This window comes from Clupea harengus, chromosome 5 (genome assembly GCF_900700415.2).
Source record: "Clupea harengus chromosome 5, Ch_v2.0.2, whole genome shotgun sequence".
Lineage (NCBI taxonomy): Eukaryota > Metazoa > Chordata > Actinopteri > Clupeiformes > Clupeidae > Clupea > Clupea harengus.
Genome location: NC_045156.1, coordinates 4,206,984 through 4,276,882, shown reverse-complemented (window position 1 = coordinate 4,276,882; position 69,899 = coordinate 4,206,984). Strand labels below are relative to the sequence as shown.

The window sequence follows — 69,899 nt, the reverse complement described above, 5'->3', positions numbered from 1 at the left end:
TGACGACGGATGACCGTGAACCGAGCTTCCAACAAGGGCCTCTACGGCATCTTCTGGCGTCAACCCCAAAGTGTGCGGCTCCAGATGAGAGGGATAAGCGCCACTTGTCATGGTCCAGTAAAACTCTTCTTGGTTGTTCCTTTGCCCAGTTGGAGTGAAGCCAGGCGACGAGGGCTCGGAGTTGCAAGGAGTGCTCATTGGTGTTGTGGATAATGAGCCTGGAGTTTGGACCTGGCTGCACTGCTGAATGAAGGAGCGGTCAAGTCCCAGTGTATGTTCCTTTTTAACGTCAAATTTGATGAAGTCAAAATCGTTGGCGAAGTCCAGTCCCGTTTGATTCTTTGAAACACTCAAGTGGTGCAGTTCAGCTGCCATGCTTTTGTTTTTTTTCAGAAGACGTGGTCAAGAGCTCTTGCCAACACTTGCCTTTTACGCATGCGAATGTCCGCTGAGAATTCGGCTGTAGGATCTTGTGAAGTCCAATAAAAATCCTTAAATGTCGCTGTAGGAGTCAGGCACGCAATCCCGGCTCTCGATATTTTGTCGTAAGAAGCAATCGCAAAATAAAACAATGAACTATCCTGTAAAACCCAGAGACTGCACGTCAGCAGTAACAACCGTTGGAGCGCACTGCCACGACGGACACACAAACTCCAGCATGTTAAAGCTGTCAAAGAAACACGCCTTCTTATTGAAGCACCGTTTCGTGATGTCATTCCTATAGGCGGACTACCTCCTCTCTTTCCTCCAATCAAAGCGCGATAAGATTTGTGGATGAGTAACAAACCGAATTATAATTATAGAGGTCGGCCTATTAGATCGAGGATAGAGATAAAGCCATACGTTGCATTTTAGGTGAAAATAATGGTTGTATTTAGAATATGAAGATTGTAAAAAAAAATTAAAGCTGCAAAACAAGTAAATAAATAGATCTAAATTTCAAATAAAAAAAATAATCAGGACAGCGAATATTTGTAAAGCAATTATAAAGACTTGAGTCCCGTTTTCGAACAGAACGGATACAAATACATATAGCTTACTTAATCAGTCCGTTTCTTCAACTGAGCAGTTTATAACATGAAGCACTTCCGACTATGCAGGCGAGATACAGAGTTTGCAAGGAGGCGACCTGCTGACACCTCGTGGTTAACATTTCGAACTGCTTGCGAAACTCTTGGCTAAGCTCCAGCGACATCCCAGTCAAAGACAGGAAAATCTTTCAGGGACACTTGGAGTGAAGTCAAGTTTTTGTATTTCAAAATTGAATTCCATTGAAAAATAATTGTCTATTTTTACTGTGTTTATCTTTACCAATAAGGCATACCTGAATTAGAGAGCAAGAAAGAGAGAGAGTGAGTGTGAGTAAGAGAGACCATTGTGTTTGTGTACATAATATCATCCAACATTGTGAGTGGGTACTTCTAGGCCTTTCTTTGCTATTTGGTAAACAAAGAATACACCAATGATCAGATGGCACTTTGAGTGAAGAAGAGTGAGAAGGGAGAGCCGAAAAATTAAGACCAGAGAAAATGGAAAGAATTGGAAGCGTTAACAAAAAAGTAATGGCCAGACAACACAAGGCTGAAGTTATGATTGCTGGTGAACAACTCAGGTGAGAGAATGGTAGAGAGAGCAAGAGAGAGAGAGAGAGAGAGAGAGAGAAAGAGAGCGAGAGAGAGAGAGAGAGAGAGAGAAAGAGAGAGCGAGAGAGAGAGAGAGAGAGAGAGAGAGAGATATGCAAAACAATGCTAAAGAGGATAAAACATGTACAAACATTTGCTTACTAGATTTGGCTCAACTGGATTAGACTACTTCTAAGGTATATCTATGAAATGGCTGAAGATATATGTAATATAATAAGTTGCCTACAGAGCAGATGAAGTACCTTAAGCCTTTCAACAAGAGTGCCATAATTTACTGTTGATTAAGAAGTCTTTCATCAGCATCTAACAGGAGATTAGACTGCATTAATGAAAGTTTAAACTCCGATTTCTACCCAGGTTACGACTGCATGATGGCAAATTGATAAAGGATCGCAGGTACCACCTGCGTACCTACCCAAACTGCTTTGTAGCAGAAGAGCTCATTGACTGGCTGGTAAGCCACAAAGAGGCACCAAATCGTCAAGTGGCTCTCGAGCTAATGCAGCATTTAATAGACCATGACATCGTGCACCACGGTACACATCTGATCTTTTATGGAATGATGATGATGGAAAAATGATAGATGATGGAAAAATGTATAACTTGCTTACAAAGATACAAATGTATCTGTTTGATAAATAAAACGCTATAGAAAGAAAATGTAAGCCAACCAACTGAAAAAAGAGCTTACATGAGAGAAAGCGAGGAAGAGTGCATTTTTTAAAACAAGTTAATCAGTTATAAGTTTCATTTGAGTTGAGTTTTGTTATTGTTTGTTTCTACAGTGTGTGACAAGAGCCCCATGTTCAAGGATGCCAAACTGTTGTACCGCTTTAGGAAGGATGATGGCACTTTTCCCTTTAACATTGAAGTGAAGGTCTTCATGCGTGGGCAGGGTCTTTATGAGCAGTAAGAGCTCACTTGAATTCATTTAGTAAAATCTGCTTTGATATTTAATGTTTCCGTTATATAGTTATATGACCAGCAACAAATCCATCCGAATGGGTTTAACACACATCTGATAAAGTTGAAAGGTTTTATGTGGATTACCTACTTATGAGATGTCACACAGAAGTTAAGAACCTCTTATTTCCCAAACACAAAGGATTAAAAGAGGGGAGTCAGAAAGATGTGACAAATGTCAGACAAAGGGAAAAAAGAAAGAAACAAGGAGCAAATGAATGGGTGAACAAAGGAATATGACAAAGAATAAAAGATAATAAAACTAAATGTTAAAACACTTGCCCACCACACACCTGTGTGTCTCTGTTCAGTCTCATCAGCAGCAAGGACTCCATTCTCCAACTGCGGGAGGAGAGAGGGGTGGCGTACCAGCGCTCTTTCCCCGGCTGCCAGCTCATTGACTGGCTGCTGCAGAACGGAGAGGTGCCAAGCCGGAGACAGGGGCTGGAGCTGTGCAGAGCCCTGCTAGAGCATGGCATCCTTCAGCATGGTCAGTGGGACGTGCCGCTTCCTCCTGGCATATCAATACGTCTGTGAGCAGAATAAGGCAGTGAAAGGTTGTTTTTAAGGGTTGTTTTTAGAACCACTCAGCAAACACAGAGAGGTTCCAACTGTCTTTTTTTCAAGTTGAAAAGTACTGACTGGCATCCTATGTTTAAAGTTTCACGTATTCAGAAGGCATCAGGAAGTTTTTTTTTAAATCTAATCTCTATCTGAGGTATACTAGCCACCATCACAAACTGACACAACAGTCGCCTCTCTTGAAAGCTATTGCCTAGACAGACTCATATCTATTACTGTCTCATCCTCTCTCTTCCATATTTTTGTCTCTGCATCTCTCTCCACATCCTCCTTTCATGTTAACCATGCTTTCCACATCCCCACCCATTTGATCTTCCTTCTCCTCTTTGTCCTTTCTCTTTCTTTCTGCCAATATCCATCTCTATTCCTCTCTCTCATTCGCTATCTCTGCTTGCCATCTTTCTTGTCCTTAGTCTCTCTGAAGCACCACTTCTTTGACAGTGGGCTCCTGTATCAGTTCTGTATTAACTTCCGCCGCCGGCGCCGGCTCGCTGAGCTGCTGAGCGAGAATGAGCGTGACGAGGAGGGTGTGGCTCCACAGACGCAGGAGGAACATCCTGAAAGCCCCTTCGTCCTGCGCAAGAACCCTCCTGCAGAGGGAAATACCACCTTCTTGTCAGGTGTGTGTATAGTGTAGCACCACCCATTACTAGAAGCTAGAGGAGATTACATTTATAATGTAGCATATAGGGCATTTTGCTTCTTGACATATTCTTATGACTGCCACTGCTCCGCAGGTGCAGTAGTTGTGGAGTAGCGCCACCTAGTGAATAATGTTTTGTGCGAAAATCTAGCGCTTCCATAGCTAATATCTTGATAGGTGATATAACGGTTCAAAGATCACAATGCATCACTACCACATTCTTTGGACACATGCAAAATTTCGTGAAATATCATTCATAGCGGGCGCGGCAAATGACACATGCCAATAACTGAAAATTGTTTATGTTGGTATTGTTATGGCAGGGTTGCCTCTAGGAAGAGCATTACCCTAGCTCATTACAATTCATTTGTGGAGTAGCACCACCTAGTGAATAATGTTCAATGCAAAAATCCAATATCTAGTGATATCAGGGTTCAAAGTTCACAAAATTTGACACGCAGCATCGCTACCAGCATCGCTACCCATTATTAGTCCACAGGGGGCAGTGCAACTGACAAATTTCAATATCTTTGTCTTGTGTTGCACTTGCTTGATGTTTGACTGTGTTAGGAAAGTTGTTGACTCACTAGTTTGTCATAAACAAAGTAAGCAAATTTCAACAGGTTTTGCTAATTTTAGCCGCTAGCAAGACATCTCGTTAGCGATGTTAGCAAGCTTGTTATAACACTGAGGCATACAAAATTGTATCATCGGCATAAAAAAGATTATATGATTTTAACATATGATGTGTCATGTTCTACAGGGTTAAATTATACTACACATTTATATAAATATATATTATTCTGTCTTTTTATATAGTTGACTAGTTGACATCAATGATAATAAAATGTGCTGTAAAACTGGCAGAGCTTGGCACAAATAATTTCAGGATTATGGGACTGATTCCCAACTAAGCTACTGGGAGAGACTAGGCCTACTATCCTAATTTTTTCTTAAAAAAACAAACGTTATGCCTACTGTATCTCAACAACGCCACATGTGTCACATATACCCATGGGTCTCAACAATGATTTTAGAGACATGGTTACCATAATTTCAACTGTACCACTACTTAACTAGAATCGATCTTAAAGTACATGGGATACTGAACAGGACAGTCTTGTGAATAGCTGGCTTGTTGGCACAATATACTGGAACCATGGCACAAATTGTGAAACATATGATCTAAATAGCAACATGGAACAGTGATACAGTGACAATAATCAGATAAGTTGTAACAAATGTAAATAGTAACATAATGCTACATGCAATCTGTCACCATTATAACTTTTACTCAAGTTACAATCATATTGGTATTAATTGAAAAGGCACTGAATATGACAACTGAAAAACTGCTGTTCTTATTGTGTTGTTGATATTCCTAGTTCAGCCCTCTGAACTGAAGGTTGCATCTGGAGCACGGTGGAGCAGTCTGCCAAATCAACAAGTAACCGGCAGTTACAGTAACTCCAACTCCCTCTCCTCAGGACCTGTGGTGATGTGCAACCCCAAATCAGGTGCTTTGTTGGTCTACAACTAAATTATCACAGTATTAACACAGACCACAACAGAGAGATACAGAACAAATTAAAGAGATACACAGTGCTTATAGCTTCAACATAGGTTTCTTTGTGACTGAAGAGTTCTCTCAGAAGGCCTGACCACTTGTATTATAACATAAGCTATATATGCTAATGTTGACAGTGCTGGGGAAAAACATCTGCTGTGAGGAACTGTTGTCCCCTGGTGCTCCTTTCACCAGGAGAGTTTTAACGGTAAGATTTAGTAAGATTGTGTCAGTGGCTCTTAAAGCTTTTTTTCCTGATCCTTCCAATGACGGGGACTTCGAATAACATACCAGTGTAATATATGAACTATTATCACATGTCCTTCATGTCCATCAAATCTAAAAAGCTGTGTGTGTGTGTGTTCACAGGTGTTGGGAGATGCTTTGGGCTGGGGTTTTGTGGTTAGGGGAAGATCACCGTGTTATGTGCAAGCTGTGGATCCCAGCAGCCCTGCAGCAGCAGCTGGGGTGAAGGTAGAATGTACCCACACACACACACTCACACCCTAAACATATACCAAAGTGTCTACGAGTTTACTGTATGTGCATGTTCTACCAGTTTACTGTGTGTGTGATTCTGTTGTGTCCGATGCAGGTGCGTCAGTTTGTCTGCCAGGTGAATGGGTGCAGTGTACTCCATCTGGATTACCGTACACTGAGAAAGCTTGTGATGACCGGGCCACGCACTGTTGTACTTGAAGTGATGGAGCCAATCGATTAATTTACAGCATCTTGTATTTTTAGGATTTTATTTTCATTTTACCATATATCATCAGGCTGTCTATGTCTATAGCCAATATTTGGTAATTGGCCTCAGAGTGGGCCTATAGCTGTCCAGTCATACATGTTTTGCTTTCAATCTGGCCTACCTGCAGATCATCTTAGTTTGGACTTAATGCAGACCTAATAAAGACATGTTTGTTTGTTTGTATGTTAAGATAATAAACTGCACTCTGAATGTCCATGGCACTTCACTGAGGCTATGGATTTCCGAAAAATAAATGAATGAAATGATGTTCGATGTCTGACACAGTAAATCATGCCCCCCTACTGGCGGTATTGGCAAGAAGCGAATGTTTGTTGGCCAGGCAGTGTTTTTCTTTTGCTTCTTCTCAGCCGCGGACACGCCAGCTCTGTATCAATGTATAACGAGATTGTTGTTTACTGCGGTGCCCATCTACCTCTCTGTGTTTACAAGAAGTTCGCGCTCGCTGCATCTGGGTATGAGATTTTTTTCTTTTAAGTTTTACACAAATATATGTCACTTCCGCTGTACTCGGTTCGCCATTTTGGACAGGCTTGGCCCGAGCCATGATGAGGAATGGTCTCGAGATAGGAAAACTTGCCGTTTATGATGCCTCTTCGTTGTGTATTTGATTTGAGGACAATCTGACCACTGTAAAACAACACACTGCAGCGCATTAACCAGAGTACACCACAGCAACGGGGCATATTTAATTTATTGAAACACATGGCACAGATCATCAGGATGAGTTGCACAGCCCCACCGGCAGCAGAGTTTAGACGAAGGACAACTGCAGCACCGGGTTGGACACAATAAACTGGAGTCGGTCTCCTCTGTCCTGCGGGTCTGGATGGAGTAACGTACAGTCTGTGAGGGGTGAAATATTTGCTGTCCCGAAAGAAAGAGGTATGTAATAGTAAGGCTATTTTCAGTACGGAACATTGAGCATTGTCTGACAGTTTTCGGTGTTGAATCGCTTGACTACTGTAAACACCATCTAAACTAAGATAGCCCGCGAGATACAATTGTTATGGCAATCAGGGGCACGAGGTGAAAGTTTAATGTGCGATTAGTTGACTGGCCAACAGACTGAAAGTGTTCTCGTCGTTTGGATGCTCTCGTTAGCTTCAAATGCCAGCTACGAGTTAGAACAATTAGATTGGATGTATAGATTGAGACCTAGCCAGGCAGCTAGCGTAAGGCTGGCCTGCTTTAGCTACAATAGCAAGTCTAACGTTATACGCAGTGAGATACCCATTGCTATCCAAGACGTATCGCTAGTCAGTTAGCTAGTGTTCGCTAGCAACTAGCCAGTGATGGCTGTTTTCCCCTTTTGTTGCAGAGAAATAACGTTAGCTCAAGTGTGTTGGTTAGCCATTTCCTTAGCCAACTGGCCTGTCGTTGATTGCATTCCCTATTTTTCGGATGTTTAATAATGTAGTGAGCTAGCTGAAGTTAGCCTTTGCTATCAGATAACTTAGTAACGTTAACGTTACCACATAAACGAAGTAACAGTGCGTGATTATTATTTGAAATGCACTGCTTTGTTGTTGTTTCGTGGAAACTAGTCAGTTAATTAGGCTAAATATGTGCCACCCGAGTTAATATTCTACGTTCAGAACTCTGAAGTTTTAAGTTCATGACTTTCTGGCGGGAGCATGCAAAACACTAGTTTACAAGAAAATCTGTTTCATAATGTCCCTCCTTGTTGCTTGTATGTCTCAGTGCTATTACCTTGAGGTTTATGCTCTTTATAGGCTGGGGAGGGGGAGGGGGGGGGGGAACAAGGCAAAATATGTCACCTGATTACCGTCTTGTATATGTCAGTGGTCAAATCACATTAAAAACTGAAACGGGACCTTGTGACAACTGTGTTGTTCCACTCCCCCGCCCCACACACCTTTTCTCCCTATCAGCAGCAAAGATGTTTCAGCTACCGGTGAACAACCTCACCAGGATACGAAAGGCCAGGAAGTCGGTAAAGAAAGTGCTTGTTGACATTGGCTTGGAGTACTGCAAGGACCATGTTGAGGTAAAATTATATATAAAAAAAAAATTATGCTCCCATAGAGTAAAAAAATACGTCCTTGTATTGAGAACATAACTTGTAGTGTAAGTGTAAAATGCAACCCTTTCTGATTATGTCCATGTGACAACAGTAAAATATGTATATGTATGTATATCTTAATGTGAGGATATCAAATTTCATGAAGCATGTTATAACATTGCCTTCTTGTTATTTTGCACAGGATTTCAAAGAGTTTGGTCCAGATGATCATTATGTGAAGAATCTTTGCTGGGAGGATGTCTGTCTGTGGTATCCACAAAAACCACAGGTATGACGGTCTTTGAATCAAAGTCATTTTCTGTGACCAAGTTGTATGTGGTATGTTGACAAAATTAATATAACCACTTAAAAACATACAACATTACTTAGTTGTGACTTCTTTTTTTTCTGTTTCTTCTTCTTTTTCCTACAGGACTACAGGTCAAAGCAGTTTTGCTGCTCAGAGTGTCCTTTCTCTTCCAAATACTTCTCTGGATACAAGAACCACTTCCGCAATGTGCACAGGCAGGACTATGAGAAGCACATCCTACTCAACTGCCCCTATTGCATGTACAGTGGGAACAAGAGGTCCCTGGAGACACATGTCCGGCTCTTCCACGCATCCAACAACGCGTACCGTCAGAACATGACGCCCAACCAGTCCAATATGATGGCGATGAAGGACGGCTCACTTCAGGCTGTGTACTTCTGCAAGACGTGCACCTATCAGGACCCTCTGTACAATGTAGTGCGTCGGCACATTTACCGCGAGCACTTCCAGCACGTGGCCAAGGCCTACGTCGACATTGACTCTGAGAACAAGCCAGTAAGTGATGGCGCTGTCTCTGGCATAAATGGCATCCAGTGCAAGATCTGCCAGTTTGCACCGCGCTCCTACGAGGCACTGGTGCAGCACGTTGTCGAGTTCCATGAGAAAATCGGATACCAGGTCACTGCATTGATAGGCCACACAAATATCCCAGTGTCCAGACCCTCATATCAACCAGGTTTGGCGAGGGGTGCTGTCTTGACCCCTGCAGGTTGGCGTCCCCAGACACCACAGCAGATGAACCGCATGGCCCCCCCCAAAATGCAGGGGATACCAGTCTTGGATCACTTGAAGCAAAATACTATAGGGTATAAGCTTCCCATGGGGCAACCTATACGTTTGGGCCCTGCTGACAGTGCAAAACTGTTGGGCGTGTGTGATTCCATCCCTGCCAAGAAGCCCCATAATGTGTCCACTGCTCAAACACAAAAGTGGAAGATCTGCACGGTGTGCAGTCAGCTCTTTCCAGAGAGTGCATACAGTGCCCACTTCGAGAAGGAACACCAGGCTGAGAAGGTGCGAGTGATGGCCAAGTACATCATGAAGATCCATAACTTCACTAGCAAGTGTCTATACTGCAACCGCTACTTGCCCACTGACACACTACTGAGCCATCTGCTGGTCCATGGACTTTCGTGCCCGCTGTGTTACACAACGTTCAACGAAGTCGAAAAAATAGTTGCACACAAACGCCAATGTTGCCCGGAGGACACAAAGAGTGTTCCCGGTGAGTCTCCGCTAACATTTGACCTCACAGTCGCGCTTGGCAAGCCCAAGAACGTCCAGCTGATCGTTACTACCTACAACATGAAGGACGCCTCTGAACCGTCCTCCACCAAGGCACAGACCTTTGTGTCTGATCAAACCAAGAAGGTGCATGTCAAGATCCCAGACAGTCACGATTCACTGTCCCCAAAGGTGCCGCCTGCGAGTCTGACGCATAAGACCGAGGTTGGGAAGACCCTGTGCCCTCTCTGCTTCTCCATCCTAAAGGGGCCCATATCTGAGGCCCTGTCTCTCCACCTGCGGGAGCGTCACCAGGTGATCCAGACAATGCACCCCGTGGAGAAGAAGATGACCTACAAGTGCATCCATTGCCTTGGCGTCTATACTAGCACCATGACTGCCTCCACCATCACGCTGCACCTGGTGCATTGCCGAGGCGTGGCCCAGTCTCAGGGAGGTACAGCCAGGCCCACCACTGCTAGGGCCGGTCAGGTCACCAAGCCTGTGGCCACCCTGCGTCCCCCAGGCATAGGGACTCTGAAACGCGAGCTGCCACCGCCAGATTGCCTGGATGCAAAAAAGAGGAAAATGGTGGACCACACCAGATGCTACCCCACTGTGTTTGTGGAGAAGCCAGAAGAACCGGTTGTGTTAGCTTTGGATCCCAAAGGCCACGCGGAGAAAACCTACGAGGCTCGTAAGGCTTTCCTCACTGCCTACTTCAACTGCCACCCCTACCCATCGCAACGCGAGGTGGAGAAGCTTGCTGCCAGCCTCTGGCTATGGAAGTCGGATGTCTCCAGCCACTTTGCCAACCGCCGCCGATCATGTGAGCGAGATTTCGTCACAAGGAAGGGAGTTGTGTTGCTCGGCTTCAACATGCGTGCTGTCAACCAGGTGAAGCATGACCTGGACTTTGACCCTCAGTGGTATTTTGAGGGCACAGATGACGACGATAGCAGGCTCTCAAAGATCACTAAATCCAGATTGAAGGATGCTGGAGGCTTTCATCACAGTGAGAATGCCAAAGCAGCCCAACAGTTTGCCATCAGGCAGCCTGTGATTGCAGGACAGGGTAGTCTAAACAAGCCGAGCAACAGTGCCTTCATGCCGAAACCCGGCTCATATCAAGAACCCATTTCCATTGACTCTGATAGTGACTCTGATGTAGAAGAGACCACCAGCTATGCTAAGCCCTATGAGCGACCTCATACTGTGTTAGCAAGGGGAACTGGTGCCCGCGCGGGTCAACAGCCAGTGTTTCTCTCTCAGGAGAGACGGCCCAGGCCGCAGGCGAACTCCTCACATAGTTCAGCTGGGCTCATAGGAGGGCCTTCCAGGGCCCACTCGGCCAGAGACACGGCCAAGGGCCTGGACGGCTCTCTGTCTGTGTCCTGCCCAGAGGAGGAGCCATGGGCACGTGAAAGCGTGACCCTCGATGACAGCAGTTACAGGCCAGCTGGTCTCTTTGAAGGACAGGGGAAGGAGGTGGGGTTGGTGGGCAGGTGAGCATCAGAACACTGACCATCTTCCAATTGCTGCCAACCTCTATGCCTCTCCGCAGGAGAAGACTTTACTCTGACTGAACGAGAACCTTGACCTCCCTACCATTTGTTTATGACTTTAATAGAAGAAATGGTTACATACAGAAGACATTGCTAATTCAAAGTAACAAAAAAAAAAAAAATGTAATTTGATTCACTCTGGTAAAACAGTTGCTGAAAAGTATACATTGTGGTGACTGAGAAAAAAAATATGCATTTTGATGGTAGATTCTATCACTTCAGTGATGTTGAAGTGTATCAACAGCAGTGATGAAAACATGCCTGCTGGAAGTAATATTTGGATCTGTCTGAGACAAACATGGACCTCTTTTTTTTCCCCCAAATTGTATAATTTAATTGTCTCCTGTGTATATTTTATATGCATTTCCCTCTATTTAATCACATTCTTAACAAGTAGTTGCTAAAATCAAGGAAAAAAAGATTGGTTGTCTTTTTTTTTTTATCGTTTTTGTCATGAAAAAAGGCAAGCATATCCTAAATTCAAAAAGTAACAAAAATTGAGGCATACGACAGTAACTTTTCAGCTTATAGAAGTTAATTTTCTGCATTTGATATCTTTCTGTTTATTTTCCTATTTATTTTTATTTCGGCATTCTACCTGGCTTCAGACCATTCCCTCACACAGAGAGCATCACCACATCCCTCAGATGTTGAAGCTCTGAATGTGAATGGCTCTTGTAGACTAAAAGACCTCAGCTAGTCATAAGGGTGCAGGTTGGGAGATCAGACAGCGTTGGCGTGAAAGTTGGTGTGTTTGTGAGTGTGCTCTTTGTCTCTCAGCTCCTGCTTTGTGTTTTCAAGTGCTTTGATCATTAAGATGCTTCGGATAATAATCAGAGGGGAAAAGATTTTTTTTCTTTTGAGCTAAATCTACCTGTACAAGCTTGAATACTTTGTTTTTTTAACAAGGGCACAAAAACCAGGTTTCATGTTGACTATTGTCCCTGGAGGATGACACTATTATGGTAGTGTTAAGGGTCTTAATAACTTGCATGATGTGGTCACTGTAGATTTAGCTGTTCTGAAAACATTTTTTTTCTCTTTCAGCCATGGCAGTACTGGTAAACACCCATTGCCAGTATTGGAAATGATTTTTTGAACCATTAAAAAGAGTTGTTAAGATGTAGTTTATCTAATCTAATCAGTTTTGTACCCCACAGGATCGGCTGAAAGCTTCAAAACTCGAGACTACATTTTCTTTCATAACTATTGGGATTTGCCTGAAATGAATTAAATTAATACAGTGTTTATTAATTACTTAATTACGTCTTATTATACTCTAAAACCCCACAAGTGTTTTTGTATTTTTCTATATGATGGGGGGGTTGGGGGGAGGGGATAAGATTATTCTGTTATCATTCAGAGACAGATGCCCAAATTCTTTCTTTTTCTTTTTTTTGTTGGAATGTGAGGGTTTGTGTAAGGATCTCAGAATTGTTTATGTTGGCAGTCATGATTATTATTCACTGTCTGAATGCTAGGTATTTGTCCTCTATGTGACTAATGTGTAGCATCTTTTTTGTTAAATTATGTAGTTATTTTGAACAAACTCCTTTTGAAAAAAAAAAAAATAAAAAGTGAACTTTTGTTGAGACACCCAATAGATAATCGTTCAGTGCAAACTTTATGAGCAGGGAGTCGTTCTTGACCTTTCTCTAATGTGATTCTCTGAACAGAGATTTAAACGCTTCAATTGTGTAAAAGCTGACAAACATCCTACGTGAAACTGAACACCTGTTTGATATATTCGAGGATATCCACTGGATAATTTGATTTGTAATTGGCTGCCTGAGAACCCATTGATTAACTTCTGCCCTCTTTGGTATGCAAATACTTATGAATTTGAAGCAGAAACAGGCGTGATTGGCAAACTACTGCATATAGTATAGAATGTGTACTAAACGTCTCAAGCTAAGCTATGTATAGTTATTGGAGTCACTAGCGGCAGGACTGGTATGTACTAGTAGTTTGGATATCTGAGAAGTCGATGGTCATGTATATTGGCCACTGGAAAATGCCCACAAGGATCTTGAAGTTCTATCATGTGTTTGTAAGCATTTCAGTTTGCTGCATGAGATAGTAAACCTTTATGTTAGCTCACATGACATAATGGTCCTATTCAGTAGTATTTAAAATTTGAATTGTGGGATGGTGTGCTTCGGCGTCATTTGCCGTACTGGACAGTAGTTTTGGTGTGATATTGCGTTTCACCAGGAGGGGGCGATAACTTCGTATGGTCCTTGCCATTACGCCTGCAAGATCAGCGTCTTGGAGGTAATAAAGAATGTGTTGTATGCACGTTTTGATGAGGCAGGAATAAATGGATAATCTAGAGATGATTTCTCTAGAGGAATGTGAAACATAAGACTACCATACACTTTTGTGGCAAGGATGTAATTGGTCTGACGGCTCCATCTCAGTCAATTGCCTACTATTAATCACAAAATGATTTGTAGCCCATGTATACCATGACGGTTTAGCTTATGACAAGTTGTTACGTAAAATGATGTGTCAAAAGATTGTGTAACTGCTGCTTCAAGAATGGGTTCCATTTTCTTTCAATTAATTATTTACATGCATGAGGAGTTTGAGATTGCTGAATATTTTGAGTTGAGATTTTGTGTTTAGAGTATATTGACTGAGATGGAGTCAGCAACGTATTGAGAACTCAATAATTGAGAGCCTATTGACATCTGATTTATCTTGCTTAGGCTATGATCTCCATGAAATATAACCGATGTTGTTATGTCATGTTGTTGCGGATCATTTTGCATCGTTTGATCGTGTACCATTCCGTCCCTCTGAACTAGTGATATTACGTTCACGAACGATCCGATTCTTTTCAACGACGAACGAAGAATCGGATTATTTTTGGGACGAACGAAGGGAACCGAGTAGGCCTACATGAGTGCCGTTCTTTTTATTGTTGTGCCCATATTTAACTGCCTGCATTGAACCCGCTCAACTCCCCTTTTACGTGAACAGTGAGAACCAACCAGTCACAAGTGGTAGGCGTTGTCGTGGTGAATCGGAGAAAATGTTTTCTGATTGTTTCACTGCAGTTACATTCTAAAGCACAAAGGAACACAGCCACACCCCTGCACTACCCTCCACCAGAGCGTTCACATAACACAGAGACCCATAATTGCTGACATCAATATGGAAAACACGAAGACATTTCAAATTGGAACATTTAAACAGAATGTACAGACGTAAGCACTCTGGGTATCATGACAGCTACATAATTACGGAAACATTCACATGGAACACATAGGCTACATCCCAGCTGCACATCACAATACTTAAAATGAACTATTTCTTTATTTGACATGACTTTCATGTCTGTGGATGTTAATGCATCAGGCCTTTGCTAACCCATAGGCTAACGCACATCTTGGCGCAGTCACCTTTCTCTCATTGTATTGCCATTGACCAGCAGGTGTCCCTAGAGTGCATTCGAGGCCTCAGGAAATGGACCATTTTGGTTGGAAAGCTTCAAGGCTTCATGAAGCTTCATCTCACCATCACAACTGATAACATGACACTGATGCACCATTAATAGTCATTATGATGATGACAAATGAGAGGGTATGGCATGTGCTAAAATATATTTATGAAATAGTCATGTCAGTCAAGCTTCCCATGTTTAAGAACTAGGTACTGATAATACCTCACCTTACCAGTTTGATTTACTGGAACATGAAACAGTTGAGTTACACTGTGCTGTCCCCACGTTGAGTTTGAGTTTGTCAGTCATTCACATTCCATGTTGGATCAGACACTGGGAGAGTATATGGCTTCTTGGCAAGAAACCAGGGGCGTAAAGTCAAACTTTCTTTCAAGAGTTGTGCAAAGACAAATTGGGTTCAGGGGCAGCAGAAAGGTGTGAAGACCATATGTATGTGATCAGAGAAACACACTTCCATTCAGGTTCATTCATTTTCACATTCATTCTTTAATACTGCCCTGACATGTTTTAATAGAAGTGATTTCTGAGAGTTGATTAAACTTGGCAGACAAAGGCTACGCTTAATTGACTTGCCTTCCGTGCTATTGTGCACTATAGGAACTGAATCCATGACCTTGTCAGTAGCATGTTAGACTGGCAACTGTGTTACAGTATATACTGTACATGTCTAATATTATGCTGAAGAGTTTCACCATTTTAAGACATACACTTCGACAGGCAGAGCCAGAGGGTGGAGAGAGAGACTGAGTCCCTTGGTTGCAACGGATACCCTTGATCCCAAGACAGATAGATCCTGTGGTTGCTAATCTCTCGCTGTCATTCGCAGCCATTTCCCCAGTTCTGCAGCCACACTAGGGCCGTATGGAGTCTGCGTCCTCAGAGCATCAGGCTCGCCCCAAACATAGTAAACCACCCCGACCAACAAACCTCACTGACCACCCTTCTACCCCCTTGGTCCTAGGAGAGAGAGAGAGAGAGAAAACTGTCCATCATCCATCAATCATCACTCAGTGAGACTGAGCGATCCTGTTATACACTGATCCCTTCCTCTCAGGATAGGAAATTCTCTTTAAGCATGAGAACCCCCTACCGGGAGCCCAAGAGAAGTGAGATTATGAGAAGAAGGCTGGTGCGATAATGGAGTGTGTCTGTGATTTGCCACGTCCTCTCTACTAGAGTGTGCAGCTAAGCAGAGAGCGCTGGTGTTCGGATGATTATTTAGGCCCTTCTGAGTCTGAAAACGTAGGTATTATCCTGAGCGGATGAACCTATCTGGCACAGTTTTCTTCATGTCAAAGCGATAGGGATAGGGATGCTAGTTCCTTTGTGCATTGACATGTATTATATAAAATGTACTCCTTTCGGCAACACTTTCATTCAAAGCAGTTGTGCTGTTGGAGAAGGAAGGTTGACATAGGCCCACACAGCCTGTAAACAGCTAATCACTTATGAATCATTTGTTAAGGAAAACTTGAGCACATCATTGGTGCAGTGTGGCAGCTCAGGTATAATATAACATTATTCCGTTCCGTCTAATTGAAGACAAAAATGGATGAAAGCACACCAGGACACGCAATTGTCATGCAATTTCTGTATGCCACCAGGTGTCCATGCCATGTCACTCGTGAGACAAGTGAGAAGAAGTCCTCTTCACACTATGTTATCATACTGTAGATTGTCCTTTCATCGTTTTAAGTTAAATCTCACCCAATTATTCAGTTAATTTAATACTCAGCTAATGTTTGGTGGTAGGTGGACGTTCAACCTGTCAGCATTATTAGATCACTTTATCTTTTTCAGGGATTTCATTTGACTTACCATGTAAACCGGAACTGGATTTCCAGTTGCTGAGTTGCAAAATGTGAAAGGAGAGGAAACCACCATGAGAATGTTTTAAAGGGACAGTCCTCAAACTAAAACCTCTGTCATTATCTACTCATTCTTGTGCTAAAAGAAGAACCCTATTTGTCTATTTCTGCAAAACATAATGGAGTGTCTCTTATTGTCTCTTAACATAGCTCTGTTTTTAGCCAACGGAAGTAAATAGGGACCAGTTCACATGGTTACTACTATACTGCTGAATTATCGGTATTCGTTTCAAAAGCCCTTTGAGACTATATAACTGATCTGTTGAGATTTGACTGCACATTTCAAAAGGAAGTAGCTGTCGTGGATGTACCTGTGTAGGCTACCCCGACTGATGGTAGTGTTTGAGAGTGCCTGTTTGGCTGCTAGTTGGTGTTTGGAGTGTGACTCTGACGATAAGTTATCAGTGTCTCTGCAGACGCTGGACTCAGAGACCCTTGCCCTACTCCACTGCATTAATGCGTCAGGACTCATGGCAGACACATCTAAGGTAATGACCCCCCCCCTGTTCAACTCCAGCCGACAAAGAGAAAAAGAAAAAACACATACTGGCTGTCTTTTTGTCATGAACTGCTAACATGTCAGTAAAGATAGAAGAAACAGGAACTGGTTTTAATCACAATTTTGTTTTGTGTCACCTCTTTTTCATTTCAAATTCTCTCTATGATTTAATGAATCACACCATAAAGGTCAAGAGTACATTTTCACACTAGTGTCAATGCTAGTGTGTAGTGACACTTCCTCTGTGGCATCATGTTCACGTTAATAAAGTGAGCGTGCACTTCAGACTTCACTGTCAGTGTCGACAGTGTCAATAAAGCGGGTTTGTGGGCATAGCTGTGTCTATCTAAATTTAGCACACTTGGCACCGGCTGGATGCTTGTTAAGTGTTTAGTCACTTTCCGACAGCTTTATGGAAAGTGGTGAATTTGCATGTCCGGTGCTCCCTCGTCCCAACCGCCTCACAGAGGCTCTGCGCTGGAAACGCTCGGACAATGCCACCATTATGGGGCCCGTGGGAGTCATGACAATGTGCCTATAGAGAGCCTGTGACCACAGCACCTGAAACAGTGCAAACTATTTAAATGACATTTACACATCGAAAAAATGGCAACCTTGAAGATCACCCCAATCATTTGTATAAAACTTAACTGAAGCGTTGTGGCAACTTTCCGTGGATGCTTTTGTACTCTCACTGACCTGTGTGTCCATGTTTCCGTGAATTCAAATTTTAACAGATTTGTGGTCCTCACTGTTTGATGAACTGTTGATCACTGTTTGAGTGTTTTCATTGTTTAAAAAAATATAGAATTACTGAATTATATGTTGTTAATCCTTTAGTATGAATAAATCTCCAGATAGCAACTACAGGCATATCAATGTGTTATTAATTCAGGTAACATTCACAGCTTTTTAAAAGAACAGCACTTCATATTTACAAAAAATACATCATTGTGATTTATCCCTGTATGCTTTCAATATACTTTATATTAAATGCTGGCCTAAGTCAAAAACATTTAAAATCTTTCACAAAAACAATATTCATCTCAGCATTTCACAGTCTACAGTTGGGAAAGGCCTTTGTACCTGTTTCTAAATTAATGACTTCTTCATTTGTACATTGTAGAAGTACTCCTTTTAAAAAATGAAGACAAGTTGAGATCATATCAAAAACTGGCAAACTCCTTCAAACATTAAGCTTCACGTGCTTTGAAAAACAAATGTAAAAACAAATGGTGGAACAAACATACATTCATCATTCCAACAAGCTCAAGGATGTCCACCATCCTGTACAATCTCGGCGTATGGCCTTTGACAGCCCGTATTTCTCTCAGTGTGTGTTCATCCGTTCACCAACACAGGCGGTGGCAGGTGGTGTGTGCTCTCACATGTGTCTGTGCTCATGGCCCTGATCCTCTTCTCCCCTTGTGTCGACCCCTTCACACCAGGGTGGGCACCATACCTGAGTTTGGATGGTGGGTGTACTGCAGGCTTGCTGAGGGGTGCAGGCTGGTCGACGAGGGGAGGTAGTGGGATGGGTGGCCGTAGGACAGGAGGGGCCCCTGGGGAAGAGAGAAGTGGCCCCCCAGGTCGTCGGGCATCGGCCCGTGGACCAGATCGGAATATGCATCGATGGGAACGCTCTTCTTGCCCTTCTTGTTTTTGTTAGACACTTTGCGGTTCCGCGTCTGAATGCCATCCTTCTTCATGGTGAGGGGTCTGTTGACCTTCATAATGGATATGGTAAAAAAAAAAAAAAGGCAAGCAATGTTAGGGGTCTTCTCAGTGTGAACAGCCCCGTAGTCATTATTAGCAATGCAATTAAATATGCAGTAAAATAAACGGCAGTAGTAACACTGGATGTATGTGAAGTGGTTCAAGTTGTGATAAGGGTTATGTTTGTCTAGTCACACCAGTTGTAGTTACAGTTGAAGCAGTACTGTAAGTAGTAGTGGAAATATGACACCTTTATCTCCCAAATGATAAGTGATACTGCTTCATCACTCACATTATGCAGTTTGAAGTAGAGGCCACAGGCGTTGCACACGGGCTCGCCATTGGCATTGCGTCTCCACAGGGTTGTGGTGCTGGTGTGGCAGTTAGCACACTGAGTTCCAGCCCGCTTGCTGACAATCTGAGCGAGGAGAGGAGAAACACGGGCAAGTTACTTCACAAAATAAATATAATAATATACTAAAAGCCTGTAACCTGAGAGTGATTATATTGACGTTCAGAGAAGAAGTCAGTGATTCGTCTCATTTTCGCACTTTTCAGAGATTAAGATAGCAATGAATGATTTTTCAGTTTTCTGATCAGGGCCAGGTATTCCTTAATTTCTCTCTCTAGACCTATACATATATAGACCTATACATATATATATAGTATTAGCTACACTTGTGGTATACACATCTGCATCTACTATTGATGCGCAATTTGAAACAGTCTCAATGCCAGCACCCTGCTCTGTATGTTTAATAAATGTAAGCTAGTGTCCATTCCTAACTTCCCCTGCTGTCCATCTCACTTAACCCCATGGCCATACCAGTCTCTTCTTTGGACGGATGAGAGGCCTGTTCTGGCCATTCATTTTGTGGTACAGTCCACATGCATTGCAGAGGTAGTGGCCAGTACCATCCCGCCGCCAGAGAGGGGTGGTAGTTGCTCCACAGTTCACACACTCTCGAGCCTCTGTTTTAAAAGAGCAAAAGTAGACACATATACTCTCTTGTTATACCAAAGCCACACAGACAGACGTTAAAACACACATACACACACAGGTATTCATGTCATGTCTGTGTGTGTGTGTGTGTGTGTGTGTGTGTGTATTGACATTTATAAAAACACACACACACACACACAGGACTCAAATAAAACTAGTCTATGTTCTAAGTGTCTGACAGTAAGGAAACCATGTCTTTACCAGGTGGGGACAGTCGCATCTTGTTGCGCAGCTTGGGGGAGTAGGCCGAGGGGCTCATCCAGCCTCCAGGAGAAGAGTAGAGGCCTGAGGAGCTGTAGTCCTGCTGGGAACTCATATAGGAGCTGTAAGGCCCCAGGAGGTGGGGGGAGGGCGTGTACATCCCCCCAGCCGCGGAGGTCAGGTTGAGGAAGCTGCCCCCAGCGGCACCACCTCCTCCTCCCATGGGGCTCAGCCGCTCGGCCTTCAGGGCCTCCTGGAGCCTGGGGCTCTCCTTGCCGTCGTGGCCTGGCGAGGGGAAGTCGTCCTTGGAAGAGCTGAAGGAGGAGGGGGCGCTGGTGGTGTAGAGGGAGGCGGAGGTGTGGGGGTGCAGGGGGGTCTTGGTGTAGGGGCTGCTCGCCCAGCCGGAGGAGGCAGGGTTGTAGGGGGAGCTCAGCGAGTGCCCCCCTGGCCCATCCAGCCACTGGATGTTACCCAGGAGAGAGGTGGAGGAGTACACCTGCCGCACTGGAGGAGACAAACAAATGTCTGTAATGAGAAAAAAACTCCATATTCTCTGAAACAGTCTGTATGCTGCAGTCTGTAGAAGAGTGCCTCACCTGGGCTGTGTCTGTATGCGGAGGAGGCCCGACTCTGGACCCCGCTGGAGAAGTAGGAGGGCAGGTTGGTGAAGTCGGCTTCGGGCGTGGAGTAGTAGGCCTCGGCCTCGTCCCCTGGAGGCAGCAGGCCCTGCTCGGTGGAGTAGGAGGCCATGGGGTCTGTGCTGACCAGCGATGGGGACACCCAGCGGGACTGCTCTGATGAGTTCTCCATCACTCGGATGGGGGTGTGATTTCCTAAACCTTTGGGGAAACAGAAGCCTGATGCATGTCTTGTATTTGAGGCTTAGTATTTACATTGCCTGACTGAGTTCTCCAATGGTCGTGGCAATGAATAATATAAATTACTTGTTTAATTCAATCTACACTCAATCTAATCTAATAATTGACGTGCTTCTTATTCCAACCAAAAAAAATGACGGTTTATTCAATTACAAGGCAGCCTTGAGCCTACAAAGTCCCTGGAGTCCACTAGTGCATCAGAGGAGTAACATGGAAGTCTGTCAGAGCCCACAATAACTGCTGGTGCTATTTTTGTGGCTCTGTGAAGTGTTGAAAGACTGCAGCAAGGTAGCCTGACCGCTCGGGTTTCTCAAACTTCCCTTTAGAGATCCTCGTTTGCTTGTGGCTGAAAGTTGGCCCTAAAAATACCAGATCTTTTGTGAGCTACTCTCTTGCTGCTCTAGCAGCGACCTGTCCCACGTTCGCTGGTCTACCCCCTTTTGAAAAATATGTCTGTGGAATGTTGGTAACTGCCCCTCTGGAAATGCCTAAATCCCAGGTGAATGATAAATCCCTGAGAGCATTAGAGATCAGGGATTTTTTTTTAAACCATAATGAAAAAGTGCAGCTGAGAGAGAACCACTAAAGGTGATGGTTGTCCTGTTTTGTTTGTTTTTACAGTGACTCCCCTTTAAAAATATCATCTGTAACTGAAATTTAGACCCAAAGTTAGAAAAAATAACTAGGTCGTAAATTAAACCAAATAAATAAATTCTACACCTAGAATTCATCGAAACGGAGATGAGCGCTCATATCGTAATGCATTTGTGATAAGAAGGAAAAGAGAGGAGAGATAGGTGTGAGAAAATCAGATAGGCTAATTATTATTGGACTCACATTAAGTTTCTTAACCTTATAATTATTAGTGGATATCAAAACTCCTCTTTCCTCATATACACATGTTCAGAAACAAATGACTCCTCAAGAGAAATACACATTTACTTCATGGAGATCAGTAGAAGGGCGAATGCTTGCGCCACTGCAGTTACATGTCAAAGCAAGAGAAAATAACATAACCCTTCTGTTCAAATCCCTGAGCCCTTCAATACTGATTATTTATTTATTTAAGATTCTTTAACTAAGTGATCAAATGACAAAAACAGACAAATGGCAATATAACAGAATTTTCATCTTTCAGTGTTATAAAACATGATCAACATTTTGGTAATCCATGAATGGTGTTTATCTCTACTGCTGTCTGGTATCTGAACTTCTTTAATGCCACAGTGTATTAATGATTTATAAATAATTTGTTTTACGTATGAAGGGTGAATTTAGAAATGTCATTGTCATGATCAATTAGTTGCTCTGAACTCGTACCAACATCCCTTTTGAAATACATGACTGGAATGCAAACAATGTATACACTTATTTTTTAAGTTTAATTACACATTGAGATGATAAATAATGAATAAAGATATGATTTTATAGTTGTATTGTCACTCATTTATCGGATGTTTTAACATCAACATAAAAATATATTTCTAGTTCTTGTTTGTGTGAAATCATATATAAAAATACACTTGCCTGTTGTCATTTTATTTTACACATCTGTGCTCTTAAGTATTGCACACGGTGCGTGAGATAGCGCTCTTGGTATTGATATTTACCATGGATATATCTGGTGTAAAATTTTGCAGTGCTGCAAAATCACTGTTTTTCTTTCACAAGAAGATAGAGTAAAATGTCAGACTATTGTAGATCCAGAGAGATATTAAAACAGTGCTGTTGGCCACCAAGAGTTACCCTATCTTTGGTTCCTTAAGATAAAGTACAGAAACCACACTGTAACTTAAGACTCATGATGCAAGGTCAAAGTGCTGAAAGTAAAAAATAAAATAAATGTATTTGCTGAACACTTTATGTATTGCATTCTCTAGCATGCATTTTGTTAAAAAATAGACCTAGATAAATAAATGAAATAATGTTGCTAAAATAAAGTGCACAAGCCTCATTAAATGGCAGACTCTAAAGCAGTTCTTTAAAGTTGTCCTAGTTGCGTTTGCATTCGATTCTCCTACCTGGTCTCCTTCCACAGGGTGGGCTCTTACAGGTGAACTCAGGTGGGCACAGGTGAGCAGAGGGTCTGTGGTCTACACGCTTGTAGGAACACAGAGAGAGGGGGACTGAACTGTCAGCAGTTAGACCGGGTCTCTTCTCTGGATGATTAATCCCCAGTGCTCTCTCTACTATACATTTGGTTTAAAGTTGGAGGGAAGGGTTGGGTTGGGTGGGGAATACAGTATTTTTTTTTTCGCTAAATGAAAGACACTCCTCCTTCCTCTGCAATGCCCTGAGCTATCATAACTGAGCTATGCTATGGCTTCAATGGGAGAGGGTGCTCATATTATTCCGATATATGAGTCAGCATTTACTATGATGCCCTTCAAACTGTTAATGTGATCTTCCCTTGATAAACATCAAGCATTCTATATTTCCACGTAAACATCAATGAATATATGTATATATATACATACAATTATATATATAAAGGCTATTAACGTACTTTAAAAGCTGTGTTTGCTTCAAGTATAGGTTGCAAAATTTGCCTTCCCTTGATAAACATCAAGCATTCTATATTTCCAAGTAAATATCAATGAATATATATATATATATACGTACATAAAATTATATATATAAAGGCTATTAACGTACTTTAAAAGCTGTGTTTGCTTCAAGTATAGGTTGCAAAATTTGCATGATACGTGAGTTCTGGTGTTGTTACAGACAGAAGGGACGGGTAGTTAGTAATGTGCAAGGACAGAAAGTTGTCCTGTTTGAGGCAGGTCTGGTGGAGCAGAGAGCTGCTGCTGGGAGATAAGTTGGTACTGACCTCAGACAAACCCAGGCAAACTATGCAAAAACTACAGTTCAGTGCAACTGTTAGCCATAGCTCTCCTTTTGTACCAGTGTGACTAGTAACCCAGTTGCGAAGTAGCTAAGTACTGTATGTGTGAATGCATGGACATAACTTGCAAATCACACACGCCGCTTGGCATACTGTGTTGAGACAGTTATAAAACGATAACCCGATGGAAAAGCCAAAGGGACATTTAAAACAAAGCAAATAAAAACATGCAAAATGACAAGTTTCTCTGTGGTACAGTCCCACACAATGTAGGGGGCTGATGCAAATTAGGACAAACGCCGCAATCATGGAGACACTGTACTTACACAAACTCTTTCTCTTTTTCTCTCTCTCTCTCTCTCCTTCTCTCACACACTATATCTCTGTATGTGTGTGTGTGTGTGTGTGTGTGTGTGTGTGTGTGTGTGTGTGTGTGTGTGTGTGTGTGTGTGTGTGTGCGTGTGTGTTCCAGCTACAGTTTCGGCACAGCTCCGCTAACCAAAGGCCTCAGACTGTATGAGATATTTGATAGTCAAAACCTCTGGAGCTTTCCACCTCCACTACTCATTTACAATTCTCAGGGAAAGCAGGACGAACTGTGTCTGGTCAGGCAGAACCTCGGCACAGTATCTGACACCGCTATTGTGAGGGCTCATTTTCATATTGCCATGGAGGTGCTCATAAATTCAGAACACCTAGCCCTTTGGTAGAACCACCAGAGAGAAGTGACCAGATGAGGAATATGGTGGTTCTATGGCAGTGTTGAAGGGTGATTATGGCGGGAGTGTGTGTGTGTGTGTGTGTGTGTGTGTGTGTGTGTGTGTGTGTGTTTGTGTGTGTGTGTGAGAGAGAGAGAGAGAGAGAGAGAGAGAGAGAGAGAGAGAACAGGGAGGACAGTTGGTCTGGAGAGAGCAGTGTGAGTGGTTCAGGGATGTGGCTGGTGTCTCGGTAGGCTCTGGCTGCTGGGCCGTGATAAGACATTATCAAGATGAGTGGGAAGGTTGGGTAATGGCCAGGCCACTATACATACGAACACACACACACACACACACACACACACACACACACACACACACACACACACACACACACACACACACACACACACACACACACACACACATACACTTCTTTATTTCTCTCCAGTCCACACAGCCCCAATCTAAAACACACTCACACATAAAAATGCATTCGTAGACACACAAATACTCTCTCTCTCTCTGTCTCTGTCCCTCACACACACACACACACACACACACACACACACACATACATACTCTACATATGCAATGACGAGAAATGTTGAAACTGAATGGTTAATACATTTACCCTGACAATTATGATCATAACATGCATTCTGTATTTTCTGTCCTCTCCCTCTTTCCTCTTTCTTTCTCCCTCTCTCTTTCCCCCTCCCTCTCTCCTTCTCTCTCTCTTCCTCCTGCTCTCTCGCTCTCTCTCTGTGTGGGGAGGAGCGTTATGATGACCGACCTCCAATTCTTATGAAGCAGCTTTCTCTGAAAGCAGGCCTCTTATCTGTGTACCACAGCCAGCTGAGCAACACTGTGTCATCACAGCACACAGCCTCTCTCTGCCCCCCTCTCTGCCACTCTCTTTCGCTCTCTCTCTCTCTCTCTCTGCCTCTCTCTCTCTCTCTCTCTCTCTCTCTCTCTCTCTCGCTCATGTTTACCCTGATCTAATGTCTATGTGCTACTGTTCTGTTCTTGTGTACATCCCCAGGGGTGCCATCTGCGAACAGAAAACAACTGTATATAATGTTTTGGTAAACCCCTTCAAATCAATTCTGCTCTGTCTTATCCGACAGATAAGTATGGCCGTGTGTATCTAGTGCCAAAAAAGCCCTTTTAAAGGAGAAATCTTAACATAAGTACAAAATAGCTGGGTTCACAAATAATAGATCTCTTACAGTTTTTTACACTTATCTCAATAAAATGTCTACTTCACTTTTTACTTCACACATTCACCATCAGTAGACTTACTGAACTAAACTGTATATATTTTTGCATTACTTTAATACAAAATGCATTCAATGACCACTTTTTCAAAAAATTATGAATACCTCTCTTAGTCAATGCTCACCACCAGCAAAACTCTATACAACTACAGCAAATTTTGACCAAAATCTGATAACTGTAGATATAAATAGGCTGTATTTGGACACACTTGAAATAAGACAGATTTTGCCGATTTCAGTGGAACAAAAAATTACTCTGTACAAAATGGTCATATCTGCATTGAAATGTGCAAATGAGCAAAATATGTAGCTATTGTTGAATAGATTTGTCCACTATTACTGTTGTATATGTAAGCCATGGGCTCTCAATGAGAGGAACAGACCCAATAATGCAACTGCAGTAAATCTACCACACTCAAAAGTGATATTTACAGTATTGTGACAGGCAAACCAATAGAACAACATCATTTTTTCTTGATGTCATGATAGCTGCTTGCCTTGAAATATTTGTGGGTTATGGGGGATTGTTGGGGTGGGTAAAATATGCTTAAGATTTTTTCCTAAAGATTCAAGGTCAGGGAGAATGTTGCAGTACTGTAAATGTGAAATTCATAAAAAATTCAGAGGACGCTGTGGATCAGCATCAGGGATGAAGTGCATTTTTAGTGGTAGGATCATATGCTGTTTTTTCACTTACTGTATTGGGAATGAAAAGTGTTTGCACAATTTGTATTGTAATATAGTATGCCACAAAAATTTGCATAGTTAATAGCATAGCTGTCACGAAGCATATAGCAGAATTTCATATTTACTGTATTTAGTATTATAAAATGTACTGTACATTTTCATACTTCTTTCTTTTCTTCGGCAATGCAACACTAAACTATGCAAAGATAGAGGATACGGCAACACAAAATAAATGCATTTTGCAATGCTTCAAGTTGTGTTTTTTAGTTCATTGTAAATTGAGTGTAAGTAGTCTTATGGGAGAGAGCACATGCTATAGTTATGGCAGCATGAGTCACTTTTGGGTTAAGTATGAAGTATTTTGGTGGTTGAAGTGCATTTTGTAAAGCACACTGTGAAGAGTTTTGAAAAAGTGGACTTGCTATTGAGAACGATGTGTACAAAACAGCTGTTTTGGTATTTGGTGTTATGATTATTATTTGTATTATTATTATAGTAATCATTTATGGTTTTAGTTTAAAAAATGATGTTATAATATGTAATCTGTTTTTTTTTTATCAAATGTTTTGTAAGTCGCTTTAGATCAAAGTGTCTGTAAATATCTTTACTATAACTATAACCATCTCTGTGGATGTCTACACAGCAAAACATGATCATCATCATCATCATCATCATCATCATCATCATCATCATCCTATGCATCATTGGCACATAGTAAAATAATATGCTATTAGAAGTGTGATTTTAAATTACTTTGAACATGCAGGATCTGCAACCTGCAGCAGGTGTCTTTGAATGACTGGGCCAAATATATCACAACCTGTGTATGAAAAACCACAAGAATAGAATAGGTAGCACTGACGTATGTGGGTATGTGTTGGTGTGCGTGCACACTCACATATGCATGTTGCCACTTGCAGCTCTCGAATAAGAGCATATGCCTTGTCTGTTGGACAAGGAAGGTCAGTCTCTGAGGAGAGGGGGGTTGTGGGTAGGAGAGAGAGGGGAGTCCAGGTTTCACAGCCTTCAAATAAGAGGATGTCTGCAACCTCAAGCTCCAGCTCCCACCACTGCACAAACCCCCCACTGGTTAAGTTTAGCCTCTCTAGTTTACAGACTCTTCCTTCCACACTGAATGGCTATAAAAAGAGTTCTGCACACAAACTCAAGCTAACACCTGTGATTGCATTTAATATTTTTGGATTTATTCATTGAAAGACATTATACTCCAAAGTGACTCACAATACAGTGCAGGAATACATTTTGTCAAAATGTGCGATCCCTAGGAATGAAACCCATGATCTTCCAACCCTTGGCACCTTCTAAGTTCTGTCAGTTGACCAACAGGAAGAAATCAGTGGAATAAGTTTTGGTGATTAAAGGAAAAACTCTGTAGTGCTATGGAAGCCTTTGGAATGAACGTTACGCTTGAAACCTCTTTGATAACCTCACGCAGACACAGATGCACTACATTTGCTCTGCTGAAGAGGGACATTTGTCTAAAACTTCCTGATTTGCATAGGAACTCTGGAACTCCACTTACCTCCTCGTACACACACACACACACACACACACACACACACACACACACACACACACACACACACACGCACAAACTCACAAGACACCAAGACACACAGAGCTACTGTAAGCAGCTTTTCATTCTCATCAATTTATGGTTTACGGTTTATGGATCCACACCCTAACTGTCACAGGGACCTGACACTCCCTCTCATTCTCTCTGGGGTCTTCTAATTTCGTCGAAGAGCACTGTGAAGAAAATGAATGAAAGGCATCCATCCCCAGAGACAGACTTCATGTAGTTCATGCTTTTATCCACTCTGTTAGGTAGCTGAATTTTGCCTGTTTTAAAGGCACCCTATGTAGTTTATGGTATAACAACAAAATTACCATATTAACTCTGGTATAACAACAAAATGGGTCCCGGCTGGCTGGCTGGCTGGCTGGCTGGGTAAATGTTTTGCTCTGCTGCGTTTGTTAGTGTTTGTAAACATGTGGTGACATTGTAGGCCACGGCTAGCTGGCCAGCCACCAAAATATGAGTATTCATATTTTACTTACCCATGGCAATAAAATGAAGGAGCAGGTATTGCTAAAAAGTAAAATAAAAACAATGCAGCTTTCAAAACATTAAAAAAAAACGTATTTCATAAGGAAAGGCCAAAGAAGCCTGTGAACAGACTCGTAGTTTAAACTGGTGATAATGTGTGAATACAGAGAAAGCTTTTTATTCGCATCAAAGTGACATAGTGGACCTCTAACAGTCTTTGATTTTTTTCAGTCTTCAGTGACAGAAGGGGTTTCTGTAAGTTATCTCTGGCATTTCTTTCGGACCATGGACTTCCTTTTTTCTTTATGTTGCCATGATCTTCAACGCCTCATTATGATAGAATAATTTTCAAATGATACTTTGATGCTGTCAACATTACATAATTGGATCGTACAACAGCAGTGGCAATGGTGGTACAACAGTATGTATGACGTGTGCACCCACTTCAAGCGATTCAACCATAGGAGGTGGTTAAATTCTCTTTAAAACATGCCCTGCTGTGGCTTTTGTCTTACAAAAATGGCTGCCTGTTGTGGCTTTAATAGCTGAGTCAACATCTTCCCCAGAAGTGTGCTAGTTTCAAACCCAACAGCCAAAGTCCTACACACACACGCCCCTACTCAACATATACACTGCCCTGGCTTAGACATGATTCACAGAAAGATGATTGACCGGATTGGTTTGATGTTACAGGACAGAATTATTTCCTTTTTCATTGGTACAGCCCAAACCGTATCTGTGCCTGGATTTCTTTGTCAGACCATTCATTGGATTAGGTAGTAGGTGAAATCCCACCAAATGTGTAATTATGGATCATAATCTCAATGGCACTGAGAATACGTCTTTGTTAGCCTTCAGCAGATGACCAGGTTATGAGCACCTGTCTGGGACCAAGCAGAAGCATGTGATGTCCACCCTCTGCTGTTACAGCTTAAATGGGACCATTAGTACTTCCCATATGTAAATGATATCTAAAGATAGCGATATCTAGAGATATCAGCCCTGTTTCAATTATTACTGTTTTTTTTAACTGCTCACACACAACATTTTTACATGTCACACGATTTCTGAAACCTGTCACTCAAATCGCAAAAACCCACAGCAAATCTGCAAAACTACAAGCTAATTCTCAGCTTTGTGTGCTTCAGCCTCAGTTTGTAATCTCATAAAACACTTTTTGCAAAATATTACAAATAGAGTTCACATTCTCACATTCACGAACAGACTTTGAACACCTGTTTGCCCTTTAAAATGCAAGACATATCCCAGTTCCAAAGGAGGACATTGGTTGTGATGTTGATGTTTGCCTTGACAAGACCAAAATAGGAGAATGGGTACAGTCACACAACTTCTTTTTACTGTATGTATCATGTAGAAAAGGTCCATTTTGGTTTTGCATTTCTTACATAGCCTTCTCTAAAATATTGTGTATGATGTGTCCCATACTGAACTAAAAGACTGTTTTGGAAATGCACTCTACAGTAAAAAGTCTTTATTACTGGTGCAACCCACTGCTCCCTCAATGGCCTAGCATTTAAGTGACAACAAAATATATTTCAGCTTGCTGTGATGAACTTTATTGCTAACTGTTTTGTATTTTGCTAGCACTGAAATGAAAAAGGTTCACTATGTGATGCAACACTTTGGTCTAAAGTGTTTTGGAAAAAATGACTGACATTTGTGTAAGTACTCTAATTGTGTATGTATATTCAGTCTGTTGTAACCAGTTTTGATAAGTGCACTTAATAGGTTTTTTTTAAACTGCTTTCACACAACTGTTTTTACATGTCACATGATTTCTGAAACTTGTCACTCAAAGAGAAAACCCCCACACCGAATATGCAAAACTATAAGCAACCTTTCACTTTTTGCAAACCACTACACACAACAATCAGACATTGAACACTCATTTGCAAGACTCCAAAGGAGGGCTTTGGCTGTGATGTTGATGTGTTGCTGTGACACCACCCAAACCAGAGGCAGGCTATGATCACACAGTCTCTTTTTATGTATCATGTACAAACGGTAATTTTTTTTTTGTAACTTCCTGCTGTAAAATATTGTGTCTGATATGTGTCCTTACTGAACCCTTTAAAATACTGTTTTGGTAATGTACTCTAAAAAGTCTTTGTTACTGTTATAACCTTCAGCATCCAAAATAGCATTGCATTTACATGTTGACTACACATATTTCAGTTTTAATTAAACTATTTTTGTATTTCATATTCTATTTTGAAACTGCAAATGGTGCAACGCTATGTGCAATACTTCAGTCTGCTTCAGAAAACTGCAGAAAAACTAAAAAAATGTTTTGCTATATTGTATTTGTGTATTCAGTCTATTGTAACTATCTTGTCAGAATTCTCTATGAAGTGCACTGTAACACCGTAGCTTCAAAAGGCATAAACCTAACAAAGATAAGAGTGTTTTAGATTGATCCCAACTAGTGTGTATTTAGTGATCCAAAATGTCTAACCATATGCATAGCTGTGTTTGCCATTTGACGCAAAAAATTTGATTTTGAAAAGGGATCATTGAGTTTTGAATGTAGTGTTTAATTTAGCATTAGATATGAGGTGCATTTTGTGTGTGCAGTTATGTGAATTGTGTGTAATGTTTTTTTTTCATTCAGCAATGTTCATTCAGCAATAACAAAGATTCTCCCTCCATGTAACCTGTGGCTTGACTGGTAGAACAAGGTGCTAATAATACCAAGATAATGGCTTTGATAACCCGGGGACTACCTGATGAAAATGTCTATTTACACTCTACTATTTATGTCGCTTAAGGAATAAATGAACGTTGTTAAACGGACAAATGTAAATGTTAGTGTAAATGAGTCTGTGTCATTATAATCTAGTGGCATGCGTATGGATGGGTTTTGTTCAGGTCCTTCCTGCACAGATGCTCACAGCTCAACATGGCCGCCATTTGAATGCGCAGCAGCACCCTCTGCTGGTACACCTTCTCACCTGTGTCTGATCAACTGAGTTTTAAACTGTAGCTAACTTAGCTGATTTTAACAAGATGAGATCTGGTATTTACTCAATAATCAAGGCTTTTTACTTTTTTTTTATTAAAGTTACCACATTTTATGACATTTACAAATTTCTGTAAAAAATGTTAAATAGAGCCAAGTTCTTAATAGTGAGAATTCAGTGCCACGTGGATCCTGTGGATTTATCTGTTTTGAGAGAGTATCCAGTTGTGTTTGGTAGTTTGGTATGTAGATGTCAGTCAAGATAACCCCTACTCCTCATGTTAATTTCACAGAGGAATTTACATTTCTTAATTACATTTTTTTTTTTGATAATGTGTGGTAGCATATTACCAAATGCCTTGAAACACAGCAATGCATAGGTACATATTACCAAAGCCACATCTGTTTGTTTAGCAAAGGCTTAGGTCATTTAACATGATTACAATTGTTAAATGTCAGACTTCCATAACACTCACCCTTACTTTTGCTTCTTTCAAATAGCTGCTCAAGAACCTTATCAATCCTGACTCCTGAATCTTAGTCCTGCTTCTGAGAAAACTCTCTCACAAACAAAAACTCTTTTTCTCTCTAGCTGTTATGACTATTTACTTGTGTGTCACTCAATAGTTAGACTTATCTCCAGCCCGGCCTTTTACTCCTTAGCCATTTGAGTATCATTGAGTGGGAGCACACATGTTTGCAAACACAGACAATTTGTCTTATAATAATAATAATAATAATAAAACTTTCATGCAAAAGAATGCAGCTCAAAGTGCTTTACAGCAAATACATAATATGCACAAAGAAATGACATGCACATAAAAATAGACATCAAAGAAACATAACAAAGATATAGTGCAAAAAAAAAAAAAAAAAAAATTATAATTATAATTATAGGGATATATTAATAATCCAACCCCTTAATATCACCAGTAGAGATTTAAATTAAATTAAAAGTATTTATATATATATATAGTGCGAAGTGGTAGCTAGTTAAAGGCTAATGTGAAGAGGTACGTTTTTAGTTTTCTTTTAACGATGTTAAGCGAGCTGGCTTCCCTGATGTCTATAGGCAGTATGTTCCATAGCACTGGGGCGTAATTGACAAATGCTGCGTCCCCGATTTTCTTACGGCTTTTGCTGGGAACCTCCAATAAACCAGCATTCGATGATCGAAGTGTTCTTGAGGGCAAGTATTTGACTAGGGAGTTTGCAATGTAACTTGGTCCTAGCCCATTAAGGGCTTTGTATATTAGGATAAGGACCTTAAAGTCAATTCTAAAAGTTACTGGAAGCCAGTGCAGAGCAGCTAAAACTGGACTAATGTGCTCTCTCCTCTTGCTTCTGGTTAATAGCCGAGCTGCAGAGTTTTGAATGAGCTGAAGTCTCTCAGTTGTTTTTTTTGGGAGGCCAGTAAGGATTGCATTACAATAATCAAGACGGCTTGAAATAAAGGCATGAATCAGTTTTTCAGCATCTTTTTGATTTATAAATGGCAGGACTTTAGCTATGTTTTTAAGGTGGAAAAATGATGTTTTCGTCACCTTGTTAATGTGAGACTTGAAGCTTAAATCTGAATCTAAAATAACACCAAGACTTGTAACCTCCGATTTAATCAATCTTATGTTGTTTAATATAAAATATATGCCTCTTTGAAGATGCTGCATTCTCAAATAGAAAATACTACAATTTCTTTCCATGAAAAATATTATATTTAAAGGAGCTACATGTTAGCCGTACTAGCTGTTGGCTAGCAAGCTACATTTATTTATACTCCCCAGTGCATTACTACATTTGCACACATCCTCTCTCTTTGCAGAAGTTAACCATTTATATGACTGAAATCTTCAACAACTGTTGAGATTTATATACTACATTAACTTAGTCGAGGCAAACAGACCCTGTAGATCTTCATTGATAGTTCATGTAACCTTTCAGGAGTCAGGTTTGGTACATAGACAGAGTAGCCTGACGATGTCATACTCATAATTCTAGTCAGAATATGAGTCTGATATTGCTCCATTGGGCTGTGATTATGGGGCGTGTTTCAACCGAACCAGGAGAAAAAATGCCTCTTCGCTCAATTGGTTACCTACAACCAATCAGAACAACGTAGTATGTGACCAGGGCCAGCTGATAAATTAAACTTTTACCGGATCCCGTAGGAAGGAAGGCAAAAACATATTTTCGATTGACAAATGCCTTGATCGCGTTTCTCTGTTCCTCTTTCAAAATGAATGCACTGTCAATGTCTAAATGGACTCGAATCTATACATTTCAGCTCTCCAGCGGCAGCCATGTTTGTTGAAAACGAATTCAACTCGTGTGTTGCTGACGTGCTTGATTACGTTACTGTCCATCATCGTATAAAGCCCGCCTTGACAATTTGATTGGTCCGGCAATTTCTGTCCGAAAATTATTTCAGACCGAACTTCCCGACTTCAAATTTTGTGGGCGGGGCTAAGTTCGGTCTGGTACCCAGGCTATTGTCGCTACACAATGGTAGTCATAGATAGATATAAGTCTTTATATATATCTATGATGGTAGTCCTTTGGGGGAGCGTAGTCCCTCACATTGCGCATGCGTCATTTTGCGACACTGTCCATTGCTGTTGACAGCGAAGCCGTGCGCGCATGCGTCACAACGACAGATCCGTTTTCAATCATGGAGAAAAGCGACGAAAGCCAGTTTTTTGAAAACATGACCATTTATTTAAAAACAAAGAAGATGTCACAGTGGACAAAACAGATGAGGTGGAGGATCAAAAAGTCTCTCCCCAGTTTCGTTTCATATGTTGACGTAGAGCCTTATGCTGTTAGCCGTTTACAACATAATTAAATATAACATTAAATATACCCACATTATGCGTTAAGACAAGCCCCATATGTTGACGTTTAAACCGTTTACAACATTATTAAATATTACGTTAAATAAACCTACATTATGCGTTAAGACAAGCCAGATATGTTGATGTTGATGTTGAGCCTTATGCCGTAAACCGTTTGTGTCTGAGCATGCGCAATGTGAGGGACTACGATCCCCCAAAGGACTACCATTGTGTAGCGACAGCTATAGACAGAGTGCTGTATATCTATAGTAGGGTGGTTGAAACGAGTTTGCTTGAAAAAGTTAAATAATTTTAATTAAAAATGACATGACTTTGTATTTGAGGACAAAGCATCTTCGAAGAGGTGTAGTATAGTGTTCATATATGGCATAAGAGTAATTGTATGTGTTTGCAAACATTTGTGCTAGCACTTCATTTGGTACTCAAATGGTTAAGGAGTAGAAGGCAAAGGTGGAGATAAGTCTAACCATCAAGTACCACAAAAAAATAATCATAGGAGAGAGTAGGTGTGTGTGGTCATGTTTATGAGCAGCTATTTGAAAGAGGCAACAGTGTAAGTGTCAGGGAAGTGTGACACTTTGTAGCAGATAAATAAAACTTAAATAAAGTAAAATCATTATATTATTACATTGTCCGCTCAGTTGTTACATTTTTTATGATATTTAAAAAAAAACTCAGCCAATAATCAGCTCATTATTACAATATGTGTAGATATAATATTATTGGCTGCTAGAAGCCTTCATTTAATAAAAACTCCACTTCATAGTGTAACAGTGCGATAGTATAGCCAAAAAATACAGCACAAATATGATTTAAAGCATACTGCAGTGAAAAGCTTTGTGCTGTTAGGGCTCAGGCAACTTCCACTCCTGTTTTCCCAAATTAGTATAAAATATCTATCTATAGAGTAGGCTAGCCAAGATTAAGTTTATGACAGATTAGGCTACTTTAACATGAATTCTTGGCCGTGGTCCAGCTGAATAGTGGAAATGCACCTTTAGTCAATTGTGTTTTTCTATCATACAGCGATTAATTCACTTCCATACTTAAATGCTTCCACGGTGTGCCCCAGATGTCCAGAGAGCAATGGAGTAGAGTAGCAGGAGTGGAGGGAAGCATGAAGGAGGACGTCAGCGAAGGCAAACCATTCAATCTGGCTGCTCGGGTGGCACTTCTGGATGCGAGTTTGTTTTCTGGAAGTCTTGGTGTTCTTGAATGACATGTACATTTATGTCTGCATCTTAAGGTAAGGTTAGGTTTTACGCTTATGACATTCAGTGGTACAGCGGTGAACCCACTGCACTATTAAGGTTTTGCCAGGTCATGTTGCCGCAAAGTCATGATACAATGTGAGCAGACGACAACTGTCAACATGATTCGTTTATTTTCAAAAAAAATAAAGAATCCCTCACTCCCTGCAGTTTGAGGTCAACTCTGGACACAGATGGCCAGTTCCAGATCAGTAAAAAGTCGAGCGAGATCCATCAAGACTACTGACCAACTCGGCCATCTGAGAGGAGCCAGTTCTGCCAACCCTGGCCACTGTAAAGACAAACTGAACCACATCAACAGAAAACAGCATCTCCACATCAAACAGAACTACCAACATGCACTTAAAATGAATCTTTTATTTTTTTCAATCCTCATCAGATTGGGTCAAAGTTTAAGGCATGACAACACAAACACTGGTTTGCATGCATGTCTTTTAAGACAAATGTATGTACAAGGAAGGGGGGTATCTGCAAAAGAAGGTTTACTACATCTATTCACAAACCATTTGTCTGTTCAAATGGAATAATGCAAAATGTAAAAGTTTAAATTGTTTTAATTCTGTTACAAAATTAATAAAAACAATATGAATTCAGATGCTTAATGAGGGACAGTTTTTATATTTCCGTTTGAAATATTTTCAACACAAAAAGGAGATGACCAACATGTAAAAACAACTTTTTTTCTTCTTACAGGTAATTATATAAAAAGGCCCGAATGTCTCATCACTTTCTTTATAGTGTGAAGAAACTCCGTTACAACTGTATCCACACTGCAGTACCGAGACTTGGCAACTCACTCCTACACCCACCCCTGCCTACATGGAAACTTCAGGAATCCTGTCTTACAGTGAACGCTTTGCTTTTAAGCTGTCTCTAAAATATGGAGTCCCGTAAAGAATGTAGGTAAAAATTTATTTCAGAGCTTCACAGATAATTTTCCTTCACAATGTAAGCAAGGGGGTGGGGAGAGAAAGGAACAAAAGAAAGGATATCTAAAAATTGTTTACATTTCTAAAAACGTAGTTGAGGGAGGATTCATGAAGCCTTAGAGCCTGTAATGTATATATTTATACATATATATTTTAAAAAGCATAGTATGGACACCAGGTTCTGGAGGATCAAGGTGTGTTTGGGGGGAGGGGGGGCTTGGGGCAGTCAAAAATGAGTTACAGATTTAGTTTATTATATACTTTACAATTCCATGTTTGGCATACATGTCCACTAAAGTGATAACAAGCGTTTGAAAAGAGCCGTAAACAAAAGGTGAGAAAACAAAAAAAAAGGTAAAAACCCCTCTTTTCCCTGGGTCCAACTCCAAGTTCCCTTCATTCCTATTTCATCTACGTGTCGAATCAAAGTACAAAACCCCTTTCTCTTTTTCTTACAATAACAATGAACAGATCCAACTGAGATTTCAAAATGGCGTCCTTCTGCTCTAGCCCGTCAACGCCATTCTCTATCCCATACTGACTTTCAACTAAGGGGATCATTTATTTAAAAAACAAAAAAAACAAAAAAAATCCAAAAATACACACTGGACATCCACATACTCACAGGAGAAAAGCGTAAAAATACAAAAATAAACTACACAAAGATCTTCTGCATCATAGCTTTCTAATTTTTTGGGAGGTTTTTGCTATTTTTCTTCCGTGTAAGTGTGCATGTTTGCATGTGGCGTGTATGTGAATGTATACTGCAAGTCTCAGTTGTTGTTGCCAAGTCAGTCCCTCTACCCAATCCTCTTCCTGTCTGCTCCTCCGCTCGCTTCACGGTGGCAACATCACAAGCGGGTCTGTTCTCGCACCAGTGCACCCCAACGTCACGACTAGGAGTCCAGAGCTGCACACGCTCAGTGTTGATGTCTCTATTTTTGTGTTTTGAGTGTGAGCTTAGTGATGTCCTTCCCCCAGAGAAAGAGGGGTGGGGGACACGTCCTTTGTGTGTGTGTGTGTATGTATATATGTGTGTGTGAGAGAGGGTGTAAGGACAAGTGCTTTGTTTCGCTTTCTGTTGCGAGTTGTCGGATGAACTCCATTGCTGCCCCTGCAGTCCTCTGCCTGCTTTGCCCATGCCGCAGTTCCTCATTTCCCTCCTCATCCAAAACCAGCTGGCATCACCTTATCATGCTGTTTGTAAAAAGCTCACCTACTCAAAACCTGCCAGGTGCAAATGGCATATTTAGGAAAGGATGCGGGAAGGCCAAAACAGAACAAAAAAAGAAGATGAGGAAGACTTGGCAGAAGAAAGAGGCTATTTTTTTGGTTCTTTTTTTTTTTTTTTTTTTTTGGAACGCCACCTTACGTTTTAAAAAGAGGGAAAAAAGCACCAAAAAGAGGAAACAAAAGTCAAATGTACTTGATCATTTCTTTTGTTCACAGCTGGAAAAGGGTAAAGGATGAAGGGGTCAATGCTGACAAAAACAAAACAAAAAATAACTGGGCTGGGTACAGTAAATGTTCTGTGGTGTTTGTGCCTATAGTCCCTAAAGTTGCTAATGGGCTGGGGAGGAGTCAGAGGGTGGGGCTGGAGGAGAGTCCTGCCGGCTGGGAGAGGACAGGGAGGGACAGAAGAGAAGGGGACAGGCCTCAGCATCGCCTCACTGGTCCATCCGTGCTTTCTTAGGACCAGCTTTCCTGTAAACGAGAAAGACCATACACCGCATAAGTGCTGTAAAACAAATGAACAAACAAAACAAACAAAACGTGCAAAACAGCCACCTCAGTGCTACTGCAGGGCCAAGTATAAGAGGCTACAATGGGTACAGAGAGATGGATGAGTGATCTGTGTAAACTTACACATCTGGGGAGGACACTGCTCTTTTAGCGGCCGGCTTGGCTGCGGCATCTTTGCTTGACTCTGAAATTCAGAACAAAAGCATAAATTGAAAAAAAAAAAAAAAACACAGCTACACACAGCGATGAGGGGGCCATGCAGGCCAGAGTTTCCATGGACATTTTATGTCAATATGAAACATTTTTGAACACTTTGGCTAAAATCCAATATGGCAGTGTCATCAATTGGCCTGATCTTGGCCTCGGCACCTCCCACGGTATTACCAGACACACCAATTATTTTTTAGGGCAAACACAACAACTGTTAAAGCTTCTCTTTTGAATATTAGCCAAAACACATCCTGGCTTATTGCAGCACTCCCTAGTGATCAAAAATGTTTGCAGTCCCTCAAAATGGGGTTCCGTGACCATGCAAGTTTGGTTTTGATACATCAAAGCGTTGCTATGACTGGACCTGAGTGCACATGTGTGTATTCTGTAGATGGATGAAAATGACAGCAATAGGGATGCACGATAATATCGGCACGACATCGGTATCTGCAGATAAAAGCTTAAAAACGTAATTATCGGCATCTGCAGATATGAACATTTCTGCCGATGTACCTGGCCGATAAGGTGACGTTCAAATTATGCGCACGCGAAGCAAATATTTTGGTTACTATGAGCGCCAACAACGTAATATAACACGTCGCCTGTGTGGCAGTACTTCACAGTATCAGAGGATGTTGACATGCTATTCGTCAGGAAACTTTTCAGGAGATGGAAGAGGAGACGACAGCTTGGCCGTAACGTAGGTTGCATGCATAGATGCAGACCACCCGCGTGCAATGCTTTGCAACATTACCTGTTGCGCGCTAATAGAAGTTAATAAGTTGCTAGTTAGCTAGACAACACTAGCTAGTTAGCTTGCATGCTACGTGATACCAGCGAAGTTGATCTCATTTGACGGGATGTATAACGTTATGTCACGAGCCCACGCTATCTGTACATGGCTTACTTTTGCATATATGGAATTTATATAGCTAACTTGGCAATAAGGTTACATAGATTAGTCTAGAAATCCTAGAAGGGATGTTATTAAACTGTAAGTCAGTTAACCAACGTTAGCTTGCCAAGTTAGCCAAGTTGCATTTCCAGAGTGTAGTTGTTCAAGTTCAAGGAGGTACTGTTCAAGTATGAAAATTGTGACGTGAAAATATAAATAAATCTGCCATATTTTAAATCATTTCAATAGTTTTCATGAGTGAATGTCTATTTCTAAAATGATACAAATCAAGTTATTAATGTCCTGTATCTACAGCAATACCCTATCATAATAACAGATTCATTCTAGTACAGGAGAGACTTTTCAATAATTAAAAAGCAGAGGTGTATATATCGGTATCGGCAATCGGCCAAAATGAGCTTGTAAATATCGGCATATCGGATATCTGCTAAAATTCAATATCGTGCATCCCTAGACAGCAATGTTATGACAATGAAACAGTGTGCCAGTTGAGCTGTCTAACATTACTATCAGACCAATTCAAGCCCAAAACATCACAGCAGACTACATAGGCTGCCGCTGAGCAAACAATTAAATCCAACTCTCGAGTTTGTGTTTTCTGGTCATGCAAAATCAGCTGCCACTGGGTCAAACGATGATACTTAAACATGCCACTAGAGACATTATAACTTTTCCCCATTCATTTTCAATGGAAACTTGGCATATTAAAGAAAAAAATACAGCGGGCCTATCAGTTAGCTGCCTATAAGCACCCAACAAGGCATTAGGACGGACATTTTAGCGTTGCAATGGAATTGATAGAGAAACCGTGGGATATCAAAGAGCTCCAAAAACACCCATAATAATAATAATAATAATACCTTAATAATAATGGATTTTATTTGTAGCACACTTTAAAATACAAAGAAGTCAAGAACAATGTGCGATTGCGAAGTTTCTCCGCTTGACACCAAATAATAACAAGTAGAAACACGATGTGCGCCTTGCTGCTTGGCCCCCAAATATATATAAAAATACGGCTGACATAATTACTGCAGTTTCGCCAATTTGGTTTGGTAATTATATCGTATAACATCTGGCAACACTACAGATAAATATGAAAACAAATGTAACCGTAACAATAATGTATACATTAGATTTACTCTATTGTGCTGTACCAAACAAAGCGCTCAACACTGAGCTTTTAATACTTTCACAAATGGTGCACTCGACCCACCTTGGAGCCATCGGACTTGTGTGGCAGGGCCATAGCCCTTCTCATTGCGCGCGGCAATGCGGAAGATGATGGCGGGCTTGGTGGTGTAGTCGATGTGGGCGTTGGATAGGCTAGAGGACTGCACCAGGCAGGATGGACTGGGCCCGCAATACACCCGCATGAAGGCCAGCTGGGCCGGTGCCGACGGCTTGGCCTCAGTGGTCTGCGAGCTCTGGATGGCCAGGTACACGGAGTACTCGATGATCTTGCCGGACGTGACCGACGGCGGCTCCCACGTCAGGTGCGCACCGTCTGGGCTCTGGAGAGAAACGGTAGATGGACGAGATGATTCAGTTCTTTATGAAAAACTTACAGTAGGTAAAGGGATAATACATACAGGACGATCAGGTCTACAACACACAGTGGTGAGATGGACATTTCTTTTGTTTTAGTTTGCCTTTATATGCAAACTTGATTTGTGTATGGTGTTGGAACGTGTGCGTGTATGAGCTAAGGGCGGGCGGTATTATAATTGTCTATGGCATTAAGTCATCCCACCGCAAGAATTTCGCAACACCTTCAATGCCGGGATATTTTGTAAAAGCATGAAATAAAACATGCAAATTTACTAGAATTTTGTCTGTCAAAACATTCCGCATAAGTCACTGGAAGTCTACTTAAATCTTTTGCCTGCTGTTACGGAATGAGATATCTAGCAAACGGATTTGAAATGGAACGGACATTATATATTTTTGGCCACTGGTGGAAAGTTTGGCACTGTACAATGGAAAGCTCGACAAAATTCCTAGCAGACATTGGTAGGTAAGTCACCTTGCTGATTTTGATGGCACAGGGTGCCCCTGGGAAGCCAGGCAGGCAGGTCTTGAAAGCGGATATTTCTGAGAAGTTGCCACGTCCGCAGGCATTGACGCCTGCCACGCGAAACTTGTATGCTGTACCCGGCTGCAACTCCATCCTCTTCATTTGGGTGTAGTCAGGCATGGCTCCTGAGTCATCCTGAAATTCACACACGTACATGAGCTTGTGCTTAAGTGCTTATGGGGAAAAGTAGATACATTAAAGCACGCACACAATTCCATCCTAATCCTTTATCTCATCCTGCTACAAGACATTCACTAGCATTAGCAATATGTATTTTCACAACTTCAAACTTGTGGCACATGAACATCAAGGCAGTTCCGCAACAACCACAAAGGTATCACACAAAAATACTAGATTTTACGGAGTCTCACCTCCGAGTAGGCGGCGTCATCTCCTGGTACATAATAATGAGTCACGACCATGTTGGTCACCTTGACGATTCCCACATCGTACCACTGGTTCTCCTTCTTCACCGGCACTCTGATGGGGGCAGGAGGTGCACTCTGCTTCTGCAAGACCAGGAGGTCCAGACGGCACATTATTTTGAATTTGCGCCTCCAACAATATTAAAACACCGGTCATAGAGCATGGAAGTAGACAGAAGCTTGTAGTTTTTAAATCTTAGCATTAACACTTCCTGGTTCCAGAGAAAAAAAAATCCCTATGGAAAAATGAATGGGTTTTTGCAAAATCTGCCAGCAGAAAACCTAGGCAAGTTAAAATGTAGTTATCAGTCTGTCTTTTGTAACAAACTGTCTTGTAAAAGTAAATATGTTGCTACCGATATGCTATAGCAGAAAAAGAATGGACTACATCGTGTCGCTTGCCTCAGGCAACATTATGGACTCGAGTGGTATCCATGGTTACAGACAACTGTTAAAAACTCATACCCCACGGTTTCTTATCAAACTTAACATTACAGCTCTAGCACCCATAGCACATTTATTTTTTTCACCACACTGTGGCTATCAAATCCTTAGGCAATCGATGTGTATTAAGATGTTTTCATGGTTCTTGTGAGAACACTTGTAAGCACTGATCGGTAAAGCTAGCTACTGTTAGCTTCTGCTCACCAAGGGACTTGCCTTGTATGTTATTTTTTGCTGGTAGCAGAGGGATAGCAACAGACATATTTTAGATATATACTGGGTCTAAAGTCTATACAGACACGACATACATACACATACATTTTCTAAAATCCCATTCATTCTCTCATAGGGATTTTCTTTTTAAAACCGCAACTTGCAAAAATGTTAATCCAACGCAAAACAAAAATCACTCCCACACTCAACATTAGTGAACACTAAATATTGAGTTGGCTAGTTGGCACTATTTAAACTAGGTGCATGTGAAGGGCAACAATCCAAAAATAATTTTTTGACAATCTTCAATGATAAATGACTGGCTTCATCAGCCTCAGATTACTTACCCTCACCTCAATGCCATTGGCCACTTCAGCCAGTGCTGCTGCTGCCTGTATCTTGATGGGAGTGGCGACTGCTACTGCTGCAAAGGTGTTGGATGGTGCCAACGCTACACACATGGGCACAAACGGTGTTGGTTACAAATATGTGAGGAATATAAATAGTAAATGAGTCATCTTCACAGCTCAGAATGAGGACGTGACCACTAAAGCGTGCTCTATGAGAGCACTACGTGACCACTAAAAGGCACTAGCACTGTGTGACCACTAAAACGCACTAGCACAACAAACAAGGCTGACTTCAGTCAGTTTTTTATTGCCACAAGCGACACACTGCACAACACACACTTGGATTTTATGGAGGCAACACAGGACACACACTACGTGAGTATTAAGTCTAATCTTACTCTCTGCAGCCATGCTGGGCAGCAGCCCGGCGACCGCGCTGGAGACGGCGGCCGCCATGTCGCCATGGCCGTTGCTCTCAGAGGCGGGGTCGTTGAGGCTGTCAGCGGGGGCCAGGCCCTCGGTGGGTGTGGCCTGCTGCTGCTGCTGCTGCTGCTGTTGTTGTTGTTGTTGCTGCTGCTGCTGTTGTTGTTGTTGTTGTTGCTGCTGCTGGGCGGCAGCCTGGGCCTCCTGGAGCTGATGCTGTTGCTGGACGAGTGCAGCCAGCTCCTGTGGGGTCAGCACGATGGGGATGGTGTGGTGGTGCTGCTGCTGCTGCTGCTCAGAGCCACCCTCGCCTGGAGAGAAATACAAAAATGGGAATTCAATAAATTCATCAAGACAACACCGGGGCCCTGACACAAACTTGTGATCAAACTTCAGTTATGCTTTAGGATATACTATTACAACTACTCAATAGTATTTCCAGATTTTCAGAGAAAATTGTGAGTTAGTGGCCCAATCATGAAAATGTTGCTTTAAAAAAAATCTTATTTCCCTACGGATATCATTTACACTAAATGTTTCCATTGACAGGTCATCAGAACTCATCTGAACTGATCCTGCATTGCTAAGTACGCAATAAAGCAAAACAGCCCCCTCTGTCTACTGAACATGTTTCAGGCTCCAAGCCCATCGTACCCATTGAGGAACTCCTGCCTGCTCATCTCACCATTAAAATAGGACTCACTCATGACAGCCTGCTGGGCAGCTTGCAGCACTGCCTGGATGGCCAGGGCCTGGGCCTCCTCGGAGGCTGCCTCCTGGATGGCCAAGGCCTGGGCTTCTTCTGTGGCGGCGGCCTGAGCTGCGGCCTCTGCTGCGGCGGTAACGGCCAGCTCCTCAGGGGTCAGCCCTGTCACCATCAGAGTGGTGGACTGGCCCTCTGACATGAGCTCCGGGGGCAGGCTTAGAGCCTCTGTCTCCTGGGACGACGCTGCTGCTGCTGCTGCTGCTGCTGCTGCCTCCATCTGGAAATAAGGAAGAGGAAGAGACGTGAGAAGAGGGGTGAACTCTAAAATGGGGAATTACAGGGAGAGGATACTCCCAACAACAAGGAGGTTTATCGGGTAAAAAAAAAAAAGAAAAGAAAAAAAAGAATTGCCCGTGTATTTGAACTGCAACACATTATGTATCTAAAGAGCCAGCAAAGCTTGTGATGAAAGCATAACAAACATTAATTGTTAGCTCTCCCTTTTGTAAGAGTGGCAAAAAAAACTAAATGTTGAGTGGTTGTGGTTACACTGATAATGAATGGCAAGTACATAAAAAATGTCCTACAATACAATTTCAAAAATGAAGGATGTGTCCAGCAGTGTATCAGTGGTACCTCAGCCGCCTGTGCAGAATCCCCCTCCTCCATGGGCATGGCGCCCTCTGGAGGGCAGTCTGTCTGCATGGGCTCCTCAGATGGCACAGCCTCCGAGCTGCCCGCTGCAGTCAGCTCGTCCTGAGTGAGCTCAGCTGGTACTGCACCTGGCGACGATTCAGTGATGGACGAGATGGACTGAAGGGGGAGAAGAAGTGGGCAAATTCAGTCACACAATCACTACCAGCCATGCTAGCAAAGACATTTGTCCCGTCAAGCCGAACTGAGGCATGGTGAGGTGCATACTTACAGGTACCGAGGGTCCAGGTGCAGGTGTGGCCTGAGTAACCATGGTGACGGCTCGACTAGATATAGCGGCCGTGGACGATGTAGCAGGCACCTCTGTGCTGCTGGATGCTTCTGAAGACTGTTCACTTTGTTGGGCTACACGAGCACACACACACACACAGAGTCAGATTACATGTCATACACTCAATGACAATCTGAAAAGCCAACATTCTAATTGATAAATAAGATATTTGTTCGCTTAAACTAAGTGTTCGAACTGAACCACCCTTATTGCCAACCAATATCAAACTAAAAACAGTCAAGACTAATGCTGCAACTAAAGCAAATTACTCAATAGCTCCAATTTATCTATTGACTTTTAAACTGTTGTTCTAGGCATATTCTAACGAACAAAGATTAAGATGAGAACATGATTTAAAAATGCATCTTTTAATGAATGGTTAGGACTAATTCAGTGAGGGCAGTTGATTACAGGAGTACACATCTGTTTCCTTTGAAGAAGCCCATGGTAGCATTATGAGATCCAACAAACCCATAACTCCTTCAGATTCATTTGAATGCAACTCACATTGGACTCGCATGCATATAAATGGAGAAATCTTTCACTATTAAGGAAGTATCAAATTCTCTGGCGTTCTCTAAACTTGGGAACTCAACAGCAACGTTATCTCCAGCCATAAATGTTGCAATGACAACAATAACAGCAGGCCTAGACAAGCTTTGGTTTAACACTGTAACACTATGACACATTTGGAATGTGAACAGTCTGTGAATAATATGTTATCTGCTAGCTAACTAACTTAACGAGAGGAGTCATCATCAAGAGCGCAAACGTACCTCATCTTCAGATGCTCGAGCATAACTGCTCCCATGCCAGGCAAGGTCCGCTTTGCAAATAGCAAGGTCAACCCTTAACAACCTTCTTAGCAAGAATGAAATGCTTCCACATTTTTGAGGTCTTTGGTTGTGAAGGTGTTGCTATCGCCATTGTATTCACTCAAGTTAAGTAGCCTAGTTTACGTGCCTGAGCTTTCAGTCAGCCAAAAAAAAAATCAATCTCATTTGGTCATCGATTTTAGTCGACTACGTCGATTATTCGTTCCCCCCCTACATAAGACTAATGTATAAAGTAAGATGCCAAACAAAGGAAACCTGCATTTGACCCTTGACCCTTGCTCAAGAATGCATTACTGACCACCCCTTTCTCACGTACCTGCGCCTTCTCCAGTCTCCATGTTGCAGGTGGCTGTGGTTGCAGTGTTAGTGGTGCCCGTCTCGTGGGTCTCACAGGGCGGGTTGGAACACACCCTCTGCGCAGTGCCCGTCTGCCCAGCAGCACCCATGCCAGAGGACGCAGTGGTGGCCGTGTTGGTGGTGCCCGTCTCGTGGGTCTCACAGGGCGGGTTGGAACACACCCTCTGCACAGTGCTCGTCTGCCCGGCACCACCCATGCCAGAGGACGCAGTGGTGGCCGTGTTGGTGGTGCCCGTCTCGTGGGTCTCACAGGGCGGGTTGGAACACACCCTCTGCACAGTGCTCGTCTGCCCAGCAGCACCCATGCCAGAGGACGCAGTGGTGGCGGTGTTGGTGGTGCCAGTCTCGTGAGTCTCGCAGGGCGGGTTGGAGCAAACCTGAGTGCCCCCACCCATGCTAGAGGACGCCGTGGTGGCAGTGTTGGTGGTGCCCGTCTCGTGAGTCTCGCAGGGCGGGTTGGAGCAAACCTGAGTGCCCCCACCCATGCTAGAGGACGCCGTGGTGGCGGTGTTGGTGGTGCCCGTCTCGTGGGTCTCGCAGGGAGGGTTGGAGCAGACTCGCTGCGGGACTCCCATGTTGGCGGTGGCTGTGGTGGCAGTGTTGGTGGTGCCCGTCTCGTGCGTCTCGCATGGCGGGTTGGAGCACACGAGCGTGACTGAGCCGGGGGTGTCGCTGCCAGTCGTCTCGGAGGAGCTGGGCTGCTCGGACGTGGGCGATGACAGGATGGACACGGGCAGGTCCTGACCTACCTGAGCCTCTACACTGCTGGGGCTCGTGATAAGGGTCACCTGGGTGGGCTGGCCTGCAGACTACAGCAGAAGGGGGTGAAAGGAGAGGGGAAGAGAAGCAGAAAGTCAGTTTGGGCATTTTATGTGGTTATGTCATTCTGAAAAGGGACAAACATTTCTACATTACAGAAAAATATAAAGGTCTGTGTACCCAACCCTGTTTCCACGTTACTCAGCCTGGCCTGATAAGCACTCTAGAGAGAGAGACTGCTAACTCACCTGTATGGAGGTGGTGGGAAGGGCAGTTGCTGTGGTGAGGTTGGTCTGTGCTGCGGACACAGTGATGGTCGCTGGGTTGATCACCTGACTGGACAGAGTGGCGATGGTGCCCAGTGTGGTTATGGGTGTGGCCAGAGAGGCGTTGGCACTGGCGACGCTTCCACTGGCCAGGCTTGTGGAAACTGTCCCTGTGACTGTGCCCAGGGTTGTGACCCCTACCGGAACAAGCAATGACATGCAGCACAGTCAACAACACACGCTTCTGCAACTTTGTACTGTATTTAGCCTATGCACCATTTAGTTTTTTTTTTTAAATTGTGATTAAAAGAGTATACTCATGATTCGAAGGTTCTACAGTAGGTTGAGTGAAATTGTTAGTGGCATATTCAAAACTAATGTAATGTTCCTAGTGTTGAAGAAATGACAGTTGATATGCAGTATCAAATAATTACCTGTGGTTCCTTTGACGACAAAAGTAGTAACATTTGGCTTAACACCAGATGCAGTTACTGGGCTAACCAGTCGAACTCCGCTCATGGGCATTGTTCGTAGGATTGTCCCAGGCTGACCTGGTGCTCCCTTCAAGACCACCTACAAGACAGAAATAATTGTGCTGATCAGAATGAAGAAGAAGAAAAATAACTATGCTGATTACAATTCCATTGTTGCAGTTCCAAGTTCCCAAGACGTCCTATCTTGGAAGGAACTAAATGCTGCACAATCACCAAGGTTTTGGTATTGGTACCTGAGTAAGGCCCTGCTGCCCTGCAGTGCCCAGCTTTGGCATGGCAGTGATGAACTTTCCAGGAGTGCCCGTGCCAGAGGTCATCATCTTGGTGGTGATGATGTGGATGGGGGTCTTCATCCCCCCACTGCTGGTAACACCTGGATGGACAGAACAAAGGCAAACAGGTGTGTGAAAAATACCACAAGAGAGAACACGCTGAGTCTTCCAATAATACATTGGGATTGTGGTTTTTGTTGTTAGTTTAGTCAATTTGCTATATTTCCACAACATTTCTGACAACCATTTCTTACAGAACATAATTACTCATTACATTTTCCATTTCTTACAAAAAAAAAACACAAAAGTTTTGGTTCCTGTTACTAAAGACCTAATATTCTTAGATGAGTGTGTTGTTTGGTATGGAGGGGGAGCTTACCAGTGGCCCCTTGCTGGGACATGAGGGCAGACATGGGGATGGTCTTGATGATGGTAGTGGTGCCTGGTTTGGAGGTGGTAGTGGGTGACATGCTGCTGACGCCCAGGATGGTGGGTTTGGCGCCGCCCACCCCTGCCTGGCTGGTGGTGATGATGGTGGTGGGCTTACCATCAGCAGACGTTACCAGCTTCAGAATGGTGCCTGCAGGAAGACCCCCTTTTGACTGCAGGACAGAGAACACAGATTAATGTCTTTATTACTACATTGGGGTACCCAATCTTGCCCCTTGAGATCTGCCCTGTGAAGACAATACAAATTATTCAGATCATCCAATTTCTTGAGAAGTGTCTGGACAGTCCAATGCATCCAAGACAGAATCCAAGAGAAAAACTTGCACGACCATGGAGTTATGACTACCACTACACAACAAACTAAACTCACTAACCTAAAACTGAGCTTTAAACAACATGGCATATATTAAGACAAGCATGAACAGCAATGGTTTGCATTAAACCTCATTCTAGCTGGTTAGATGCCTAATGTATCTTCGTTCCTTAACCAGTCGCTTTGGATAAAAGAAAAAAAGCATCGTGAAAATAGAAGAGATGCAAACAGGAAACGCATCAGCAGGGTGGTGGGAAAGAGTCCCGACGACAGCGGCGGTGAGCTCCACAGAGACACCCCCTGCAAAACACATGCACACAAAGGGCCCACACCTGTATGAGCTGATGGAGTGGGTTGGTGGAGGTCTGTCCGGTCAATGCAGACTGTCCTGGCTTTGTCTGCACAACGGACATCACCTTCCCCAGGTTTGAGAACTACAGATTAAGAAGGGAGAGCAAGGGAGTCAAGTACTTCTTAGTTACATGTGCAAAGAAAATGAGAGAGAAAAAAAAAAAAACAAGATACTGGAGATTCATTCTGCAGACGCTTTTATCCAAAGCAACAATACAGAGCAATGTTAGCAATCATTAGTAACAGTACGCATTCTCTGAAGGACTTGAAACACTATGCATTTGATTTCAAGTACTTCCATCATTGGTAGCAGCCATGCTCTTCCACATGAGCTGCAGAAGCATATAAATAATGATGTGGACAAACCCCCTGGACCAGACAGACTGCAGCTCAGTATATACCTAAGCCATCAAGCATTTAAACCTGATAGCATGGCAGACAAGTGACACTTACACGAGAAGGCACACAGCTATTCCTCATTTTTAACACGAGTTAAAAAAAAAACATAGAAGACGACGAAAAAAACAGAACCAAGCACACAGGAATAAAGGTGTAGCAACTAGATGTTTTTATCAAAAATAATTATGATTCTGGACTTGCATATAATGATTTAACCCTAGAAGGCATGGCAGTGTTTCCCAAAGCTACCATGCATTTTACACATTACTTGTTTTTTGGTTTCTGTTCGTTTTACATTTCAGTAGCCTCCAACAGATCCATTACAAACATGACACAGAAACGATTGCCTTTCAGAAAGAGATTATTAATGGTTTAGAAGTCCCCCACTCCACCAAAAGAAAACATCTCTTGCTGCACCTTTAATTTAAAATTTCATTGGGTCAGGCTAGCATTGGGTTATCATTTATCCACCCCTGCAAGTCACATATTTAAACAGACAATGCAGCAGAGGGCTTTCAGATGAGAGACCTACCAGTGTTCCTCCTCCTGCCATAGAGATGGGGCTCTTAACGAGAGTGATGGTCTTGGTGACCCCACCCACCATCGTGGTGACCACCTGGGCTTGCTGTGCCACAGTAACCGTGCCGGACTTGTGCACCGTGATGATGGGGCGCGTGGAGGTGTTGGGGCTGGAGACGGTTGCTGTGCCGACCTGAGCAGCGGCCGTCTTCAGCATGCGGGTGGCGGGGTTGCTCACCTGGAATGGAATGAAGTGGCCAGAGAGCAAGTTTGCAAAAAATTATTTTAAATCAAAACGTAATTTCACCACCACTTCATACGCAAGACTCACTGTCCTTTAGTTCTTTGACATTTTAACCACTGCAAGTACGTTTCATAATGACACTGCATCTGCAATAGCAAATGTACCATGACTGGGGAGGCCATTTTGACTGTGGTGGAGCCTGGCGTTCCAGCCATAGTTTTCATGATGGTGGCCCCAGGTGGAAGATTCAGCACCGTGGATGAGGGCGGGATCTTCTGAGTTGCAGCTGCAGCAGCAGCCAGAGCTGCCATGCCACTCATCTGAGGGCTGCTTCCGATTGGCTGGACACACACACACACACACACAAAGAGAAGCATAAAAGAACTGCAAAAAAAAGAGCATTGGTCTGGCAGTAAGGCAAGTAGGTACACCAGACAGTTGTACAGAAAAAAATGTGATTACTTATAATTAGAAATCAACCCAAATGATCCAGGAAGCCAGTAGGCCTTACCGTTCCCTGTGTGGTTTGTGCTGGTATAACCATGCGAACACCTGCAGGAAGTGATGTCACAGTGACTGGGGATTTCCCAGCTTGGTTGGCTTGGCGCACAGTGACAATGGAGGTGCCAGTGCCACCCTGGGGAGCTGCAACTTTCAGGATGGCTGCAGAAAACAAAATCCAGTTAATTTGCCTTGATCTACCACACTTTGCATCATAGCCAGACAAATGGTGAACCTGAATCAGAAATATATGCACACCTGGGCCACGAGCTGTGGAGGCTCCAAGAGGGCTGCCTGGCATGTTCGGCAGGACGGGTAGGCCTTGTGCTGTAGGGGAGGAGGCTTGGTGCACCAGGCTGATGCCCGTCTGTGGCAGGCTCTGGGTGGCAGGTGCAGCGGACGCTGGCGCGGGGCTCTTGGGAGAGTTGCTGGGCAGAGAGGTAGCGGAGTTGAGGGAGGGAGAGGTGGCCGCCGTGGCAGTGGGGATGTCGTACTTCTGCAGCTGCAGCAGGTAGGTGTCAGCCATGGGCACCGCGCCCCAGCTGACCTCCAGGGAGTTGGTGTTGGCACGGACCAGCTGCACGCGCGTGGGAGCGTGTGGCTTCTCTGTTGTGGAAACGCATCAGGTCAACTTCTTCAGATTTAGACATGACCAGCACCAAAGGTTATGGCGCTAGTCACACAACTTCAGACACTTTTCAGTTAAATATTTAGCACATAAATCCAAACTGATATTAAACATTAGACTAACTATATATACACACACACACACACACACACACACGCTACGCTTGCTGGGGAAATGATTTAAAAAAAAAATGTAAAGCTGTCACCTGTCTCAAGGTACCACAGATCTTTGCAGCACACCTGGTTGTTCCAGGCTTTACGGTACCCATCTCGTCCACTCCACACATACAGTCGAGAGTTGATGGCCACTGAGCAGTGTCCTGCACGGGCTCTTGGTACATTATCTTCCAGGGTGTCCATCAAAACGTTCTCCCAATTCATTGAATCTGGGGACAAATAATTACATACTAACATTAACAATAAGAACTTGTAACTCTACAACATGAACTAGTTACATTAAACCATTTAATGCTGATATGGCTGATATATGAGGACTGAGGTCATGAAATAAACAAATGCCTGCTGGTAAGAGAGTCATACCCAGATTGAGGCTAGCCAGTGTATTTGTACACTTCCACTCCTTTTCATGTGTGGCCACTTTCACATCATCCATGACCAGGGGCACCCAGCCTCCAAAAACAAACATCCTACACACAACAACAAAAACATAATATCACATCATCAAAGACCAGAAGCAAGAACATTTACCAGAGCCAAGTTCATGAAGACATCATGACAAGAGGATTCTTACTTGTTTGTGATAGTAGTTGCTGAGTGGAGACTGCGTGGGAGGGGAGCTGTGCCACTAACTGAGGGCTTGTTCCAGGTGAGGGTGTCTGCCAGAGGGCAAAAGTGAAAAGAGATATTGTTTAGTGAACCACTCACTTCTCCCATATTATCTGAAATACAGTTAAGAGTCAGTCCCCATGGAAGGGATGGACATAATTTGATTGGTTGTTGAGGTCAAACATCAACAACCTTCTGCCAGAATTGCAGACCACACCTTTAAACCATCCTTGTGTCTACTTGTGACCCACCAAATGGTGCCACTGAAGTGAACTAGATTTTAATTAAGTTCACCTAAAGTTAAAAGGAGTTAATAATTACACTCTATCAGTTGTATACACAGGCACCACTGAAGTGAATCACTCAAATTCTTGACTCATGGTCGACTTCCACTCCTTGTCTTTCTTACCTATGTCGAGGGTCCACAAGTCTCCCAGGCGGCAGCCACTCATGCCCCCGTAGATGATGAGCCGGGACTTCTTGGAGTCCTTTTCTGTGTAGACCACTGCAGTATGGCTCTCGCGTGGTGGAGGCAGCACACCGTATGTGATGGGGATGTCCCAGCCCGCCACAGAAGAGCCCGGACGCAGCTCCAGCGTGTAAAGGTCATTTAGATACCTTGCAGAAAATAGAAAAGATTTTTTGCAGAGCACTGCAAACTATTTTAATGACTATCCTATTTTTTGCCGCAGCATACCTGGGAATGTTGTTTTTAGGGTCTTCGCTGTCATTGGCTAGCCCTCCAAACAGGTAGCACTTGTTGCCCACCAGAGAGAAGCTGTGGCCCAGGCGGGGGCAAGGTGGGGGCCCATTCTTCGGGGCTTTTGGCTTCAGCTTCTTCCATTCCCATCTACTGGCCTATGATTCAAACATGTGAAATACAATTACAAACATGAAAACTTTAGCATATGGAAAACTGTCATGTTCCTAAGCTATGAAAATGTCGATTTTTTTTTTTACCTCATGGCTAAGCTTCAGTTTTCAGAAGTAAATTAAACCCTGGTACAGACCAACTTTTTAAGTAACAACTGCTTAAAAAACCTCTGGAGGGCAGTGTAAAAGCCAATCCATCAATAACTGCTTCAGTGAAACCAAGACCTATCCACTGTGAGCTTAAGGGCACAGAAAGAAAAAAAAAAGTGTTGTGGAGGTAATCTTACCTGCAGCTCGTAAAGGTCATTGCTGTACTTCCCATACTCCACCATCCCTCCGAACACCAGCAGTCGGGTACCATCGCACACAAAGCCGTATGCTGCACAGCCTGGAGGGATGTCCCCACGCACAGCTGGGATAAACCACTGGTTGGTAGCTGAAGGTGAATGAAGGAAAACATCAGTTTATTCAGCCTGTAACTGCCATCAAGGATGATGTCATTGTCTACATGCTGTGGTGCAGTGATGAACACACAGGAAAGGGTCATAGATATTAATATCCTGAGCATGGAATCATCAGGAAGCCTGATGGTATGTCAAAGCAGATATATTTCATGCAGAGAAATGCTTCTTTACTGACATTCTGAATGATGTGAAAGACAAAAGATCAATGCAATATAAAAAAAATACCAAAAACAAAACAAGAAACGATATAATCTGTCTTTTATACTACAACAGTAAAAGTTACATTGTGACGAACAACGTACACTGCTGATTGTCACTAGCGTATGCAAGTCCAGCGGAAGTTTGTACTGTTAGCATTTAACACTTCCTGGTTTCAAAGAAAATAATCCCTATGGATAAATGAACGGATTTTTGCAAAATCGGCTAAAAATAATGTGTGAGCGATGCCAGTAGAAAACCAGGGGAAGGCGTTTGGTGAACTACAATGTGGTTTTCACACTGTTTTTGGTAACTAATAGTTGACTTGTCTCGGGGAAAAAAATATTGTAGCGTAGCATTGGTCAAAATATGTTGCTACCAATATGTTAAAACAGAAAAACGACGGACTGCATCATGTCGCTTGGCTCAAGCAGCGTGTGGGGACTCTACAATGGTATCCATGGCAACAGACAATTCTTAACTCACACCCCGCGGTTTGTTACAACTCTTGTGGCTTAAACACCTAATGTATTGTATACAGATGTGGCCATCAAATCTTTATGTAATGTTTTTGTTTACCTAATTAGTTGTTGTGAGAACACTTGTGATGCCTCATCGGTAAACCTAGCTGTGGCAGAGACGTTATAAGACTATCTACGACTTTGGCTATGGTTAGCTTCTGCTCACCCTGTGAAATGGGTGACATATTATCGAAGTGACTTGCTCTGTTAGTCTGTTGTTTTTCGCTGTTGAAAGGGGGATAGCAACAGACATATTTTATAAATCTATAATATGTCTAAAGTCTATACGGAGACGACGACAAAAATGCATTTCATTGAATAGAATCGAATACAGGGTTTCAAGCAGTTATTTTCCAAAAACCCATTCATTCTCCCATTGAGATTTTTTAAACAAACCATGGTCTCTTATCAATATAATGATGCATTTCTACAACACTTTTCCACAGTCGGTACCAAGGACTTTATTACAGTATTAACGTTGACGGCTCGTAACCTTCTCAACTTCTAGTTGAAGATGACGACTAACCACAATTTGTAAAAGATGCAAGTTTTTGAAAGTTGAGACCAGCCACTGAAAGGATTGTGTGACGCCAATTCCGCCATTTTTCATTTGCTTCATGGCGCCATTTCTCTCCACGGCTGGGGTTTAGCTTGGCTAATTTAGCTATCGGGTGTTAGCCACATAGCTGGCAACTAGTCAGATTATGTTTTGATGGTGGACAGAAAACATGAAAACCTCAGAAGTAGAGCGTAGCAGACGGCAAGGCATTGGTGAGAATAATTGGCTAAATGTCTCAAAGTTATTCTGCAGCTCTCCTCCGTCCAACAAACTCATGTCTACTTCCATCACCACATCGAAAACGTTATCATCAACCAGCATTAATGCAAAACTACCCACACATTTGCAAGACAGCAACCTATATTTCACTTAGCATAGCTAGTTAACCAAGATTGCAAGTTAGAACCATAGACGGTCTTCTATGTCCATGGTTGGAACAGTTCTAAAAGTTAAAGCTTGCCTTAACAGCAAATGGCCATAGGTTTTGGCCAGCCAGATTAACAGCAAACTGGCTAGCTAAAAATTAAGCTAGCCAAGTCACTGGCAAACTAACTAGGTTGCATATCTACCAATAATTTAATTCAAGACGGAGACAAAACGCATAATGCCAAAAATGTAAGTCATAAGCGTATATATCTGATATTCACATGAACACGTAAATTAAAATGCAATATCGCTAACGTGTTAGCCACTTGGATAACCGCTAAGAATGCTGTATTAGCACAATACCATTATGCTACCTAGCTAGCTAGTTAAAGGTAGGTGACAAGAGAGCTAGCGAATTTATTTAACCTGTCAGGTTAGAGAGTCCAACGAAATGATTGACTTACCTGTGTTATAAACGTGGAGCTCATCGACGATTCCTTCATTCCCTCCTCCGAAAACCACCATAAGCTCCTTAATAGCAACTGCTCTGTGCCCATGTCTTGGCCGAGGGACGGGACCAGACCATCCAAGAACCCGCTTCCAACGCGGCTGAAGCGTTGAACCGCTGGTTCCAGACAAAGCGGAACCAGGGGATGTCATGTCCTCTAGGTATATAAAGAAGTCCAACCAAAATATTTATAGCACCTGCAGTCCTTTTCAGCCACAGTTAGATAGAGCGTTAGAAAAAGTCAATACTAACAAAAATAGCTGGCTGGCTAACCTGCCATAGGCTAGTGCTAGCCAGCTACGCCAAATGAATACCGACGTTAGCTAAGCTATCCTACTTAGCAGGCTAATTAACTAGCTGCTTGAACAGCACAGGATCCAGTCAAACTCAACCAGGATCTGCTGTCGCTCAATGATAATACATAAGTCAAATTAAAGTTGTTTATTCACATTTGTCTACAAGAGTTCTCGACATCCACATTAAATATGTCAAATTATTTCAGGAAAATGTAAAATCCATGGAAGCCGCCATTTTACAGACGCTCCGTAAGAAGACAAAAAAGCCGGTTCGTCTGCAACAAAATCCCAAGTCCTTTAACTTGCAAATTTGCGTGCATACACTGCTACCAACAGTAAAAACAATGTCTGTTATGGTCAACCCTCAAAATGTCGCATAACGCAATTACATTTTGAACCGATCTCCCCCAGAAGCCAGAGAGTACTCCTCCATGGGAGTCGCCATCTTGTAACAGCCAAATAAACCTCCTCCGCCAGTTTAAAAAATGGCGACGTGAAAAAAAAAATACCGATAATTATGCCGCAAACCTAGATGTAGTCATATAGTAGTGAAGCAAACCTAGTTTTTAGCTATCTATTGACAATATTAATCAACGACTAATGAATGGACAAAGAAGGTGTACTCAAACATAAATACAACCTATGTATGACATCTTATCTCCATTTATAGCAGGCAGCTATTTTCATGCTTCCCTGGGAGTCGCCATCTTGTCACCGATTCAATGAAGGGATAAAAACCTGCTCCTTACAAAGTAACGTTTTAAGTGTGTGCAAGACCCAAGCACAAGCTAACTACTACTTATCGGTTAAGCTACATTACACACATGTCTGCACTTTCCTGTTGCACTTTTACCAATATAAACATGGTGAAGCTATTCCAAGGCGTCAGCTTGATTTAACTCAACGTAACGTTAGCTCATTACCCGGTAAAGCCTACAACTAGATGCACGGATAGGTATATGCCATACAAGATCAGGATATTTATTTGAGTTATTCGACAATCACAACAGAAATACCACTAGTACAATTCAAGCGTGTTTCTTCAATTGTTATGATTTTTCACGCTGTCTAGTGGAAGCAGCCATCTTGTCGACAAATCAGCCCACTTTTCAAGCTCCCTCAAGAAAAATGGCGGCTCCGTTCACCATAACAAAACATAGTTTACAGGAAGCAATTTCCTATAAATCAGTATGCATTTACCTTGTTTGAGTTACTATTCTCCAGCAGATATTTTAGCAGGTTTAGTTTAGAGACGGTATTCCACGACCATTCGATTTACGAAGAAGTATCTGCTCTCATGCTTGCCTGGAAGCCGCCATATTTTGAGTCTGGAGGGGAGTATTTACGAACGATGAGCCTTCAGCCCTAACAAATATGGCGACTCTTTCAAACATGACGTTTAGCGATAACGAGATTGCTTGAGAGCGTTCGTTCCCAGTGCTTTTATCCCGTTAGTGAATTTCAGTGTACATATGTAATTTGTTTCTGCAGAATATCCACCAGAAGAGGAAAAATACATATATTATGTGGGTTATTGTCCCTCACTAAAGATGGCGACATAGGTCTGCGAAAGTTTTCATTCAGTCTGTGTATTGGCTGCCGTATCCATGTAAAGTTTGCACTATTCTGACAATGTAGGTCAGTCTGGATTTTTCCATCAGCAAACTGTAAACATTCAAGATGCTACTACTACTGCCATTACTATTAATACTAATGCATATGAATCGTGGTAAATTAGCCTCATTCTGTTTCAACAAATCAATGAACTTTTCAAAACCTATGCAAAGCAAAACCTGGTAACCTTTAATAATTCAGCTACTGTTGCATCCATAGGCCTAAGTACTGTGTGCACCAGTTATGGATGTTTGATATTCAGTGAAATAAGGATTTAAAGACAGAAGTTAAAAAAAAAAAAAAGAAGAAGATTTTTTACTGTTTTCTATTCATATCTAGCCTATGTAACATGCACATGTAATCACACATTGTCAGGGGCTACAATATTTAGTTCAGTGCACTTAAATATGAGCTTGACAACATCAGCATGCATTTATTTGTTCTATGTAAACAAGACGTGATCTTATTTTGTTGATCATCACAATGCCCCCCCCCCCTCCCCCAAAAAAAGCAGGTTAATAAGATAGGCTATATTTGTATTCACTGAAAGGAACTGCCACAAAACAACAAAAGAGCAGTAAAATAAAATACTCAAGGAAAAATTCTAAGCATGTAGCAGAATGACAATCAAAACCATTATTTACAGTTACAAAATGGACACTATAAAAATAAGACATCTCTAGAGAAACACAAAACAATATACAAAATAGACAATGGGATCCTGTTACTGAACACTTAATAAGGTGCAATTATTTTCTTTTTAATAATTCTATCTGTGTAAGGCTATAATATGAAATGTCATATACTATAAAGGAGGCAAGCCCAACATGCAACCAATGCAGAAATGTCTTCAATTTCCCCAAATTTAGTATGAGAATGAATGATGCATTGTTTCACACGCATTGACTTTACATGTTGTAAGGGCTACAATACTACATTTTAATGTTTTCAGTCTAAAAATAAATGAAATCTTTTTTTTTTTAAGTAAAGGACTTGTTGATAATATCAAGGCACAACATGTATAATTATGGTTATTTAAGTGTTTAAAAGTGTCTCTGGTAACATTTAGACTAACCTAAGCAATGCTTAGACAACTGGGCTTAAACGGTTTGACAATATCTAAAAAAACAACAAAAAAAAACATTTACTATTCCTTGACAGGAATCCATGCCATGTATAGCCACTGATTGGTTTCAGAAAATGATGTAGTGTGGGGGAACTGACCATGATTTGTTTGGAGGTTTTGAACATAGATTCAATATTTAAACACAGGAGGGTGCTGTGGTGAAAGAAACAGTCATGAAAAGTTTATCATTCTTAAATGAGTTGTGAGGCTACTGAGCCAACCTTTCAGCTACACTCACCCTTTTCCTTTCATAACTAGTTTGGTCTTTACCTTATCTGTCAGTTATGTAAACCAGATTTTTCTGGATTTTGACGGGTAGATTGCCTAGATTAACATGTTCTCATGCAGCTCAATCCATTTTGTTTGTGTACATATACTGACCAAATTTGTTAACGCCCTCCCACTACATTTCTTCATTTCAAATCTAGATTTCATCTTTATTAAATTCCTACTAACAATATGGGAACTTTGTGGTGGCTGTCAGGTAGAGAAACATTTAAAGAAAGGGAAATATGAAACAAAATTAATCTTAAATCAGTAAGGAACTGTCCTTAGAACAGCAAGAAAAATAAACCCAAATGGGTGGAGGGTAGTTGCCATCTTATCTGAAGGTAAAGCTTCTTGTTCTCAAAAACTGTAAAAAGCAAACTAATTAACAATGTATGATATTTTAATAGTCAAAGTGCTTATTTGATTATACTTATTTAAGAATGCATTTTTTAAGTCATGACACTGATTGTAATATATGGAGAACACATCTATCTATAACTTACATATGGCAGTCTATCTGCACTTTATTTTCTTCTTTGTCAGGGTGATGTTTCTTTACATGTACACCCATTTGTATTGGGCAGACTGTAATGACAACCTCTTTCAACACATGCAGTATGCTGCACAAAACCATGGTGCTATGACACAAATCACTCTTGACAAGAGAGGGTAGGCTGTTTCTTCTGTTTCTTTTTTTTTACATAAGTGTGTATCATATAGTTTGTTGCTCTTTTGTTTTGAAGATGCAAGAAATATGTCTACACTTGATGTTCATTTAAAAGTATCACAATCTTGCAAACTAAATACATAAATGATGTGCAAAAATATCCACAAATATAATTACCCTGCATTGTAAAGTATTGTACAATAAACAGCTATTTGTTATTTCCTGGACGGGACTGATTGACATAGATATTGTAATTAGTCTGCAAACATATGTAAAAGACACATGGAGTGCCATCTAAGAAAATGTTTCGGTGTTGGTATGTACTTGTCATGGTGTTAGTGAATTGATACATGTACAGGGGTGTCACACAGATAACCCCTCTATTTCGTCAAGGTGACAATGATATTTTTCCATTGTATTACTGCAATATATGAATGCAATCATTGATAAATAAATCATTCTGTTTGTATTCTGTGCATGTCTCACTTCATACAGCAGGCACTTGTATCAAAAGCAAGTTTGATGGTATTTATGTGTGACCAGCAATATTATGGTAACATCAGTTACTACACCTTTCCCCTAAGCTAGAGAAAACCATATGTGTTACATAATCTGAGTTTGGCTTTATGGAGAATTGTCAAAAAGAGTTCCAAGTCTATACTTTGCAACTCAGTGATGTAAACTAAATGATTACACTTTCTTTTGCGGAAGAGTCAAGAATTTCATATTTAAGTCACTTGAGGTTTTCAGCCCCTAAGAAATTGAGAGAGGGGGTTTAAAAGCACTTTGAAATTTGTAAGGGTTATGAATATTGTTGATTTTAAAGCGCAAACATTAACAAAGCCATTAACATGTATAGTATAGTGTTTTACTACTTATGGTTCTATAAGCCTAAACCACGGGGGAAAAGCTGCCTGTTGATTCTATCAGTACAGATATGCACACACATAAACATACATATGTATCTACCATATACAGTTTGTTACAATGCCTGTGCACCGTCCCTCATCTCTCTCACCTGCTTCTGGACTGTCAAAGTCAGCTCAGTCGCTCTGTGACTGAGGTCCTGGACTCTACTGTCTCTTCCTGGCTTGGACGGGGCACTGCTGAAGCAGCGGCTGCATTCTTTATCTCCTCCTCCTCTTCCTCGACCCTCCCTCCGCTTCTGTGCTTGGTTTTGGGCTCTGTGGCTACGGCGGCTGCAGCTTGATTCTTGGAACTCAACAATCGGTGGGGCGCATGGTGCTGTATGAATGCCTGTCTGTTTGCCAGTGGCTGCTGCTGGGGCTGGTAGGGCCTCGGTCTGCTCAAGTCTTGGGGTTCACTGCTCTTGCCAGCCCACTGAGTATGGGCTGGGTGAACAGAGAGGGGAGGTACGGGAGTAGGAGGAGTGAAGCGTTGATTGTGGGGAGCGGGATGATATTGGTGTTTATGCTGCTGGGCTGTTTGGTTGTTTTCGCTCAATTTGTTAGAAGGAGTAACACAGGGGATGTAACCTCTACCTGCCACGGACATGGAAGATTTTGGTTTCTCGGTCTGAGTGTCAGTGTGTAACACCTTTTGTTCCTGGGTTAGTACATTCATATTGACCTCTGTGCCTAAAACCAGCTTGTCGCTCTTCCTGCTCTCTGAAAACACAGGTCCTGCGGAGTTTGTCTGGTCCTCCATAATTTTGCGCTTTTTAATGGGCAGAGCTGTCTCCTGCAGTGACTTTGCCGAACTTCCCTTGACTGCCTTCAGCCTTACATCAGTGATGTGTACGGTGACCGGGAGTGTCACACTGATACTGGGACTGGTGATTTTCCCTGATGGTATGGTTCCTCTGGGCTTACGTCCCCTTTTCTTTGGGGCCGTCTGTACATCCGGCGCCATTTTCTTCTTGCGTCCACGGCGTTTTTTGGCAACGGGCACTTGGGCAAGCCCAGTAGGTCCATCGGCTTCAGCTTTGAGAGCCTTTAATGGCATCTTGACTAAAAGCTTCCCAGGGCTTTCTTCTACCACACGTTTCACTGCCACGCCCTCGGTGTGCCTACGTTTGCCACTCCCTTTTGGACGCCCTCGCCTCCTGCCAACAGGCTTCACCACTTTGGGCTTTTTCAGAGGCCTCTTCTCTCTCCGAGATGGGCAGCCACGGCCTGTCACTGTGAAGTCAAAGTCATTGGGATTTGTGTTGGTCTCTCCGATCTTCTGGAAGTAGGCAATGAGTTCAACTTTGGAACGAAATGCTTTTCCCTCCGAGCTGAAAAACAAAGGGAACAAATACTTGAGGTTGTAAGCCACAAATCTTCGATAAATAAATCCAAGTGACCACATATGTGTGAAACATTAGCCTAACCAGATGCTGGAAAAAACAAAGACAAACATTACCCCAGCTTGTAGAAGAAGTAGAATTAGATAGGTAATGTAGCATTCTTCAAACGATGTACTGATAAGAAATGCTAGCTTGAGTTGTTACTATGTGTCATATACAGTAATTGAAGGCAGACACCAAGTGTGGCAGAGATTTTACTTTTCATCTGTCTAGGCAGTGAGATTGTCTGAATATGGCAGTACAACCTAATCCATCATGTGAATGGAATGAAGTAGAAAAATATTTTGCCTGCCTAATTATATCGCAACACCCCATGACATTAACACAGCTTAGAAAACATACACAAAGAAGGAAAATGGAGAACAGCATTCTGTTTTTTTCAAGGCCTTAGTCTGAAATCGAATTGGGCTCGGGGTAGAATCAATAGAAGACTAAAAACTCCAAATAGGAAAAAGCTTTTTTTCTGTAAAATAAGGAACATGTGACCTCTCAACCCACTGTCTATGACATCAGAGAAAATTGTCACTGCATATGGCTCTGACTAGTGCCCTCATAGACTTGCTAGTGCCCTCATGTTACAGGTGAAGATCTGTGAGGTGTCTCTGGCCTTTAGGATCGATAGGACCAAATTCACTACAGACCTTGAGAGGCTGCAAAACAATTCAGGTGGCACTGGATTTTTAAGTTCTCTGACATCAACATACAAGGACTTCCTTATGTGTCGGGACATAAAGGCTTTTTGATGAACCACTTACATTTCATTTAAAGTGAGACAAGTTGACAGAGCTATTTTTAGGTTGTTGAACAAAACATACACAGCAAAGGTAACAGCAAAAGCCACCTGAATGTATTCTCTGATTTCCCCATATTACATAGCAATAGAGGTGGTAAGTTCACACAAGACGCTGATGACGTTCTCTGATGACTCACTTGATCAGGTAGACGTCGTACTTGCCCGCTGAGCGGCCTGACTTGCGCTGCTTCAGTTTGCGGGTCCAGCCCTGTGGAAGTGTTGGGTCATCATAGAGAGGCCCCCGGTCTCTCATGGCATTCTCCCTTTGCTGGGGGGAGACTGTGGACTCAAAGTGGGAAGAGATGTCCTTGGCTTCCTGTGGCTCCTCGAGTCTCCAAGGCCCAGCAGGGTCTTCCTGGTCGACCCATGTCTTCTTGACATGGGGCGGTGGCTGCGAGGACAAGGCTGACTTCAACTGCCCATCATCCCAATGGTCCAAGCTGAGTTTCTCCTTCGGGGGAGGGACACTGACCTTCTGACCTTGCTGATCCAGATCTAGTCTCTTTTTCTCTCTGTGAAGTCATAAGATACACACATAAGGTTCACTGTCACAATGAGAGGTAAATGGTACTTGATAAATATTCCCCTGAAACATGAAAGCATCTGTGTAGGTTCTGCAGAAGCTTTTATAGTGTTTCTGCTGGCTCACTACCTCTCACTTGATGTCTTTGTGTACCTTTGAGTGCATAGTTCACTGAGGACTACTTGACTGGGGCAAAATAATAAATAATAAATAAATAAAATAATAGCTTCACTCTTTCACCTAGCTGTGCAGGAAGATGTGATGATGAGATGAGCACACAGCCACAGTTGACTGCAATAGCTTGCAGGGTCAGTGGAATCACAGTGAAAATTGGCTGGGCATGAATTTCCAGCCCATTCTCAGACCCCCACCTCACCTTTGCGTGATGGGGATAATTTTTCTTCTTCTTCTGCAGCCAGACCTGCCTATCCAGAAAGGCATACCAAAAGACCAAGACCCCCTGTTCAATTAAAAGTGTTATTTGTGGCCACAACCACCTGCAGTTCAACCTCTAAGATGACTCAGGAGGCCTTCATGCTCAAAAACATTCATGCTTTGAAAGTGGCACCCCTTGCCCAGCAGGGATGTAATCCTGTACTATACAGCCATCTAACAAGCTCTGTTTCTGTCGGACAGTCTATATACCTCAATACTGCCCAAGTCAGCTACTGTCAATATGTATATCTCCCGCACTGCCAATATGCATATTTATTTTCTGCTGATGCACCCATACTCTCTTGTAAGTTGTTAGAAACCTTTCAATTTTTCAAATTGTTTGAATAACGGTATTATTGTTCTAAGACAATTTCACAGGGTCTACCATTGCGGATCACCTAGTATATAAGCGGCATTGTTTTAAAGGCTTGTGTTCTGTTCCAAAAAAAATGGGAATTCCTTTCATCCATCATTTTTCATGTCTGTGTCATACCTCTGTGAGCTAAAAAAGCTACAAGGACCTCATCAACACCACAAGGTCACAAGGTGACAGCACTGGTAGGTTACAGAAGCTCATCCCAAGGGAAAAGCAGACTGAGTTTTGTCTGTCTGACTGTTGGCCAGCGGCCAAGTCACTGAAACATGGTTACATTCATAACTTTAACTTTTATACCTGGTAAATAATAGAACATTTAATTTAATCCATTGATCCAATATTTACATATGCTACAGCAGGAATACGCAGATCAATACAAAAGAAAACAAAGTTTATTTGACATTTGTGGGTGGCATATTTCTGTACAAATATAACATGGAGAGAAGAGGCAACCCACATTTAAAAGCAAAGGCCCATTCCTCAGTTTACCAGGAGAATGATTACCTAAATCATGGCAAACACATTTTTTAAATCTTTACCAAAATAAACTGTACACATCCCTGGTAATCAAAGACAACATAATCATACATTGAAAGACACAAAACATAATGTCTGGATCCCTGGAGAAAGGTTTTTTGAATGTACCAGCACGTAAAAGAAATCCAAATCTCATCCAAATTGGTCTTGCGTCTGATCATCTCTGTAGTTAGCATTTAATTTGAATTTCAACAAATAAAGATGAGAACCAATTTTCCCGCATGAGTCAATCTGCCATAAATTGTTTCTATCGTTCATCTTCCTCGTGCTGAAAACCATAATAAATAATGCAAACAAAGACTTAATTTTCACAAACACATACCCTGTGGACGACCGTAATTTCACCACACATGTAGCATGCATTAGTTAAGTCAGAGATAGTGTAGTAAAATGAACATGGATGTGTACACAAGCCAACAGAAATCAATATTATGTAGAAAAATAAAGGTTAGATACAAAATGATTGTTTATTCAAATTCAACCAGTAACAAAACAGATCAATAATCTTCCAGCTTCAGCAGTGTCAGACTGCACCCTTAACATCCACATCCTCAACATCACACACAGCCTTGTAGTTTGTGGCCAATATTAATGTGAAACTATGCTAGAAATGTAAGTAAAGCTGTTCCTAATGAAAATTAAATGTTGTTTCTAATGAAATTAAAGTTACAGTTCTGCGATAATAAAGTCTGGAGCCGGTTTGTCTGAGATGGTTCCAGACCCATTCCCAGCCCCAATCCATAATTGATGGTCAGCTCCCATAATCACAAAAAGTGGGTGGCTTGGATATAGCCAGTCTGATCTGATCTTACACTTACACTAGAGCCATCTATAATCCATAATAAACTAAATATCCTTATTATTGATTACATTCCTCGATGGCTGGCTGAAAGGTGAGATGACTGAAGCTTTTGAATAAGTCCTGGGATGGCATTTACCAGCTGTCGTTAAGATTAAGATTTAACAATTTAGCATTTTCAATTGATTGGTTTTGATTTAAAACATCCACCTAAATATTCTGTTCAATGGTCACTTATTTTGACCAGGATCTAATTTTAGTGGCAAGTGGCACATGACGGATATGTAGCCTGGGAAAAAAAATTGGAACTGGATATCTTCGTATCTGAACCATGCTACATCCCTATGTCCAAAGATAAACTACAAAGGAAGAAAAAGGCTCATTCTAGGGTACAACAGAAGAGGACAAACAGGGATGGTCCACAACATCCTTCTTCTGGACACAAGTCATGATGTCATGGCCACATCTGCATTTTTTCCCAAGGAAATCTTTGAATACGTTTTCAGGGACAAACCCAGTAAAAACATGGACAATTCATGTAGAATATAAAAATGTTAAAGAACCGTGTGGAACAGTGCCACAGTTGTATCTATTCCCACAGAATCAGACCCAAATAAAAAGTTGCTGTTGTCATGGTTCCCTATTGGTACTGTTTCATATCTAGAAGTAAATTGTATGATTGTAAAAGGCATAAGCACACATCCCTCAAAATGACTGAGGATAATCTAGGACTAAATATAATGATATGTTGGCTGATCAAGACCATGGCCTTGGTAATTTAAGACTACACTCAAACAGATAGTTATGTCTTTGATTTTAGTATGCCTATCATTTTTTATCAAACTGAACGTCAATATTGTTTCAAATCGAAATTAGGTCATATATCAGCACCCGTCCAATTAGAAAGCGTTAAGCCTATTCCCGATCTAAGAGTCACCTATATTGGTTTAATTAACCAGGCATGTCCCTACTGCGAATGATAGCATGCTATCCTGACAGTGGCGTACTTTAAGAACAGCGTTGATGGGGCAGAGTTGGTAGCATAGCACGGTATAATCTACCAATACAGAGCTGCAGTCATCTTGTCAAAAGTGTGTTTACTGCTGAGGACTGTTTGGAGCTGCTGTTTCACCGCACGGACGATGGACGATTTGCGTGATTTGATTCACTCAAGGACAATTCTTACTCCTCAGAACACGTTTTAGAAAAGCATGCTCTCTTTGCACCCCTACATCCATAGCGTACGGGCTACACTACGCACGACATATGCTACAACTAGCTGAGGTTTATGGTGCAAAATAATGGACAGTTTTCGCATTTATGTTGAAAATAAAATGATATGGACGTTGCTTCCGAGGGACCGTTGATTATTGTGTTAGTGTCCAACATTATAAGATGCAGAGTATGTAATTGACAAAACACACATTAAAAAACAACTATCCAAAACAGTAAACCTAAACACAAACTAAGGCGTAAAACATACACTTAGGACAACGTTACACCGAGATGTTTGCATCTAAATATGTTTTCTGATTACGTTGGCTATTTACTGATGTGGTTAGCATATTTTCAATATCTGCAAGGCGAGGGGATGGGCTTCCTTGATGCCAAGAGAGTTAGCATGTGTCCTCCCGTCAAGTCACCCGAAGTAGGTTATTTATGCCTCGTTTAGGATACTTTTCTGCACTGGGTAAAACAACTAATGTGGTAACTGACACGACCCTCGAGAAACTGACACATGCACACAAACTCATACGCACCTCTCACCTCCGCTGAGCGCACAAGTCATTTCCAGCGCGCTTGCAAATGAACCGCAAAAAACACTGCTTATGACGTAGCTTATTCTCTCCGCCTTTCAGAGAACAAGAACAGACCATTTACACATCACAGAATTCCACCCCTCACAGACAAACGAGAGTGATAAATGTCAAGGCCAATATTATAAATACACACTTACAGTCTTCTCCCTCCGCTGTCCGCGGCGGCCATTTTTTCAATCACTAATTATATAAATAATATGGAATTCACACAGCGGGTCCCGCCCACCAATACTGTGTGTTTTGGTGTTGTGCGAGATCTGCACACAACTCCCGCGAGAAATGTGAAATTGATAACTAAGGGCAGACACTTGGCATCAATGCTGTCTCAAATATCTTGCTGGGTGTACAAACATCAAGGACAGTGTGTGCTTGTACCACTGATGGCCTACCCTTGAGAAAGTTCATGTCACGCCTACCTTCTTTGTATTCTAGGTCCAATCCTAAGTCTTTGACCATATCATCAAACTGAATTTTTCAAGTCAAACCTAGTAAGCAAACACACTCACCAGCTGCAAAAATCCACTATTATTGACCTAAATAAGGACAGTCCACACTGTAGAATGTACTTTACTGAACGACAGCGACTGGGCTACACGCACACCAGGTGGCAGTAAAGCCTTTATGGCCATTGATCTCAGCATGTACTGCTTAAAACTGTTTGCAACTAATGCAAACTAATGCAAGTTGTTACTAAAGGGGGAAATCAAACATACTGTAAATGAGGCCAAAAGCGACAATGTGTCTGCGTAGGCCTATATCACACTTTAAAGCTTATATTCTGTCAGGGCTATTGTCATCAAATAAGCTTGCCAGAGGGAACTGTCTGGGAAGATGTCTCTGTCCAGCATCTGTCCATCTGACCAGGTACGGACAGAACGGGTCAAGAATCCCCCTCCCACCCACTCCTATTCATCAAGTTCAAGAGGCTGAGAGCTGGAGAGCCATGGTAGTTGCCTGAAGAATGAATAAAAGTTTGTATTGAGAAGACCCCCCTGATATCACTTCATATTACGGTGCCCTTGTTTCATTGCAATTATACCATTAAGTAAAGTGTAACACACCAATAATCAGTGTGTAATTTGACAGTCATTGATACAGTGTACTTATATGAACCCTAGCCCTGTGTAGAAATAGCCTACATTCTAGATGTATATTATTCATTGGTATGTGAAATGTCACACTTAGCTACACTAAACATCATTTTGTTGTTACAATATCACCGTACAGTAACATGAAGTGTGACCAGCAACTACACTTGTATAATTATGTGACCTGCATTGTGTGGACAAGTACAGTCCCACACCGGACTCAAACTCGCAACCTCGGGCATGGAAAGTGGGTGTGCTAGCAAGGAGGCTAGAACCCATGGGTGCTAGTGTCTGTCGCTCTCTTAAGGTGTTGGGGAGTGAGGTTTACATACTGCACAGCACTGTACCCGCTGGCTAACGTTACAATTAAAAAAATTTAAGTCTTTAAGGGTCCCAAAAATGACAATTAATTATGATATGGATAAATACATAATGGACTTCACACATAACCCAAATGTGTTTTAGAATGACTTTACTCTGACTGGCATGTGTGACATACTGTATGTGTTAGTGTCAGAGTTAATATCAGTGTGTATTTGTGTATGTGTGTGTATTTTCAGCTTCCTTTAGGGATGGGGTGAACACAGGTTTAGCAGAATAAAATGTTTCTAATCAGGAATGGATAGAGACATACACAAAGACAAACACTCATGAAAAATGATATCCTAATATTCAGAATCTGTTTATTGTGTCTGTAATAATGAAATATTTTGACACACAAACATACAAAGAAGGCTTACCTAGGATCAGTTTGCAACATGTAATTCACACAAGTGCAACGTTTAATTCACACATCACCTCTTAACAGGCAACACCTGCATGTGTTTGAGAAGTATTTCCTGAAGCAGAAATGCAATACTGTACATATTTTATTAAACACTTAAACACAGCGTAAGAAGCCCTTAGCATCCTCTTGTAATGATATTCTATGTCACTGTCATCCTCTTTCATCCAGGAGTCTCATCCGGGAAGTGTATATCTGGAAAGTGTGTCAACCAGGCACAATCTGGGCTTGACCCCAGCGCTTTCCGTTCCAATATTCCTCAGACAACTTATGTGTACTCCTACTTTGATAAGGTAATTACAGGGGTTTGGACCGTGTGGAGGCAATATGTCCACACACATGTCTGCAGTAAACGAATACAAAAACATATCAAATGCAGCCATTTTAATTTATATTTTATTTTAATTGATAGTCGTGCAATCCTCAGTCAGAGAAAGATGCCATGCATAACTAATGTAGAGCAGGTTATTCAGTCAGCGATCAGTTAATGACGCACTGCACTGCCAGCTCACCTCCCGTACCCCTCTTATCTGCTTCCCTGAGGCCTGAGCCCTGAGCCCTGAGCCCTGGGCAGCTAAAGAGATCACCACTCAAGGTCTTATAAGATTGGTTCCTGAAGAGATGGTGGTGAAACCATTCGTGCTTGCGTGTGTGTGTGTAGAGTTCCCTGAAAGAAGGGGAAAAGAGGTAAGAAGTTAAAGGTGAGAGACAGATTATAAATTAGAGAGAAGATAGAAGAGTTAAGTACGTC

The 69,899-nt window shown here is 42.1% G+C and overlaps 6 protein-coding genes across 17 annotated transcripts in view; 2 read left to right on the top strand and 4 right to left on the bottom strand.

Annotated features, from left to right (window-relative positions):
- Positions 1-671, bottom strand: part of mafbb (v-maf avian musculoaponeurotic fibrosarcoma oncogene homolog Bb) — a 2,316-nt gene extending 1,645 nt beyond the window's left edge. Inside the window, exon 1 of the mRNA XM_012841253.3 lies at positions 1-671. This exon is cut by the window's left edge and continues 1,645 nt beyond it. Within this exon, the coding sequence (XP_012696707.1) occupies positions 1-375 (375 nt within the window). The 5' untranslated portion in view covers positions 376-671.
- An 83-nt stretch (positions 672-754) lies between these two features.
- si:dkeyp-97e7.9 (DEP domain-containing mTOR-interacting protein) lies at positions 755-6,377 on the top strand. Its single transcript, XM_012841149.2, has 9 exons — positions 755-1,612; positions 2,001-2,179; positions 2,429-2,552; positions 2,918-3,096; positions 3,602-3,808; positions 5,217-5,348; positions 5,536-5,606; positions 5,768-5,872; positions 5,994-6,377. Exons 1-9 carry the CDS (start codon positions 1,530-1,532, stop codon positions 6,117-6,119), a joined length of 1,206 nt encoding a protein of 401 aa, XP_012696603.2. The 5' UTR covers positions 755-1,529; the 3' UTR covers positions 6,120-6,377.
- A 119-nt stretch (positions 6,378-6,496) lies between these two features.
- adnpa (activity-dependent neuroprotector homeobox a) lies at positions 6,497-12,897 on the top strand. Of its 2 annotated transcripts, none has more exons than XM_031567376.2 (4): positions 6,497-7,049; positions 8,063-8,175; positions 8,393-8,479; positions 8,624-12,897. In XM_031567376.2, the coding sequence occupies exons 2-4, from the start codon at positions 8,068-8,070 to the stop codon at positions 11,252-11,254; spliced, it is 2,826 nt and encodes a 941-aa protein (XP_031423236.1). In that variant the 5' UTR covers positions 6,497-7,049; positions 8,063-8,067; the 3' UTR covers positions 11,255-12,897. The 2 variants fall into 2 exon arrangements, with proteins under 2 accessions (XP_031423236.1, XP_012696660.2); XM_012841206.3 differs by having other exon boundaries at positions 8,060-8,175.
- Positions 12,898-17,967: 5,070 nt separating this feature from the next.
- gata1a (GATA binding protein 1a) lies at positions 17,968-23,257 on the bottom strand. 3 transcript variants are annotated; one of them, XM_031567375.2, is made up of 6 exons: positions 22,966-23,257; positions 20,663-20,923; positions 20,067-20,570; positions 19,689-19,834; positions 19,155-19,280; positions 17,968-18,873 (listed from the first exon to the last, which is right to left on the bottom strand). In XM_031567375.2, exons 2-6 carry the CDS (start codon positions 20,874-20,876, stop codon positions 18,586-18,588), a joined length of 1,278 nt encoding a protein of 425 aa, XP_031423235.1. In that variant the 5' UTR covers positions 20,877-20,923; positions 22,966-23,257; the 3' UTR covers positions 17,968-18,585. The 3 variants fall into 3 exon arrangements, with proteins under 3 accessions (XP_031423235.1, XP_031423234.1, XP_012696598.1); XM_031567374.2 differs by having other exon boundaries at positions 20,663-20,905; XM_012841144.3 differs by having other exon boundaries at positions 20,663-20,899.
- A 12,906-nt stretch (positions 23,258-36,163) lies between these two features.
- hcfc1a (host cell factor C1a) lies at positions 36,164-57,820 on the bottom strand. Of its 5 annotated transcripts, none has more exons than XM_012841184.3 (28): positions 57,206-57,820; positions 55,666-55,866; positions 53,381-53,529; positions 52,918-53,078; positions 52,630-52,838; positions 52,186-52,270; positions 51,975-52,081; positions 51,641-51,820; positions 51,066-51,413; positions 50,818-50,969; positions 50,471-50,647; positions 50,076-50,300; positions 49,126-49,227; positions 48,410-48,632; positions 47,992-48,131; positions 47,699-47,837; positions 47,247-47,461; positions 46,199-47,048; positions 44,987-45,120; positions 44,698-44,874; positions 44,041-44,338; positions 43,331-43,666; positions 42,930-43,033; positions 41,872-42,009; positions 41,450-41,635; positions 40,640-40,937; positions 38,421-38,481; positions 36,164-38,258 (listed from the first exon to the last, which is right to left on the bottom strand). In XM_012841184.3, exons 2-28 carry the CDS (start codon positions 55,859-55,861, stop codon positions 38,222-38,224), a joined length of 5,427 nt encoding a protein of 1,808 aa, XP_012696638.2. In that variant the 5' UTR covers positions 55,862-55,866; positions 57,206-57,820; the 3' UTR covers positions 36,164-38,221. The 5 variants fall into 5 exon arrangements, with proteins under 5 accessions (XP_012696638.2, XP_031423223.1, XP_031423225.1 ...); XM_031567363.2 differs by lacking the exon at positions 57,206-57,820 and adding an exon at positions 56,646-56,920; XM_031567365.2 differs by lacking the exon at positions 57,206-57,820 and adding an exon at positions 56,646-56,920 and having other exon boundaries at positions 42,936-43,033.
- Positions 57,821-58,027: 207 nt separating this feature from the next.
- LOC105912135 (methyl CpG binding protein 2) lies at positions 58,028-67,516 on the bottom strand. Of its 5 annotated transcripts, XM_031567372.2 has the most exons (4): positions 67,414-67,492; positions 67,217-67,308; positions 62,924-63,298; positions 58,028-61,921 (listed from the first exon to the last, which is right to left on the bottom strand). In XM_031567372.2, exons 2-4 carry the CDS (start codon positions 67,243-67,245, stop codon positions 60,721-60,723), a joined length of 1,605 nt encoding a protein of 534 aa, XP_031423232.1. In that variant the 5' UTR covers positions 67,246-67,308; positions 67,414-67,492; the 3' UTR covers positions 58,028-60,720. The 5 variants fall into 5 exon arrangements, with proteins under 5 accessions (XP_031423232.1, XP_031423230.1, XP_031423229.1 ...); XM_031567370.2 differs by lacking the exon at positions 67,217-67,308 and having other exon boundaries at positions 67,414-67,516; XM_031567369.2 differs by having other exon boundaries at positions 63,686-67,473.
- Positions 67,517-69,899: the final 2,383 nt, after the last annotated feature.

Bases quoted from the DNA above. Each gene is read 5' to 3' on its own strand.
- LOC105912135 (XM_031567368.2), bottom strand. From the start codon at position 67,333: ATGGTCTGTTCTTGTTCTCTGAAAGGCGGAGAGAATAAGCTACGTCAT. The intron at 63,299-67,223 runs GTGAGAGGTGCG...ATGACTTCACAG, and splicing joins GACTTGTGCGCTCAGCGGAG to AGAGAAAAAGAGACTAGATC. The intron at 61,922-62,923 runs GTGAGTCATCAG...TTTGTTTTTCAG, and splicing joins TACGACGTCTACCTGATCAA to CTCGGAGGGAAAAGCATTTC.
- adnpa (XM_031567376.2), top strand. From the start codon at position 8,068: ATGTTTCAGCTACCGGTGAACAACCTCACCAGGATACGAAAGGCCAGG. The intron at 8,176-8,392 runs GTAAAATTATAT...TATTTTGCACAG, and splicing joins ACTGCAAGGACCATGTTGAG to GATTTCAAAGAGTTTGGTCC. The intron at 8,480-8,623 runs GTATGACGGTCT...TTTTTCCTACAG, and splicing joins GGTATCCACAAAAACCACAG to GACTACAGGTCAAAGCAGTT.
- hcfc1a (XM_031567363.2), bottom strand. The intron at 50,648-50,817 runs GTAAGGCCTACT...GTGTGTGTCCAG, and splicing joins CACAAACCACACAGGGAACG to CCAATCGGAAGCAGCCCTCA. The intron at 40,938-41,449 runs GTGACTTACCTA...GTTTCTCTCCAG, and splicing joins GTGCCATCAAAATCAGCAAG to AGCCCAGACGGTGCGCACCT.
- gata1a (XM_031567375.2), bottom strand. From the start codon at position 20,876: ATGGAGAACTCATCAGAGCAGTCCCGCTGGGTGTCCCCATCGCTGGTC. The intron at 20,571-20,662 runs GTGAGGCACTCT...TGTCTCCTCCAG, and splicing joins CGCATACAGACACAGCCCAG to TGCGGCAGGTGTACTCCTCC. The intron at 19,835-20,066 runs GTAAAGACATGG...CTTTTAAAACAG, and splicing joins GATGCGACTGTCCCCACCTG to AGGCTCGAGAGTGTGTGAAC.
- si:dkeyp-97e7.9 (XM_012841149.2), top strand. From the start codon at position 1,530: ATGGAAAGAATTGGAAGCGTTAACAAAAAAGTAATGGCCAGACAACAC. The intron at 1,613-2,000 runs GTGAGAGAATGG...ATTTCTACCCAG, and splicing joins ATTGCTGGTGAACAACTCAG to GTTACGACTGCATGATGGCA. The intron at 5,607-5,767 runs GTAAGATTTAGT...GTGTGTTCACAG, and splicing joins TCACCAGGAGAGTTTTAACG to GTGTTGGGAGATGCTTTGGG.